Source organism: Adiantum capillus-veneris, chromosome 9 (genome assembly GCF_014529385.1).
Source record: "Adiantum capillus-veneris isolate H3 chromosome 9, ASM1452938v2, whole genome shotgun sequence".
NCBI lineage: Eukaryota > Viridiplantae > Streptophyta > Polypodiopsida > Polypodiales > Pteridaceae > Adiantum > Adiantum capillus-veneris.
In genome coordinates this window covers 50,204,589-50,276,677 of record NC_140939.1, presented here as the reverse complement: position 1 = coordinate 50,276,677, position 72,089 = coordinate 50,204,589, and the positions used below count along the sequence as shown (strand labels likewise).

General features: G+C 44.0%; 2 protein-coding genes across 8 annotated transcripts; one reads left to right on the top strand and one right to left on the bottom strand.

Annotated features, from left to right (window-relative positions):
* The first annotated feature begins 19,672 nt into the window (after positions 1-19,672).
* Positions 19,673-60,780, top strand: LOC147450463 (Inositol monophosphatase family protein). 7 transcript variants are annotated; one of them, XM_086519693.1, is made up of 10 exons: positions 19,673-19,830; positions 19,964-20,063; positions 25,616-25,718; positions 50,601-50,812; positions 52,777-52,836; positions 52,946-53,340; positions 53,418-53,493; positions 54,658-54,708; positions 55,381-55,420; positions 58,996-60,780. In XM_086519693.1, the coding sequence occupies exons 1-10, from the start codon at positions 19,751-19,753 to the stop codon at positions 60,537-60,539; spliced, it is 2,661 nt and encodes an 886-aa protein (XP_086375819.1). In that variant the 5' UTR covers positions 19,673-19,750; the 3' UTR covers positions 60,540-60,780. The 7 variants fall into 7 exon arrangements, with proteins under 7 accessions (XP_086375819.1, XP_086375818.1, XP_086375824.1 ...); XM_086519692.1 differs by having other exon boundaries at positions 50,562-50,812; XM_086519694.1 differs by having other exon boundaries at positions 19,697-19,830; positions 19,951-20,063; positions 50,562-50,812.
* A 1,511-nt stretch (positions 60,781-62,291) lies between these two features.
* On the bottom strand, positions 62,292-64,194 carry PHT4;6 (phosphate transporter 4;6). The gene has a single exon (XM_086520725.1). The coding sequence runs from the start codon at positions 64,056-64,058 to the stop codon at positions 62,634-62,636; it is 1,425 nt and encodes a 474-aa protein (XP_086376851.1). The 5' UTR covers positions 64,059-64,194; the 3' UTR covers positions 62,292-62,633.
* Between the last annotated feature and the right edge of the window lie 7,895 nt (positions 64,195-72,089).

The window sequence follows — 72,089 nt, the reverse complement described above, 5'->3', positions numbered from 1 at the left end:
GCTTATGAACTAGACATTGAGGGTGTCGAAAATGTCAAATTGCATCTAAGGAATGGCATGCACTTTACTTTATGTAATGTCAGACATGTGCCCAAGTTGACTAAAAGCTTGATTTCTGTTGGTCAGCTTGATGATTTGGGCTACAACACCACATTTGGCAATGGTTTGTGGATAGTACGCAAAGGTAATCTTGTTGTACTCAGAGGACAGAAGCATGGTACCTTGTATTCCATGCATGTGTCAAATGTTGGTCATGATGACATATCTATAGGCGAGCTGCCGTCTACTGAGTTGTAGCATTGCCGGCTAGGTCATATCAGCCAAAAAGAAATAAGAACTCTGACTCGTTTTGGCTACTTACCTGTCTTGCCTTATGTTGAATTTTTTGTTTGTGAGCACTGTATTTATGGCAAACAAACTAGGTCCATGCACTTACCATTGGGTCAAAAGCGAGCTGAACCTCTAGATTTAGTGGATAGTGATGTTTGTGGTCCTATGTCAACCAAATCTCTAGGGGGGGGGGGGGGGGGGGGGGGGGGCAGCTATTTTGTGACATTTATAGATGACTCTACTCGAAAGGTGTGGGCATATCTTTTGAAACATAAGAATCAAGTTCTTTCTGTGTTTCAAAATTTTTTAGCACTCGTTGAGAATCGGTCTGGCAAGAAACTCAAGAGGTTGCGGACTAACAACAGTGGAGAGTATGTCTCCAAGGAGTTTGACAATTTCTATGCTAAAAGGGGGATTAAAAGGCAGTTTATTGCACCATACACACCAGCCCAGAATGGAGTTGCTGAGCGCATGAATCGTACGATTCAAGAAAGAGTCATAACCATGCTTTCTAGAGAAAATCTCACACAAGGCTTTTGGGTAGAAGCCGTCTTGACTGCAGTGCACATTATAAATCGTTCGCCTAGTACGCCATTGAATTATGAGATTCCATAAGATTTATGGTCTAAACGTAAGCCCCACTATGACCATCTACGTGTTTTTGGTTGTGAAGCTAAACAACTTCGACAGAAAATAGAGCCAAAGTCACACAAATGTATTTTCATTGGATATGGTGCAGATGGAGAGATGGGATATCGTCTTTGGCACCCGAAATCTCGTCGAGTCATCCATAGTTCAGATGTAATCTTCAATGAGTTGAAGATGCATAAACAACCTATCAAGGAAATAGAAATTTGGAGAGTCACTTTTGAGGATGTTGCCTCGGAGACAGTGAAATCAACTCAGCGGGCTAGTGATGTACCTTCCACTAGCAATGCTCCAAAGGGAGCGGATAGCAATGGTCAAGGAGTGAGACGGTCTACTAGAGTCTCTCATCCACCTGCACGTTTCGAGCCAGGTCTTGATTACCTCATGTTGAACGATTGCGGTGAGCAAAGTTGCTACCAAGAAGCCATGATGACGGATGATGTGGTGAAGTGGGAGTAGGCTATGGAATCTGAGTATAACTCAATTCTGGCTAATGACACTTGAATTTGGTAGAACTACCAAATGATGCGAAAGATTTACCTTGCAAATGGGTTTATTAGAATAAATTTACCTCAGCTGATCCAAATCCAAAGTACAAGGCTAGACTTGTAGACAAAGGGTTCAAACAGCAAAAGGGAGTCGATTTTGATGAAATCTTCTCGCCTGTGGTCAAGATGACAACGCTTAGAACCGTACTTGGTCTTGTAGCAATTGAGGACATGGAACTTGTCCAAATGGATGTGAAGACAACATTTCTTCACGGGGATCTCGATGAGGATGTTTACATGCAGCACCCTGAAGGGTTTGTTCAAGAGAACGCATCTCGTGAGGAGCTAGTATGTAAGCTCAAAAAGGCACTTTATGGCTTAAAGTAGGGTTCAAGGCAGTGGTATCATAAATTTGATGCATGTATGAGGTCTCAAGGATATAAAAGGAGCGAAGAGGATCACTGCTTGTACACAAGAAAGCTAGATGATGGATCGATGATCATTCTAGTTTTGTATGTTGATGACATGTCGATGACATGCTTATAGCTGGAAAATCCAATGCGGAAATTGCCAACTTGAAGAAAACACTTAGCAATAATTTTGGAATGAAAGATTTGGGGGATGCTACACACTTTCTTGGCATGCGAATCAGGAGAGATCGCAAACGTCGTATTCTTGAGTTATCTCAGGAAACATACATTGAGAAAGTTTTGCAGCGTTTCAATATGCAGGGGGGGGAAGCATTGAATACCCCAATGCAGGCACTCTTGAAACTCAACAAGGAAGATGCACCCAAATCTGATGTTGAGCGAGCTAAAATGGCTAAGGTACCATATTCTTCGGCAGTGGGCAGTCTCATGTATTCTATGGTGGTCACAAGACCAGACATTGCTTTTGTAGTGGGAGTAGTGAGCTGATATATGGAAAATCCTGGCAGCGAGCATTGGGAAGCAGTGAAGCACATTCTTAGGTACCTCAAAGGTACAGTCGGCATGTGTTTACGCTTGGGGAATAGTGATGCATCCATCGTGGGTTATGCAGATGCAGACTATGTGGGTTGTGTCGACAATAGGAGATCGACATCTAGCTATGTCTTCATATTTGCTGGAGCAGCAGTATCTTGGAGGTCCTGTCTTCAAGATTGTATGTCGTCTTCCACTACGGAAGCAGAGTACGTTGCATTGTCGGATGCAAGTAAAGAGGATGTATGGTTATCTCGCTTGGTCAAAAATCTTGGCATTGATTAGACTCCAGTGATATATTGTGATAGAGTGCTCTTGCATTGGCAAGGAATCCCGTGTTTCACTCCAAACCGAAACACATTGAAGTCAGGTATCATCTCGTGAGAGATTTCTTGGCCAAAAAGCTCATTGATTTGGTCAAGCTACACACTGACGACAACCCAACAGATGCTTTGACAAAAGGCTTAGCTTTGGAGCGGTTTACACATTGCAGTGAGTTGATGGGTATAGGTTGAAGCCACTAGATTGCTTCACGGTTGTACATACCAAGTCACTTGGGCTGCGTTGGCCTTCAAGTGGGAGTATGTTGGGATTCATGCCAACTGGCTGGACATCCCACTTACTACTAACCCATCTACTAACTTAACCATGTATACACTTATTCTTTAATGCAACAAAATAAGGAGCTGCAACAGAATAAGGAGCTGCAACAGGATAAGGAGCTGCAACAGGATAACGTTGTTGTGCGCTCCACCCAAAGCAGGTCTCTCTCTCTCTCTCTCTCTCTCTCTCTCTCTCTCTCGCACATGCTTCCCGCGGCACCTTCAGGTTTGGACATTGACATGCATCATATGTTTGATTTTGAAAATCGTACACAAGTTCCACCTACCAAAACCCCGCGATCGACTACTCTCACAGAGGATACCCACGTGGCAACGGGGTTGGATGATAGCTATGAATTGCTTGACATCCAAGAGTTTAGAGCATTGCAAACACACGTGATTGTTTTAGAGTCTGATTTTGCAAAGGTGAACGAGAATGTTACCAAAATGTCTAATATGTTTCTGCAATTCATGAAACAATCGGCCAAGGGCTAAGTTAATGAGCAAGCTTGGATTTTTGCATCCCACATGCTTGGTGGAAGCACACTTACTCTGTAGGAGCAAGGCTCTAATCTAGAGGAGTTGCGCCTTCTCTCTCATCTAGAGATGGATGACTTGTTGACGAATATCAAGCCATCGATTTTTAGGGGAGAGTAAAGGGAATGCAACAAAGATACGATGAATATATTCATGAGCAAATGGGATAGTATTCACAATCTTAGATGCACTCTAGATGTAGTCAAGGCTCTACAAACGAGTCTCACACTAGAAGGCAAGGCCTACAAATGGTGGATGTCTCTCAAGGAGAAGGGCATCATACTCGAGACTTGGGCATGCTTTGAGAGTGTTTAGAAAAAAAATTGTCCACGAATGAATCAGAAAGAAATTGGTATGCTTGGGATAAGTGCCCTATGCGTCAGCATAAGATACTGTCGGAGTATATCAATCTGAAGGGCTAGATACCTTTCAACAAGTGCGTGGGTTTATCCATGGGTTGCTTAAGAAGCATGTCAAGACCCAAGACCCCAAGTTTGAGGAGGTTGTAGTGCAAGTGCTTATAAATGACAATCTGGATGAGAAAGCATTGCATAATACTCACGTGCCTAACACTACACATGCAAATGCACACAGACAGCATGGACACAATAAAAGAAAGTTTATAGTAGTTGCATATGAGGCATCCAAGAAATCCAAGGGATCTAGGGGCCCTTTGTCTAGTGAAGAGTTTAAGAAAGCTAAAAAGGAAAAATCATGTTTTATATGTTTAGGGAGTGGACACGGCAAAAAGGATTGTCCCAAGGGAAAATTTGCTACCCTATGTAAGGAGAAAGTAGTGCACATGGTACAATTGTTGCCTCTTGAGTCCTCCTCTTGTTTCTCCAATGTGGAGGTAACACACGTCGAATCGTGCACGACGAGTGTTGTATAGCGGCCTCAATGTGGTAGCTGACCTTTGGTCCACATGAGTTGGTGTGTATGCATGGGTCTATCCGGTGCGAATATAGGTGGGGATAATGATGCTTCGCACAATTTCATTAACTATAAGTAAGTGAAACAGCTCATGTTGCCCAAAACTTTGAGTTCCCACCGTTATTATAGGGTAGCAATGATGATTGGCTATGACGCCGAGGTGTGGGATATTTAAGTGAAAGATGTAATGTTGGAGATTCAAAGGTATTACATATCCTTGAATTTCCAAGTCATGAATGTGGAGCGGGCTGATGCGGTCCTTAGGCAGGAGTGGTTACATCGTTTCGGATCATCACTTAAACGTAGCTATGAGCACAATAGTTTGATATTTGAATCCAATGGTGTACACGTGCTATTGTTGGGAGAGAAGGATGTGCCTTCCTCGCCACTCATATGTAAAGTTGAGCTTATGAAGCTCTCTTCTCAAGATGAAATAGAAGAACTCTTTTTGTGTTACTCCATGTGTCACATGTTGATAATGTTTTGAATGAAAATTCCTCAACGTTGTATGCTTCTCTCTCTCTCTCTCTCTCTCTCTCTCTCTCTCTCTTCCACATTTGGGTACTTATCTCTCTCCTAAACAAGCCAACGTTGCTAATAAGCTAAAAGATTTACTAATGGAATACAAAGATGTATTTCCGAATGATTTTCCACAAGGTTACCATCAACACATAACGTGAAACATGGCCTAGATGTGGTTGTAAGCATTAAGCCCATGAGTAAACTACCCTACAAAATGAGTCATTTTGAGGTTATTGAGGTGGAACGTCATCTTGCTGACTATCTCAGTAGATGTGCCTATCCCATATTATTGGTGAAGAAAAAAGACGATAGTATGTGCATGTGCGTAGACTATTGTGGTTTGCCTGTGGTTACTGTTAAGAACAAGTATCAACTGCTAAGAGAGGATGATTTATTCGATAAGCTCACCCATGTTCGTATCTTTATGAAGATAGAGTTGCGGTTAGGGTATCATCAAGTACGCATTAGGCTTGTTGATAGACCCAAAACTACATTCCGAACAAGGTTTGGACACTATGAGTTTTTCGTAATGTCCTTTGGGTTAACCAATGCACTCACAACTTTCATGACGCTTATGGATAATGTCTTGAAACTGTATTTGGACAAATTTGTTATCGTTTTTCTTGATGACATTCCTATGTATAGTGCCTCTGAGAAAGAGCACTTATAGCATCTGAAGCAGGTGTTTGAATTGATAAGAGCAAATAAGTTAAATGCCAAGGAATCCAAGTGTAATTTTCTGGAGGAGGAGATTCACTACTTAGGGCATCTTATTTCAGCTGATGGGATACACATGGATCAATCAAAGTGGATTTCATTCGGAGGTGGCATTCTCCTAGAAACTTGGAAAAGTTATAGATCTTTTTGGGATTTGCATGTTTTTATCGAAGGTTTGTTAAAAACTATGCTTATATTGTTGTTTTAATGATGAACCAACTGAAAGACAAGGGGAAAACCTTTCAGTGGGGCAAAGGTCAACAACAAAGTTTTGATGCTCTCAAGGACACATTAGCTACAACCCCTATTTTGGCTATTGTGGATCCTTTAAAACCATTCGTTTCAGAAATGGATGCTATGATCGTGCTATTGGAACAGTCCTTTTGCAGGGGGATACAATGTGGTAGTTGATGCTCTTAGTCATATTCCTGAGATCAATTCTCTTCTCTTTATCAAGCTTCGAAGTGAGTTTTAGGAATCTCTCATGGGAAAATGTGAGCATGACAAGGCATACTTCAAAGTGTGGAGCCATGTTAAAATGAGGGATCCTTCTCACTCCAAACTGGTATAGTGTCTTTAACCTCTAGACCTAGTTCTCCTCTTTCCGGTGATGAGCTATAGAGATGGAATATTTTTTCCATAGATGATGGGTACCTACTCCACAGTGGGAGAGTTTGTGTACCGATGGACGCAGACATTCAGCACAAAATTCTTTATGAATGTCACAAGATTCTAAGTGCAAGGCACCCATGCATAAAGAAAACTTATGCACTCGTACGACGATAGTTTTATTGACCAAGTTTACATGACTATGTTCAAAACTATGTTGCATTTCCAGAAATGTCAAGTCTCTTGAACATGGCTATGTTCAATAATATGTTTTGCATTGCCAAACATGTCAAGTAAATAAAGAAGAGCGCTTGAAGGAAAGAGTTTCCTTACATCCATTGGAGATTCCTAATGGTAAATGGGAAAGTATCTCTATGGGTTTTATTGTGGGTTAACCAACCACTGCACAAGGTCATGACTTGGTATGGGTGGTCGTACATAGGTTGACTAAACTCTGCAAGTTTATTCCACCAAATCCACCATTAAGAATCTAAAGTTAGCTAAGTTATTTGTGGACAATTTGCATAGGTTCTATAGGTTGCCAAGTAACATTGTGAGTAATCGTGATCCCAAGTATAACAATCGTTTTTGGATATCTACTGATAGTAATAGGATTACACCATATTTAAGTTTGAAATGTCAAAAACTCTCACAACAATGTTTCATTGTCGGTGGAGGGCTGTGTTTAAACAGTTAGGTACATAAACTCAACATAAGTACTACAGATCATCCTGAAACGAATGGTCAGACAAAACGGGCCAACCAAGTGCTAGAGGTTATGCAACAAGCATACATTAGCAAAAAGAATTGGATTGGGAAGATTATCTCCCTATTGTTGAATTTGCTTACAATAGTGCTAAGCATGTGACAACTGGTTTCAGTCCTTTCATGCTTATGCATGGTTTTCAACCTAGCTCACTAGTTACAATGAGGTTGGTGACTGAAAAGCTTCAGTAAGTCGATTTCCTCTAAGACCGTATGGAAATGTTGAAATTGGCTCGTCAAAATGTTCGACAAGCACAGGAATGATATAATAAGTATGCTAATAAGAAACATTGGCAAGTTACCTTCACAGAAGGGGCAGTTATATTTTTGCATATGCTAGAGCATTCAAAAAGTCTAAAGACTGGGCAAACACCCAAATTATCTCCGAGGTATTGTGGGCCTTTTAAGATACTCAAGAAAATTAGTGATATGGCCTACAAACTCTCATTACTTGTGCACTCTTGCATTTATCTGACATTTCATGTAAGTTGTTTACGTAAACGCTTATCTAACGACAAAAATATTATTGATCAACAGATTCTGGTTAATTTCATTGAACCTCCAACTCGGCCACATGAACCTGAGTGTATACTCAACAGATTCTGGTTTATTTCATTGAACCTCCAACTCGGCCACATGAACCTGAGTGTATACTTGACTACCATGATCTACGTACACGTCATCATGTATGTTGACAAGCATTAGTCAAGTGGAAAGATAGACTTGAGGAAGGTGCCACTTGGGAAAACATTAGTGTTCTTAAGAAGAAACGTTCCAATTTTGTTTTCAAGGATGAAAACACTTCTACAAGGGGGGATTAATGTCACGCCAAGGGCCTAGAGGCAAGGGGCCAAGTTTGAACTCGGCTCCGAGGTTGCCTATATATTGGCAAGAGGAGGAGAGGATGGAGTTCAGTACCCGTGCCTCATATCGTCATGTGTGGGTAATGAACTTCTCCATGGACCATGAGTTGGGAACTAAGATTGGTAGTAACTCCTAGCAAATGCTACCATATTTTTTTATTTCAAGTGTATATCCTAGCACCCTAATGTGATGCAACCTTGGATTATGGCAATAGATACATCCTACTTTGTGTGTGTGTGTGTGTGTGTGTGTGTGTGTGTGTGTGTGTGTGTGTGTGTGTGTGTGAGAGAGAGAGAGAGAGAGAGAGGAGATGAATTTTTTCTACACCAAGAAATTTGGTCTCGAGTACTATATCCTCCACTGTTAATGCAAGAAGGCAACAAAGAGGATATCGGCAAGCACAATTTTTTGGAGGACAAATAATTTTATGGCAAATAGCGAAAAGCTATGGAGTTTTAGTCCCTATATTCTTTTGTAAATTCCATGTATAGCAAGATCATATATATCTTTAGGAAGGATGATGGAGCCATTCCCGTCTTTAGATTTCAAGAGAAATACATCAAGGGGTTTACATCCATAACACGGGAAGATACAAATACCACATTGTATCAAGGGTATTCCGTGAAGCACTACAAGCCCTAGAGCAGGAGGAGTAGACCCTCCACAACCTTCCATTGATAGTATGCACAACGAAAGAGGCCCCACCATATGCCAAATACAAGTCCAAGAGTTAGATGATGTGATACCACGAAATTGGATCAATGGAGGAACCCATGTAACACCTCACACAAATACACATGGTGATATTGGAACCAAAAGCAGGTTAGTAAGTCACACCAACCAACTACCTTATTCAATGATCTTTGACCTATTGCACAAGTAACTAGAAGAAAATGACCAATATATCAAAGGCAAGCAAGACCTATGAATTTTTGAAAATCAATGAAGAAGTAAGATGGAAATCAAGATCCTCACAATCACTTGGCTACATTTATGTAATTTCTCAGAGCTGAGAATGTCTATGACTACCATACGCAGTATGAGGGATTCGGATTAATGCTTGAAGGGAAATATTTGACCTGGTTTTAAATCATAGAAAATGGGACAATCACTAACCTACCCACGCTATCTAGTAGATTTGTAGAAACAATCTCAAAAACGGGGATCAAGCATAACATTGTTTCTCAATATGTCATCTTTACAATAAGATCAATGTCGGATATGATCTTCATTAAGGTGTTCTTCTTTTATCGCACCTCAAAATATCCACAAGACTATTTCCATGTGTTGAAAATGGTGAAGCTTGCAAACAATCTTGGGCTGTCGGTGGTGCTCAAATCAATGACTTTTGTCATGCTTGGTTCAAATTCTAAAGGGGTGCTAGCAAAAAGGCACTTAAAAGATAATAGCGATGATTAACTTTGTAAACACTAAACAAGCACTCCCCCAAAACGTATGCACCTTCTCCAAAAGGATTGACTGTATGCTCTAGAGGCACGGATATTTGCTATGTTCCAATATCAATAATAGCATTTAGAGAAATAAACTTGAAAGAAGAAGCTTAATCAATCAAGAAACTTTCAAGTATAATATTAAACTTTTCCATTAGAAAATAAAAAAAGATTGAATGAAAGCAAGGAAGGTAAGAATACAAGCCATAAAAGAGATAATATTTAGCAAAAAGCTGCTTGATGAATAAAGAGTATTATAGCATAAGATCCTCTTAAAATTAAAAGAGATTAAGTTGATATAACAAGTAAAAATAAAAAGATGTTAAGATTAAATAAATAATATTTTTTGGAAAACTATTTTTTTTCTAAAAGAAACTCTCTCTCACTTGCTCCCTAGTTAACACGTTTCTCTCCACTTTCTTTTAGTACTCTCTCTATCTCTCTCTCTCTCTCTCTCTCTCTCTCTCTCTCTCTCACACACACACACACACACACACAGAGTACTCTCACTCTCTCTACCCTCCTCCCACTCCCTTTCTCTCTATTCCTCGCTAGTGTAGTAGTCTCTTTACCACCCTCCACCTACTCCCTCCATCCCACTCCCCTCTCTCTCTATCCCCTCCAACCCACTCTCTCCCTCTTCCTCATTCCACTCCCTCGTCAATCTACTATCGACCCCCCCCCCCCCCCCCCCTCTCTCTCTCTCTCTCCCTCTCCCCAATCCCTCTCTCTACCCCCTTTATCCTCCCCCCCCCCTCTAACTCTATCCCTCACTTTACCCCACTCTAGCCACTCTCTTGATCCCACCCCCTCCTTCTCTCTCTATCCCCTCCAACCCACTCTCTCTCTCTCTTCCTCTTTTTGTTCCCTCACTAATATATTACCCCCTCTTTCCCCCCTTGTCTCTCTCTCTCTCTCTCTCTCTCTCTCTCTCTCTCTCTCTCTCTCTCTCTCTCTCTCTCTCTCTCTCTCTCTCTCTCTCTCTCTCTCTCTCACTCACTTAAAGGCAAAACTTCTAGTTGCAGAAAAGGAGAGAGAAACTTGCTTGAAGTAGAAAGAGGAGACTATGTCTTCTCAAGAGGCCAATGCACACAAAGCAGAGAACCTTTTGAAGGAACCTGTTGAATTGAATACGTCTTCTGTATTATTGAAGCGTGCTTGCATAGAATCAAACCATGATAAGGTTGCCCTTTTGCAAGCAAAGCAGACCCGATGAAATGTCAGAAGTTGGGTATGGTGGCCTGGAATTGGCCAATGAGGAGTTGAAGAAAGCAGAGCTAGAGCATAAGCTTTCCGAAGCCACAACTGAATTGGGAGATATCCACGCCGAATTAGCTAATGCAAAGCTAGGTGAGGCTAGTGCAATAAAGGAAGCAGATTCTGCCTTAGAAGTAGTAGCATCCTAACTTGAGCGAGCACATTGCAAAAAGCTGAAAGGAACTGTGAAGAACATGATCAAATTGGGTGTGCTTATCGTGGAATTGATGGGTATCTTGCACTTAAGGAGATTATTTTCAAGGTGTTGAACGCTAGTTTGGATGCACAATTTCAAGTTGGAAAGGAAATCACAGTAAGAGCATCCGTTTGAGCAACCCTAAAGAAAGGTAATTGTAGTGCAGTGAAGTTTCTGCCATCTGCGTGCGAGCTCATTAGCTCAAAAAAAGGAGGACAAGCATAGGGGTGAAGGCAGGCCAAGATGAAGCAATAAGAGCAGGCTGGGAAGAGCCGCATGTAGCCAAGACGGTGCGGGGAAAGGGCAACATGTCAGAGTAGCATGTGCCATGAGTGAGAGCGTACTTACCGTTTGACGCCAGGGCTGACGAGAGCGGTGACAATTCAAGCAATAGTAGTTTGCGTTGTCAACGTGCGATATTTTTGAAGCATTATCATAGTTTTTTTAATTAATTAGTATTTTCATTAAATGGTTTTTATTTAAGGCATGATGATTCACATGATTTCATACATGAAATCCATTTGACAATGAATATATCCACATTGTATGATGAATGAAATTTGGCACAAAGCCCCACGATCGTCTTCCCAATTTTATGATAATGAATCTGTAAGGGACTAGACACTGCCACAACTAGAGAAAATGACACCAGCGGTAAGACCTTCCCTCACAATTTATGGAAAGCCCCAGCTTATTTTGTAACCCACTCTCATGAGGTTAACAGGTAAACCTAAATCCGAGGTTTGGGTGTAAACCAAAAACCCCACATGATGGTAGACCGATAGTGCCCCCACGTTGTGAGTAAACCTAAAACTCATGGATGACCGAGTACACCAAAAACTCATAGATGAGAGAACCTAAAACTCCATGGTGTCATGAGAGTGGAGAAGTTAGTTCAAGGGGGCACATGATGACAAAATGATTTTGTAGGACTACTTTATGAGCCTTGGATGAGTACTCTTGTGAACCATGTGTGATGAATTCATTATAAGAACCACCATGATGTATTAAGTACTATACCTAGATGTATCATTAGAGCCTAGACATACATTTATGATGATGACTATGCCACGTTTGGTTGAAGGGGGCAATTGTTGGGGTCAGCCCAACTTGGGAAACCACATATGGTGTGAACATGTTGTAATGCCTATCAAGGCTCAAGAAAAACCTAATTGAAACTCTCTTTATTTTTCAGCTCCACTTGTGTGTTATCCCCTCTTCTCGTCTCTGCGCACGCTCCCCATTCCCTTGCCATGTCTGTGAGAGAAGCAATTCGCTTTTGCTTCTAACTCTACATCTCTCTCCCTCTCACATGCCACCCATGGCACGGCACACGGACGGCCCCGTCCACGAGGCTATCCACATGGATTGCAAGCAATCCACATTCCATATAGCTAGCCCCATGGACAGGGCCATTCGCGTGCCATGCCACGAGACTAGCCTCGTGGATTACGCGTCGCGTGAAATCCATCATGGGTTGCCTGTGTGGACTACGGGTTGCCCATAGTCCATCAGGATAGTTTTGATGGACTCTGTGCAACACACAGTCCATGCGGCTGCCACGTGGACTGCAGGCGACCCACAATTGATGGGGGTAGTACATAAGGATTTCCCCTGGTGGTCAACGATCAAAGGACCATTAGGGGGACCCCCCCTCCATTTCCCTTTATAAAAGGGAACATCGTTTTTTTTTTCACTTTCTCCCCCACTCTCACACCCTCATCTCACTCTCTCAAGTGGCGCTCTCTCTCATTCTCACACACTCTCTCACTCATACTCTCAAGCGGCTCTCTCTCATTCTCACACTCATATATTCAAGCGGCTCTCTTTCACTCTCTCATTCTCACACTCATATAATCGAGTGTCTCTCTTTCATTCTCACACTCATACATTCAAGCCCCTCTCACTCTCACGCTCTAAGACCCCCTTTCATTCCCCTCTTCCCACTCATTTCCACCCTTCCTCCCATTACCCTCTATCTCTCTTCCCATCCCTTCCTACCCTCACTCCCATTCCTCTCTTCTTATATCTCCCAGACTCCCACTCTCCCACCCACTTTATATCACTCTTTCTCTCAATCATCCATTCTATCCCTCTATCTTTCACTTTTTTGCCATCTCTTTCATCCACTCTTCCCTCTCTACCTCTCTCTCACACCCACCTTCTATCATTCTCTCTCTCTCTCTCTCTCTCTCTCTCTCTCTCTCTCTCTCTCTCTCTCTCTCTCTCTCTCTCTCTCTCCCCCCCCCCCCCCCCTCCCAGTGCATTCTCACTCTCTTGTTCCCACTTTCATTGTAAAAAGAATACCAATTCTTACGAGAAACCAATCCAAAGCAGTCGACCATCAGGAGGAAATCCCAGTCAACATGACTCAAGAAAGTGGCTCGTCCCTTGCAATGACATCTATGGCTGCTACCTCTATGGTGACAGCTGCACATGTATCTCCATCAAGGGGTGCAACCACTTCGATGACCATAGAGCCACAAAATATTGATAATGACCCATTAAGTGATCTCTTTGGATCCGTGGTTGATTGTCACATTTCATCGGGGTGGATTGATGCACATATTGTGCCATATAATCATCTTTTGCCAATAATTTCTCTTTGTCCTCTTTTGGCCAATTTGACTCTGAAAAAAAACAATGATTGTGTGGCAAAACTCACGGCTTCTATAGCTGAAAGAGAATTTTAACCTATGATGGCTCATTTTATTGTGTCGAAAGCTTTCCCTGGGCAAGATTTTGTACCTTTCGATAGGTGTGGTATCTATATGATAGAGTTGGTGATGTCCTCGGGGGGCTCACCTCTTAAACATGTAAGTTACCACGTGAGTTCAAATGATTAATTGCCAAAATTTTAAAATTTCAACAGGATTATATTAACAGAAGGATTTTTTAAATTTATTATAAAGAAAAACCCATAAGTTCTTGAAGAAAAAAGGGTCATTTTATTACCTTAAGCATGTAAGTAAAGGGGTTTTCTAATACCCTTTGAACGCACGTTATATGAATAGTTTCTTAAAGGTGCAACCCCGAGGTGATCCAATGATCAAATTAGAGCCACTCTAGAGCTTAGTCACATGGAGGAGAAAATATTCATTGTGTGGGGTGAGAATCATCCGCTTTATACGTGAAAAGATTGGGCATTGCACGAGTGGATGTATGAATTCTCAACCTTGAAGGTTGAGTGCACGATCATGAAGTTCGGCCCTGAGGAGATAGAAAAAGCTCTATTAGTGCTCAACATGATCAACAAGTAAGGTTATTTATATTATTTTTACTGCACTTGAATTTAAAATTATTGCTAAATTGTTACCATAAAAAGAGTCCATGTGCCTTACACCACTGTGTCCACAACATCTTTATGATGCAAAATTCGTCACTTGCTGAACCATAGTCCTTGTTGAACAAGTTCAATAAGGAGAATATAGCAAAGTTGAGAGGGTGCTTCATGGCATGGCAATGAACCGATCAATATGGCTTAAACTACCGATGTCTTTGCTACCATAGCTATTGTGGAAGGTGAGTGTGATTTATAATACACATGCATTGGATAACTTGTTTAAAAATCAATTTCTCTTTATGCTATGTAAAATAGGAGGAGTTCAATGTAATCTATTGGCACCAAACACAAAATTTGCATGCTAAGGATAGCAGAGAGTATCGTTCAAAAGAACCAGAGTACAAAGTAAACTATGACATGGCTCTAAGGGAGACCGCGAACTTCTTTGTTCGAAAGGGGTTGAAGATAGCTATCATTTTCAATCTAGAGAATGGCGCGGACTTCTTTCAAAAGTGTATTTCATTGTGGGTTGGGGAGAGAAGGGATGTAAAATGACCCAATATTATTTGCTTTTGAATGTATTGTTTTTTTAATGATTATCTAACACTACATCCAATGTAACATTGTAGGAAAATGTCATTTGATTGACATACTGGCCAAGGGCAATGTTTCCATGATTGAGGCATCCATTCCAACATAGGAGAAGCCATTCTCATAGTGGCTAAGAATGCATGTCTATTGGTGGCAGCTGGAAAGGTGGATATATCAAAGAACATGATTATATATGTGAGTGCAATGTTGCTAGAGCTTGAAGTGCAGGGGTGTATTGAGCTTGGAGGAGAAGATGGAGGCTGAGAAAGCAACGATGAAGACGCTCCACACACATGCTGCACACAATTGTGGCCTATCTCTTGGAGAGTCAATGCAAGCTTTTTGACAAGACTCTTTAGGCAAAGAATTTGTGTGGTGGAAGACAACCATATGAGCCACACCCAACGAAGAGGAGAAGCCACACTTTGCGTGTACAAAGCGATGCCTACTATATACAAATATTTAATTGTTAAGTTGTATGGGGGTGTATGATTCATATTGTATGCTTTGGTCAATGTAGTCAACATTGTAATTTTGAGATGGTGGTTAGGAAGCCTCAAGAAAATTTTGTGTGATCTATATCCCGAGCATCCCAGTGATGCATGGGTGGATTCTGAGAGAGAGGAGAGTGGGATCTATCCCAACAAGTGGATAGACAATCTCCACGGTAAAGATACATGGAGAGAATGTCCATGGTTCTTGGGGAGTTTCTCGAAAATTTTGTAGAAGAATACAACGATAAGTTATTTCTTCTTATGCGATCAACATGATACTCGCTGGTGTATAGTGTCCTCACTATTGTTTTGACTTGTAGTATTACACAAGAAGATTAGGGGGAAAGGAAAGAGCGCAAGTATCACCATCAATCAGCCTCCCGATGCCCTTTCTCTTAGCACGACCAGCGGACGTCCAACCCAAACATAGCAGTTGCAAGACCATCAAGTGAAAAGAAGAGAGGTTGAGTAGTCATTGAATAATTAGAAGAGTCATCAAAAGAGTAGCATATTGAAAGGAGTGAACAGTAAGGTGGCGGTTCAGATTCTAAGTAGGGTGACTTTGAGCGACACTTGGAATCACATCCGTTGAGTCCAATCACATGGTTTGAGACCTAGGGGCTCAATACATAACACTTCCATCTCACGATGGGGCAAAGCAAGGGTAGCCACCCACTTTTAGATCATTGTTCGAGGCCTTTCAAACCACTTGGTTCCTTTCCACTAGGTAAAACATACAAATAGAAGTCAATGAATGATGTTTAAATGAGATTGGTTTTCAACAATTGATTACATTTTGCATGTGAGGCACTCTCGATACACTTGGACACAAACATGGTGGAAATCAGGACTGTTGGAAACATTTTGCAGTCCTTGCTGATATAGGTCATTTACGGAAGGTGCTTATGGACCCAAAAAGCAGCCTTGAGTGAGTTTATGACGCTTTAGTATCTAATTTCTATTCCTAATTCATCATCAATCCTCTTACACATGGTCTTATGCATCACAAGACCCTCCAAGTGATCCGTCGTTTTGTGGAATCCCTCTCTCTCACACTAGCCAAATGGATCGTGACCAGCGGCTTAGAGGGGTGCAACTTGTGTGGGCGGACTTGGCAACACACTGAAAACTTAGCATTGGCGTTGGTGGCATACCTCGATGAATGTATTCTCTGTTGAGAAGTTTGTACAATGTATCCTTAACATGGGTGAAACTTTTGACATTACTTGTATTATTAAAACAAAACCTATAGTAGTGATAAACTTGGTTTACTAAATATAATTTCTTGTTTCAAGAACAACTGCTTAGTAGGTAAGTAACATCAATCTCATATTCATATGTCTTTCAAACAAACGGAAGATAAATACCATCAATATTTACTCTCTTGAACATGCTTTATCTTTGTGACACTACAAGTATTGAGAAACATATTCAAGGATTTCTTAAGTATTGCTTGGAAAAATCTTGTCATCATCACACCGTTATTGTAGCTTAAATACCACAGTGTCCTTTAGCAAGAAAAACATGGGCCGTAAGTAAAATCTTCTCTCTCATTGTTCATGAGATTAAAAAACTTGTACAAGAAAATGGAAAACTATTTTGGAGAGTATATGTATCTTGTAACTCCCCTTTAGATAAGGTGCATCATATGTGTCAACTATATTAGTCGCAGCTTCATCTACCATACTAAAATAGACCGTTGAGTTATGCTACTAGAATAATCTGCAACCTTGTGTGTTATGAGAGAGCATAATTTATGTAGCTTTGCTGAAACATAATCCACATGAAACAAAAAATACATAATAAAGAATGAGAGAAACTCATTTAGATTCATAGAGTCATCTAATTAAAGAAGCATCATCTTTTTCCCTCATGCATGGAAAATAACTACTCCATCGTCTTCTCCAGGACTAATAAGAGTAAAGATGCTTGAGTCTTGGGTTGTGCAATTCTAACATTCGGTGTGGAAGTTATGGCCAAGGTTTTCATACATTGCGGCAACCTACTTCCCTGATAGAAGAGGTTTCTACTTAAAAAACACTTTTGGTCCTCTCCTTTTAGAGCTTTTTGGCTTCTTTTAAAGGCCTCTCTCATTCCTTTTTACCAAACTTAGCATGTATACTGTAATTACCTCAAACTAGTCAACTTAAAAGTGAGCATTTAATCTTCATGGATTTGATAAATTCTTGATTGTGAAATTGTCCTCCCAAGACAGAACGATTTTTTAAAGGAAGAACTTTTGCTTCGATGAAGAAAATGGCTTCCAAAATGCATCCTAATGTTAACTCTCATGAAAAGCACATTATAAAAAGCATAATTGCTGTCATTGAGTCAAGAAAATTTCTCTCTTTTGGGAGCCAGGAACGACCATTGAGTAAGTCTACTTTTTTAGCATTTAGGAGCTCCAATGAAGGAAACAAGAGAGATAGGCTTGATTGTTGGGTAAATGTTGCCAACATGCACGAGGACTCAAATTGGATAGAGCGGAGGCCTCATCACCTTAAAAGTTATGGGGTCTAGATAGTAGACCAATTTGGAAACTCTTTTAGTTACACTGGCATGTGCAATGACACTTTCAGATTGATGATCTCCTAGGAAGTTTTTCCCCCTAAATTTCTAGCATGGTATCAAAGACATGTGATGTATCTTGCAATTTAAAGGCGAAGTGGATGGCATTTGTGAGTTCAAAGACTCATTGGCTAGCCAAGTGGCCTTGTACGTTCTGCCCTTTCAAAGAATCTTGGACAAGTTGGCACTAAGAAGGATGTTGGGTAAATGTTGCCAACATGTAAGAGGACTCAAATTGGACAGACTAGGGGTCCCCATCACCTTAAGGTTTTGGAGTCTAAATGGCTAGGCCACGTTGGAAAGTCTTTCAATCTAGCGCACACGTCCGGTGAAAGTACTCCGATGGGTGATATCCTGGGAATTTTGTCCCCTTGGATTTCTTGCATGGTTTTTTGCATTGATAAACTAGCTAAGCCACATAGAGACTTTATGGAACACATCCACAACCACTGCCACTTGCCTTTTCTGTTTAGAGTGCCTTTTTGCCCTACCCACAACCTACAAACTAGTGGTGACCCCCTAAGATGGAATCTTTATTTGCAAACAATATATCACATATTGTAAAACCATTCCACTCCTGCAAGCCTTCATGAAAAAAAGTATTGCATTTCCTCTTCACCTAGAGAGACCAATAGTTATACGAGGATATTGGTCTAAGGCTCCACTTTGCGACTAGGCTGGAGGTCAACAACTCAACGTCCAAAAGTTAAATTCTTTAGATAGTGTACATATGTCTTATGCTATCTTAGGGTTTTTCTCACTTGAATCTAATTCTCCTCGCAAAAACTTCGTGGGTATTAAAAGCTACTTATTGAGTTGGGTTCTTGAGGGTTGCCATCATGCAAGAAAGTATGTAATGGAGGGGAAAAAATTGATATTTTAGAACAAAAGATGTAGAGGACAAAGATCCCTATATACTCTCTGCCAGTGTGTGATGTTGTTTCTGAAGTTAGACATAATCCAATCCACCCTTTGTATGATTGTCAGCTAGAACCCAACTAGATTCCTAGAAGCTTAAAAATCTACTTATTGTCAATAGGTTCGCACATTGCAACAATAGCTGTGTATGGACAAGCCCTCAAAGCACATTGTAAGCAGTTTTAGAGTGGTGTATGATTGGACCACTAGGCATACATAAGATTTTGAGAGAGTTCCAAAAGATTTTAAAGACAAATTATAATCTCTGAACATTGTGTGTGAAATATGAATTACTAGATCCTTATTAGCACATGGTACGTATAATCCACGTTGACCCAACCCTCCCTAGGCATCTTGCACCCCCGCTGGCTTGCCGACCTACGAGACTAATTGACACCCTTTTTCTAGTGGGAATCAACGGTGTGCATGTAAGCTACATCCAGAGCCATTCGATGGACAAGGGGAATAATTTATTCTAAGGAACCTTCTCGGCCTTGGAAAGACAAAAAAACCACTCGGGTAAGGCATCATATTTCGAACTCACCACCTCGAGCTCACTGATCCAATGCCTTACCATTAAGCTATTTGTCGTGAGTCAAAAGGGAATGCATAAATGAAACATATAAAGAATATGTCGAATTTTGACGTTTCTGTTGATCACAAAGGAATCACATCTGGATCACATTCCATGTCTATCTCACATGGCGATGATCATATCAAAATCACATTGTGATCACAACTGAGCACATCCGTGATCAAACGAGCGTGGCACACGCCTTTTGACATGGACCATTGATTTTCGCTGGTGAGGTCTGTGTCAATTAAACCCGGGGGCTTGCCGACCCTTGTTGCCTTTGTCAGCTCCTAGCCGGAAGAAGTAAGAAGTGAAAAATGAAGTTTTACATGATCTTTTTGGAAACTAGCTACCTAAGGTCTTTAAAACGGAAAAAGGTCTTTAGCCTAGAACGATCCAATGTACAGGGTTGAACTTAAATGACTCTGCTGGTTGATAAGCATGGGAATTCTAGCAGCAGACGCCATGGCGCCCTCGTTACTTCCTTCACGGCTCCGACGACCTCAAAGTCCGAAGACTAGGTATGTGAGAGAGAGAGAGAGAGAGAAAACAAAGCACCCCCTGTTCTGGATGCTGAATTGTAAAGATGTAAACCTGAGCGTAGCAGGGCGTTAAGAGTAAAGAGAGCTTATATTTTGCAGACATTTTGTGCAGGATAGTAGTGTCTTTCTTGCCAGCTGAAGGGGCAATTTACAGACGTGAGCTAGAAGCTGCGCTTAATGTGGTTGAAAGAGCATCTTTACTCTGCAGCTCTGTAAGTAAACACTTAATATGTGCCCTTCAATGCCACAAACATTGTATTTCTTAGTCCTTCTGCTCAGTAGACTGTGAGCTTTGAAGAAGTTATGTTTAGTCCAACTTTCCATGCTACAAATTCCTGAGCATTGCTTCTGTATAAGCTCAATCCTCAAAGTATTTAGGGCAAGAAACTTGATTATGAAGGTCATAAAGAGCCTAGGGAGCTGGCCTCACTCAAAGGGTTCGCTAGGCTAGGTTCCAAGGCCCAAATGGCCACAAAACCTGCAGTGAAAAACACAATAAAAGTATAAGGTCCTTGTACTCATTGTCTGCCTCTCAATGGCTTGCAATGCATTATTGGCATGGAAATCTCTTTAAATATGGGTTTAGAACGACCTGGCAGATTGTCACAAACGGGAGCGCATAACAATATAAAATACATTCGGATAAATAGACTTTATCACTTAGTACTGAAGCCAAAGGATATAGAGAGAAATAGATAGAGAGAGATAGAGAGTGAGAAGATCGACACAGTATTGGGACCAGAAGATGGGATGGTCCCCCCCCATAATAGTATCTTTATTACTGAGGAGAAGTCTATACAAGCACTTGAACTGAACGTATTACCACGTTCGTTCTAGAATAAGACTTCATGGTTCCCAGAAGCCTCGGCTTTCGATTCCTAGGGCAAAACCCTATTCCAAGGAACTTCCGTTCCTTATTCCAAATCCTTGAGAACCAAGGTTCTCGCCTCTGGATCACACCTTCCAGACTCAGGGCATGGCATCCCTGCAACTCTTTTCCGACTCTGTTTCTAGAGTCCTGTTCCTGCAGAATAACTCCGCTTTCTTGGACACGAAGTCCTTCCCTTGGGAATTTCAACTTCCGGATCACATCTTGAGAGTCTACCTCTCTTCAATCCGTGGATCTGCTTCCCAAACTTGGTACGAAACCCTTGGGCTGATCTGGCTCTAGTTCCTCAGAGCGCTTTTATCCTGCAGAGGCTCATGCCTTCCTCTGCTCCTACTCCCTCATGAAGAGGAAGTACACCTGCAATCAAATACTTAGAGATCATAACATAAAAATCGTACCTTCAAAGTCGCGACGCTCGTAACGCAACTCGGTTCTCGAAAAAGCAATTCCCCGGAAGAGATCTCTGCAGAGAAAATCCTCTCTTCCAATCCTACACACAAAAGAGGTGTGTTCTCGGGTTCCTTCTCGTAAATCAGCCCCGTCTACGACGTTTATGGGCTGAAAACAGAGAAAAAGAGCTGCTTGTCGCGATGGAAACACGCTCCGTAGGCACTTCTTCGCGAGGGAACTCGCGCATTTGGTCTTGGCGACATCTGGTACACTTGGGGCAGCCATGGGCATCACCGGCAAACGTCTTCTTTGCGGGTGAACTCTGCAGAGCAGCATCTCCTTCTTGCAAAAACTGATCCTCCCCTTTGAGTGAGGGCATGTGATGCTTTTATAGCTCCTAGCCACGGGCACGAATAGCTGCTCGCGTAGAGATCGCGGCCGTTTTTTTTTTTTTCGTTGTTCTGCCTGAAAAAGAGAGAGAGAAAACGCTGGCTGATCTGTTGTCTTATTTATCAGATGGCTGTCCACTTATGAAGTGGATGGCCATCGTATTTTAAAAATAGTATGAACCTGCTTAAAAACTCAATAAAACCTTATAAGTTAAAAACAATGCTTTCACAGCACTTCCCAGGCGTCCCTGGATGCAATCACATGCACAGTTGCAATGCAGACATAGACTTCCTTGCGGGAAAGCATCTGCTTTCCCGAAAAGCAATCCCGCTTTCTTAGAAAGCATCTATTTTTTCTCAAAGTTTCCTCTGAACCCATCTTCATTCAAGTGCTTGTTTTTTCCTTGTGCACAATTCTAACACAGTTCGGAATTTCCTCCCGACTATGGATATTCCCTTTCCGATGCACACGTCACCCACCTTGTGACGCATCAGGAATACCCATCACCTAGTCCTTTCCTACCGAACTTACGGTACAATCTCCTTCACGATGCTCTATGTCACCCATCCTATGACGCGTTAGAGATGTCCGTTCCCGGATGGTGGGATACTTCTTTCCGATGCTCCCTGTCACCCATCCGATGTGACACATCAGAAGTACCCGTTCCTGGTGGCCTTACAGATATTCCCGTTCTCAGTGCTCCCGTCATTACTTTGAATGACGCACTAGGAATACTCTGTACTCGGATGTCTCCAGTGAGAAAAGCCCTCTCACTTAAAATTCCACTAATTCATTTAGAATTATTTTTCCTTGGTGTTCCAAGCGAGAAAACCCTCTCACTTATAAATCCAATAATTCATTTAGAATTATTTTTCTGTAAGATAAAGCCAATTTAGCAACACAGATTATGAGCATCCCAAACAATGATATCTCGCTCAATCATCATTACAACATATTCTTACTAGGCGTCAATGTGCTAACGAACTTATTAGAGCAATCGTTAAAACATTGATGAAGCGTCCATTGAGAGTTCCAAGAAGGCTCAAAACGTTGTCGTGCTGTGACATGTACATAGTGGGAACACATGCTACAAGAGTTATCTTGTAACTTTTTAGATACATAATTATATTTCCTATAATGTACATATGCATATGTAAGTATAAAAATAAGCTTTCTATCTCGTCTTATTATTTATCTCAAGGGTAATGTATTCTTACTTTACCATCAAAAAATACTATGAGAAAAGTGTCAATAGCTCCGCCTCTTTAACTTGGGGCAAAAAGCATTGATTCTTTATTTCTACTATTTCATTATCATCTCACACCCTAGCTAGATCCTATATCTAGGGTAAACTCCAATATATATATATTCTATGTATTTTTTATACTTTTCTTATATTTCTTTTTAAATAGCTACTAGGAGAGAATCAAATCCTAGTGGGACACTAGGTGGCTTGATTTCAAAGATACACTTATTTTAATGCATTATTGCAAGCATGGTTACAAAACTTTGTCAAGGAGAAATGTCATGCTTTCATATGGCATGAGGTGTCCTTGGGAATTAAATGAAAGTCAACGCTAAGGAGACCACATGAAGACTTTTGCTGCCATAAATGGACCCTATTTTGATGAATTTTTTACACAAGGTTCCAATCCGAATTGGAGAATGATTTTAAAATGAAAATCGTAGCTAATGAGCTGAAGTTTCTGCCCATATTTTTACTTTTTTATTTGGAGCTACGGTTGAGGAGATATGATCAAAATACTGGACCCCAGTCTGCCCACATCATGCATGGACAGCTCATTTCTAACTTTTCCAATTCCTGTTCACACTGGCTGCTCTCTTCTTGTGTAAACCCTTGTGGGTTTCCTTCACCTATAAAAGGGGACCTCTTCTTCCTTGGAAGGAACTCAAGCATTCAAGCCATTGATGAGAGGAATTCTCGAGGGAGTGAGTAGTAATGCCTAATTGTACTTAGCCATTAACATAAGCCCAAGCCTACACTTTCTCCTAGAGGGAGACTAGCCATTCTTGCAACAAGCTAACCTTGGAAGATCAACTCTAATCAAAGAAGGTCTTGCACTTGGTGTATCAATCAAAGTGGAATTATCCACTCTTCTTCTCTCTCCCATCAATAATGGTGCCGAAGGGTTTCAAGTAAGATGTGTTCTACATTGATGTTTTCTTGATTTCTTGTTGTTTTCATTTTCATCTCTAATCCAACATATATATATATATATATATATGTATCTAATCTCATCTCCTTAACCAAGCCTATCTCTCTCATTCATAGTAATTCATCCTCTCTAGGGTCTCTTTGCTACAGGTACATCTCTCCCCGCAGTATCCTTATTGCCTACGGACAAGAATAGGGTTTGGGAGGGAAACTTCTCATCTCTTCACTTCTCTCATATCTACATTTCTCACATACTATCCTAGATGAATAACCCACATGATGATCATTTCTATCGCTTTCACTCTGTACGATCTATTAGAATTAACGTATGGATTAGCTGAAAAATACACTTTCAACAACGTATAGTGTTTCTCTTTGGCCCAGAAAGGCTTAATGAAATACTTCTATCACCGGATCCCATCATACTACCTCTCATAGACTATAATTTTTCTTTTGATGTAAGCGTAGTTATCTTGCTATGAACCAAGAGGATTTGTACACACTATTAATCCCAATCACTAGACAAAATATATATATTATGGTAAGTACAAAACTACAATTCCAAAGAACAATTCGTAGCCTATTTGGTCAGCCAAGATTGAATGCCATTAACTCATCCATTAACCCTTTCATATTACCCATGATACGATATGACCATAGCCTTGATGTTTTCATCTTCGTATTGTTTTGACATTCTCTTTTGCGTTCTTTCTTTGTGTGTGTGAATGCAAGAGAGAAAGAGTGAGTCTTCTTTGATTGCACTTCTTTCCAAACCCTAGTCTTCATGGCATCTATGGTTTAACTCCTTCATATAGTTTTTGTTGAGTTCTCTCACAAACTCTCACAGCCATAAGCCCGGTGCTTTCCTGGCAAGACCGCAAATTTCTCGACAACGTGCAATGAGAGAGGCTCCAAAAGTGGAGAATCACATCGAGCACGCTTCATAAGGATAGTCGTATCTGTTGAGACACGAATTGTATTGACTACAAATTTTTCTTTATCCTTAGCAGAAGCGAGGTGTTTGAAATTCAATGATGTTTTTGCATTGGAATTTCTCAAACTAAATGGATTTGGTTTCTTGGGACATTCATATCCTCTATGGTCACCACCACAAATTGTACATTATTCATACTTCTTTGAAATCGAAGAAGTATTTGAAGAAGAGCCTTGTTGAGTATTGAAACACCGATCTTGAGGAAAATCACGTCCTTTACTACGATCAAGTGAAACATTTGAGGGAGATCTTTGCTTTGAGATTTTCAATCTTGAGAGTAGAACCTTGAAAATGAATAAGACAGCGTTGCTTGCTGGCTGAATTGAGACTGTTGTTGTTGACTTTGGCTATAGCGTTCTCTGCGATCACGCTATGAAAAGTGAGCGTTGTTTGAAGATTTGTGACCGGGAAGAAAGTTCCTTGTAGGGAACCAAGTATCCTCAAGACATTCCACATAGGCGATTGCAGTATCCAAGGTAGTAAGGTTATACTAGTGAACATCGTCTCTTAGAGTTGGCTCAAGCCCGTTAATGAATCTATGTAGTTTGTCAGAGGGGCTTAGAGTAACCATCCCCAACAAGGAAGGAGTGAGAGCTTGCTACAAGAAGTCATGCATGCCGTAGGCTCTTTTGTCTCACTGGTGTCATGTTGTTCAATCACGTACCTTCTATCTCTTGTCCTCCTTGAAATTAACACATGCAATAAAAGAAAAAAGCCTACAGCCTTGATTTAGGGTCCTTCAAAAGCTTTTTTGTAATGCTTTGCCTTTATTTGGTTTAGCAATCATAAAATATTGCTAATATTCAATGCAGCTTCCAAATTTGCTAAATCTTATGCTTTTTTGTTTTATAATTTTGACCTTTAAAAATTGAATGTGAAGGGCATCATTTGGTAAAAGATATTTATGTTTTCTGTGTCTAAATAGGTACGCAGTTCCATGTTTATGAGAGGCGATGAGCTGGTGAAGAAAAGTGATCTCAGTCCAGTAACAGTTGCAGATTTTGGTGTCCAGTCACTTATTAGTATGGGTAGGGACCTCTAGATCAGCCTAAATGCAATCGGCAGAATATGATAATTATGTTCATTTAGTTTCGTATTGGCAAGTGTCTTTTACCAGTTTTGGAGACTTCTTGATAAATGAATAATCTTGATTGTTGAGTCTAGTCTTTTTTAACTTTATGCTTTATGTCCTTGCATGTCTGTCCATGCATTAACCAACAGTCAGCGCATGGGACGTGTGTGCGTATACACCCAACAGAGCTGTAATATCATGTACTATGAAGTCCAATAGCCTCACAGGCTTGTTACCATGGGATTCACAAGTATGATTGGTACAAGGAATGTTCTCTAGAGAGGATCATATCAGGAGTGTGTGGTAAACCATGATGGCATGAAGCCTGAAAAAGATAATTCTGCTCCAAACATCTTGTAAGTCAGAGTATATTGGCTCAGTATGCTGGTTGTTCTTCACTCTTGCTGTGGCTGTCAAATTGTCCTTAGAATCGTGGGGCGGGAAGGAAGTTTGCGTGTGGATCCTCACATGGTTGACGGTCAGGTTTCTCATCAGCTGTTATCGATAATAGTACTTGTAATTTTCTTTTAGTAATTTTCGCCTGTACGCTTGTATCTGGCAAGCCATTGGCGAGGCGGTGAATCCATATCAAATACACGACTGATAGACATGGAGTGGCGGTGTTTCGATCCTAGAAGCACTGGCTATTGATAATTCGCAGAGTACAACTACCAGGGAGTCTCTCTACAATCTGCTTCCAAGCAATAATTTTCTAGAGAGCTCTCAAGCCTACACTTATAAGGTACGTGGTCAAAAACAAAGCTTTGCAACACTGGCGCTCCCAAAAGTTGGCGCCTTGTAAAAGTCAACCCTTTTAGTAACTTTTACTGAAAAAGTAGATCCATGCTGCCACGTCATCAGCTTGCAATGCAAGCGTGATTTGGGGTGCAAAACGTAGCACGTTGTCCGAGCCTGTCCACCTGTCCATATGGTTGTCTCTCTCTTTGGTCAGTTCAGGTATTGCCATCTCATGATTTTGTGATATATACCCCCCCTTATGAGAAGAGTAATCGTCCTCGATTACCCCTGCAAAATAGATAGTAAACAGTAATTGAGCTCAGTAGACATGGACTCTATGTAGACATGCAATTTGACCGCTCAAACCATGCGCTAGCACAAAGAACTCCGTTCACTGAAGATCATGATCATATTCACATCATTTGACAAGGAGTGGAGTGGCTCCTCTCTTGTGCAACACGCACTACACCAGATTCAACCCATTAAATCGACTTGCACTTTTGGAGTAGTCGCAGCTAAATCAAAAGCCTTAGGGTGAAGCTCTTGTATGTGAGGAGTATTTGCCAAGTCCTCTTCCTCCATCCGGTTTGCATCAAGAGCAAGATTGTAACCGATGTGCCAATGAAAAGAGCAGAGCTGGAACAGATTCTTAACACTTCACCATAGTTGAAACAAAGAGAGAGAGATTCCACACGGTACACACGGAGTGGCAGAGTTCCATTCCCAATTGCTCTGGCCAGAGGTCTCCCCCAAGGCTCATATTGAAAGGCCCGAGTCGTGAAAAGCATCAGATACAAGAATTGGAGCCAAAAAGCATCTCAGCTATTTTTAAGGTGCCACGTCAGCAATTGTGATTTGCGGCGCGTTTACACTACAGCCAGCCACGTCATAACTTTTGGTGACACCCCTCCCTTAAAGGCAGAGTAATCACCTGCGATTACACCTACAAAATTCAATCAAATATTTAGTAGACACTGCCTTCATGCATGCATGCCAATGACCATCATTACTGGACAACAAATTCTCTAGCATGCATAACACCATACAGTTCCACAATCAGATTTCTATCCAGTCATCTCATCCTCATTCGAATTCTTGATATTTCGGCATAGCAATATTACTCATCACACCCAAATTGCGCTGATCTTTGAGGGATGTCTCAATGCACTAAGACCACATACCGAGTCTGTTTCATCCAAATTGGAACTTTTATGCACCGGATTCATATGCTTCACAAAATGCCATGCAATTGACACAAATGCACATATGCTGTCACCAAACATAAAGACGTCCAAAACAACAAAACACTCCCCAGATTCTTGCTTGAATCGTTCAGAGGGTTCCATTTACAACTAAATGATGCCGAGACCGCAGCCTGCCCCATCTGGAGGTTCCAAGTACAACTAAACAAATCCAAGACCACATCATGCGTCGCTTAAAGGCTTCCATTTACAACTAAACGATCCCTAGACCATAGTCTTTGCTATTTAGAGGTAATCAAACAACATTGAAACCAACTTTGCAACCCGATTCATACAGATTCAATTGGCACCAAGACAAGTTCAAAGTTGATATAATGTATTTTAAACAAGTTGCAAACAATGTTCCAAAAAGTGTCTAAATACAAAGCAAAACAAAAATCATTCGAGATTGGTTTTAACTTTTCGTAAGTTAAACTCGAAGGACGACTACCTTGCCATCCCGGTTTAGTGTAATGCTTCTATTGCGGATCTGAATATGGTAGCATTGTTTTTATGCTGCCAAGGCACTCCCAAAATCGTCTTTGGTACCCTTGAATGGTGACAAGAAGGGCACCAATAAGCACGACCATTGTACAGGTATCCTTGGTAGCCAACACTACCTCAATGCCCCCAACAAATTGGTTGTACTTAAAGTCCACGTTCTTGAGAAATTCTGGATGGATGAAAATTTCAGTGGCTCCGGGATCAAAGAAGATAAGCGCTTTGTGGCCACAAATCTTTCCATAACCTTCTTTGGAAGCATAGGGTGTAGTTAGTGCATAAATGTTTGGAACAAGTCCCATTGTGGTTCTGGCCTTCTTGGTGGGAGGTTGATATGGAGGTTTATCTTTTTTGCATAGGAAGTGTGTCCCGTGTGGAAACATTCGAAGGCTATGCCTTCTTGGTGAAGAGTGTCATGTTGGCCATTAACAATATGGATTCGTGCAGGCGGAGTTGACGTGTCCACTGTTACGAGAATCACGAGAATTGGAACGTTGTGGTCGAGGATTTTCTATAGGTGCTGGTTGGTCTTCAGTTGTAAATTCAAGTCTTCCCTTCACTAGTTTATAACCAAACCCAATGGTCCACGAGCTCTTGTGCGATAGAGATTTGCTTGGATAGATAGTAGCATTGTCCTTCAGAGTCCAAGGTTAACATTTTCAAGAAGGAGACAAGGAGATAGATGTCCAAAATTTTCTGATTGTAGTCGTTCGTTGTTTCAGTGGCCAACATTTTCAAGTTACTTCATTCTACCTGAAGTTGTACCTCAAATAAAGAGGTCAAGTAACTTTGAGCAAGAGTATTCTTGAAAGCTTGCCAAGCCTTGGGGCTTTGTGGCTAAAGAACTTCACCATTGCATAGCATTGTCTTTGAGGAAAGCGGTTGCTCAAGAAATTTTGGATTCTTTTGTGTAGTTTTCAAGGGAATAGATATTGAATCGCTGAAGTAACTGCAATGCTTTCTTTCACTCTCGAAAAAGTGAAAATTTTTATTGTAAATCCATCATATTTGAAATCATGAGGTTGAGATACTACAAGTACCGGAGGGGATAATAGGGATAGGCATATGGGTTCCAATTGTGAAACACAGGAGGTGGTGCTGGTGGCAAAGGAGGCGACAAAAGGTGGTGCAAAATCGGGTGTTGCAACCACCTGTCAAAAAACTCTCCCAAGAGGAATAGAAGCACTTGTGGAATGTTGAGAAGCGCTTGCACTCTTTGGTGCAAGAGGATGGAAACCTGAGGCGTCAATGGCGGTAGCATGTAATTCAAGAATTGTTGGAAGCTGTGGAGGATAGACAAGTTGTGTTGAGGATGCTTCGAGAGAATGCCGTGAAGTTCAACTGCAAGTACTTGTTAGAATCAAGAAATACCATCTCTGTTTGTGTCGTGCACATCTAACCCTACGTGCATGTGGACAAGCCAACTCCTATTTCTAGGGTGTAGGACAGCTAGGAAGTGTTTTGACACCCTTGTGAGCGTGTACAAAGGACATGCATGTCTAGGCACTTTAGATTAGTTGCATACCCTCTGATCGCACATGAGCACAAACAGTGTTTGCTAGGTGTAGGCACTGGGGATTGTTCCCATACAACAATGTTATAACTTAGTACCTGCGTATGAAGCACCTCTTATCAACAGGTTTTTAAACTCATTATTAAGTGACATTTAGCCAACAATTACAAGTGGTGGGTGCCGTCTGGCCTTGCTGCTGCTCGACCTAGCTTTTAAGGGCTATATAAGCAGCCCTTGGGTCCCATTTGCAGAGTAAGTTCAGTACCTATCCAATACCAGAGGTACTTGTAGTACCTCAGCCCTCTAACGTTTCCAGCCATGAGAACCCGTGGCATTTTTGCAACTCAGACTCAGCCATCAACGTTTTTCACCATCAGCACTGGCGATTTGCATCACAACTCTTTGCACTAGCAGATCCTCCCCCGTAGGGCAAGAGCAGCCTAGCTTTTTTGCTGATCTCAACCCATATCATCAGCGATTCCAGATTTCAGCCTTAGCCTCACCGTACCATCGCATATCCAAGCATCTACCGCAAGATCCCATCAACATCTCAGCATCTAGGACCATTGTATCAGCATCTGTGCAATCCAAAGCAAATACCTCTCTAGCGATAGAGAGGGGGCCCCTTGGAGGAGGGTTTGGGACCCCATTCGGTTATTCTTCTCTCTCCTCCTCACTCACCGAACCTTCACTCACGGTATCATTCTCTCATCTCTCTAGTTTTTGCACGTCTCTCATGAAGTAAAAGGAACCTTGAGTACGCACTGAGCACTCATTCTGAGCAATCACCATCAATCACTTTCCGTTGCACATTACATTGGCATTATAGCCCTTTGGTAGTGTTCGTAATAATCACTCAAGAAAAGAACTTCTCTCAGATTTATTTTCGCAAAGAATTTTTGTGTTCTTGCTTCGACTTATTAGCCACTCCTACCCTTAGTCCATCGCACATTGGGTGCGCTCCTGTGTTCATCACTGTGTCTTAAGAGCCATTAAGCCATAAAGAGCCACATAAAAGTTTTTGCTTGTTTGAAGATTGCACTTAACCCAAGACCACTTGGGCATGTCGACCTCTCTAATCTGTGTTTTTGAAGAGCGGTAGGTAACCCAGAAAAGAAGGGCTTGTTCGCCCCCCCCTCGTTCCTCTTTTCCACTCATTGAGAGCGGACCTTGCACATTGCGGCTGGCCAATCAACATGTGGTGGGAAAAAGTAACCTTGGGGTGAGCGCAAGGCTGCAAAGGGGTGCAGATTGAGGAAGGAGTTGAGCTTGGGTAAGAGAAAAGCCTTCTTAAACACAGATTGCAAGCAGTACCAAGTACCAAGTACCAAGAACCCCAAGTACAAAGCCCCAAGTACCCAAGTACCCCAGTACTTAGCGTATGGCCATCACCCTAAGCGGAATGGATACTTTGCTTGAAGGTGATGAGTTTGAAGCCGGAGAAGATGTCCCCACACCAGGAGGACTATTGAATCCTCCTCCGTACCCATCTACGCCACGGATTGCGCTAAACTCTATGGAGGCCTTGGTGAAGTCCATGATGGAGGTGATGCTACAGTAGGAGGCTCAATGGGTCGAAGTCGAAAGAGAAAAAGAGGCTCAGCGGTCCATAGTTGGAAGGGAACACATGGCTCTAGAGAGGGAACACGAAGCTCAACGCATAGCGGTTAAAGAAAAGAGGACAATTATGGAGCTAGAGCATGAGGCATTGCAGGACCAATGCCTACAAGACTTGGTCCTTCACATGCTCTCGTCAAAGAGCGATTAACCTAAGGAGGCGGGTGAGTCATCACATAGACCAAGTAGAGATGATGGCTCCAACAACCCAATCACTGAAAAGTTGACTTTTAGTAAGTATGATGGTAAGATGAATGAATCTATGATTTATCCTTGGTTGCATCAATTTAACGCTTACTTTGTTGCTAACAAGAAAAACAGTAACAATAAAGTTTGGACAGCTGCTAAGTATTTGTTGGGTGATCCCATTAATTGGTATCAAGCCTGGCAAGAGGCACAATTGGCCGAGAATGTCACAAACTGTTGACGAGTCAAGCCACTGAAGAACGAAGGCAACTTGCAGATCCCGACCGAGAAGCGTAAACCCTTAGTGAAGAAGCAGAAGCAGCAAAAGAAGTTTTGCCAACTTGCAAAGTCTTGCCGAGTGGTCTATTTTGAAAGACGAGTTCCCACCAACTTACGGGACCCTGTCCGATGGGCCCCAGGGGACCTAAAGCCATTAAAATAAAGCGGGATCAACACACACACAAAAGAAGACTTGCGTGGAGCCTGATGACGTGGCATGCCAATACGGAATTCTGCAATTCACACTGACTTGTTGACGTGGTAGATAATACGGATTTTTGCGTATTGCGCTGCTGACGTGGCAGTTGTACAGATGTGTTGGCAGCTTTTTAAGCCAGTTCTTGGAATTAAATGCTTTTGAGTTTGAAAGCTTTTCTTGTAATTGCTTTTCATAGGCCAAGGGCCTTTTAAATATGTGTAGAGGGCTCAGTCTCTGCCACTCTTCCGGGTGAAGTGCAGAGCGCGAGTACCGACAATGTACCGAGTTCAAGTAATATAAAGAAATACCGAAAGGGGCGCCGAGGTTTGGGGTCAGTACTCTCTGGGGTGGAATTCTGCCACTCCGTGTCGCGTGTGCTCGCTCTCTTTTAGTTCAGTTGTTATTGAAGTACTAAAAGTCTGTTCAGTCTGCTCTTTTCCGTTCACACATGGTGCCCTGTCCCGTGACAGTGGTATCAGAGCTTCAGGCGTGTGCTTTTTTGACAGCATACCGGTCCTACCAAAGAGCAGATAGAGCAAGATTGCGCTTCCAAGTGTCACAGAGAATTTTATGAAAGAATCTTCGTGTCCCGACCTCGGGCTTATTAGCCACTCCACCCTTACTTCATTGCGCATCGAGCGCGCTCTCGTCTTCATCGCTCTGTCTTACAGGGCATAAGCCATAAAAATCACTTGTAAAGAAGGATCAAGGATTTTTTTTTTCAAGCCGTTGTTTTTCTCAAAGGCAGTGCCATGCAGTGGTGGATGTCTATAGCTTCCAAGCCGCTCACTCCAAGGACTTGGCAAGCTTTCAAGAATTTTTTTTGCCCGAAGTTATATAGTTTCTGGTAGCTTCTTGCAGAGTGGGGTATCCTGAAATACTTGCCACCGAAACCCTAGCAGATTACAACTTGAAAGTTCTTGACATCTCTCAGCAGGTGTCTCTTCTCGAGCGGATAACCTTGGAGGTTCAGTGTGATTGCTATGTCTTGGACTACTGCCACCACCTCAGGAACATTACTTGTCGAGGCTTGTTTCGACTATTCAAGAGTTTATGGACCATGCCGCGGACGGCTACAACCTTATGGAAGAAATCTAACCCTAATCTTGGTGCAGGTTTCGAGATGGAAAGCCAGTCGCCTGTTCGAGTTTGACTGATGTCAAGATTGCTTTTTAACTTTGAGTTCTGTTTGAGAACTTGTTTGGTGATCCTGTTTGGAATTTGTTTGAAATGGATCGTTTCTGTTTTAAACCTGTCTTGGTGCTGATTTGAACTGTTTGACTCTGGTTTTAATACTGGTTTCAATGATTGGTGATTTTACTCCCTGATGGAGTACTGAGAAATGATGTTTGAGAATGTTTGTTCATACTCATGGCCCGGACCCTTGTGGTTATTCGCGGGGAGAGTATGGAATGTTTGAAAAGTGTCGTTTTTACTCGTGGCCCGGACCTGGATGGTTATTCACGGGGGGAGTATTAAGAAGTCTAAGTAGTGGTTACTCTCAGCACCTCCAATGTAGGCTGCGGTCTGGGGGGTGTTTGGTTGTAGAAGGTCTCTATACCTCTCCGCCCGGACCTTTTTAGGTTATGTGGGAGGAGTGATGAGGGAGTCGTTGAACAGCTCATGTGTAAGGTGCAGCGGAAGTGAATGTTGATATTGCTCAAGATGGGTGCTCCGAACTGTGCTCAAGGGATCCTTTTACTTATTGAAGGGAGAGCCTTCCGTTCCTTTAGAGAGAGAGTGCAATGATCACAAACAAAGTGAATGCTACTGTGAATGAAAGTGCTGAGAATGAGAGAAGAGAGGAAGAATACGACACCAGGTGGTTCTCAAACCCTCCTCCAAGGGGCCCCCTCTCTATGGCGAGAGAGGTCTATGCTATAGATTGCACAAATCTGGTACAATGGTCTAGATGCAATGGACTTGTCGACGATGTCGATGACAATGATGACGACGACGAGGACGGGCTGAAAACTGAAAATGCTAGGGCTGAAATGCTGAAATCTGCAAAACGCTGACTTTCTGTTGATCTCTGACATTGTGTCGGCGAGGATGGCGATGATGACGACTCGACGACGATGCGTTGAAGACGCAGATGTTGAAAACTAAAAACAGCGGGCTGAAACTGTAAACGTTGGTTGACGCGACGGTACGGCGAGGATCTGTTGCGGGTAGGTGAGATCTGCGAGGCTAGGGGCTGGATCTGCAAGGGCTAAGTGTTGGAAACTGAAAATGCTGATGTTCTTGGCTGATTTGGCGTCGTGAAATTGCAAAACGCTAGGCTTGATCTGCTATATAGGAAATGCCAGAAAACGCTGGGCTGATCTGCTATAGAAAACGCCAGGTTGATCTTGTTGGCTGAAAACGCTAGGGCTCTTTGGTGGTCTTGCTGAGAAGGTGCACTGCAAGTTCCTAGAACTTCTTGTGCTAAAACTAGGCGCCCCTTGTCTGCTTATAGAGCTGCTGGAAGCTGGTCCGAGCAAGCTCCTCTACAGCCCACAACCCTGGGAATTGGTATATTAATTAAATAAAAATGCCAAATTCTCTATAGAATGGGAATCGGACCTTCTGCTTGGACAATGCATATGTTGGGTGGTATTGGGTGTGCAATCAGAGAATTTGCAACTACTAAGTGCCTAGACATGCACGGCTTGCTCAGAGGCTCACAAAGGTGCCAGAACACTTCCTAAGTTGATCTGAACCCTAGACCTGAGATAGCTCGTCCACATGCACATAGGGTTAGATGTGCACGTGACGTCCCCTCCTTTTCAAAGTGAGGTATTGGTATCGAGCTGTATGGCGTCGAGGAAATGCGCCAACAACTCCGGGAATCTTGAGAAGAACTCTTCACTGGCCTACTGTGATGCGTGGGTCATGCGATACTTGAACTTCATAAAGGTTTGCAATGCTTGCCTCTTTGGGCCGCGCCGAAAGCGACACAAAGTGATATGTTATGGCTTCAATGCTCCAACTTCGGCTATGGTCATGGGTCCACCTTCTTCAAGAATCTCCGAGGAGGAAAACTCCTGAAATTATGTCCAACACAAAATCATAATCATACCCATTCCATGTAGAGTAACTGAAAAAATACTATTTTTCCTAAATGACTGTGCATGCAATGCAGATGAACAAAGTGACGGAGTTCGAAACCGTTCACCAAACACACACAAAAAGTGGGATCGAAACTTGACTTTTCGACCTAAACCTATCAACTGTGGCAAATCACAACGGAAATGCCGATGCTTGATGGACAATCTTGCTCGTGCTCTTTCTGAGACTGTGTCATGCAAAGGAAGAAACATGTAAAAGCGAGTGACAAAACGGACAATCGGTAAACAATGTGAATTCCTTGAATGCACTTTTTTTCATTTCGACAGTGATCCGTATACATCTGTGCTCATCCGTGAGTGAATCATGTGCATCGTACAATACGGCATGCCTGTGAAAAGGGAACACATAAAGACGGTGACGAAAATACAAGAAACCGTCACGAATGAGAAACTCGAACAATGCGTGCTGACTAATCATGCGAACACACAATACTTCCTGAGTGATTTCTTTGGACCTCGACTTGAGAGCCAAGATCGTTCCTTCGTGATTGATCGTATCTGCAATGAGGACTGAGAGAGTCTCCCTTCTTTTCAAGCTCCGCCTGCTCATTAGAAATGAGAGAGAAAGAATGAAGACCCTCCTCACTACGAATGATAATGGGAGAGTAGCGTATTGTCTGCCCAATCAATGAGAGGGTTATGCTCACAAAACCATCTAATGCCCAAAATCATATCACATCTTGAAAGAGGAGACACGACAAATTTTCTACGGAAGGAAGCTTGCTGAACAGTGAATAACACATCAAGGCACTCGCGTATAATGAGAGAGTCCATACCGGGAGCGAAGCCCGACATCTCGAAAGGAGTTGTCTGCCTAACCTCCAAGCGGGCTCTTTCTACAAGAGAGGCACCAATCACATCATGCATACTGCCTAAATCAAAGAAGATAACCATGCGTTGACCATTCACGTGACCATAACACTTCATGGGAGACTCATCAACTAGATGATCATGAGAAACTTGGGACACACTAGTGTTCTTATTTATGGCATTAACAGAGGATGCGGGTTCTATGAGTTCTTGAGGTTCGTTGGATGCGTTCTTAGGACATGTCTTCTTTATATGACCCTTAACATGACATTGATAACATCGACCTTCCTTAGCATAAATGACTTGTTCTTCTGGCCTTATGTATCCTCCTATAATTCCTTGTGCAACTTTTTCATCTGGAGTTAGCTTAGGTTTAGCAAGTGATTTAGCTTTACCCTTAGATTCATTTTGAGAGTTCTTTTCCAAAGGATTAGAGGAAAATGGGCTAGAAGAGTTACCGTTCTTACCGTTCTGAGGAGTCTAAGAGGTACTGTGAGAAGACTTGTTCTCCTTAGGCTTTCCTTTGTTGAGCTTCATCTCCTGTGCGAGAGCAATCGCTACCGCCTTGTTGAGATCACGGGGTCGAGTCCTTCGACATCAAACTTGATATACTTGTCCAACCGAAAAATGAATGCCTCTTTGTGCTCATCATGTGATTTGTGTAATTGGGTACTGAGCTGCAAAACACGGTTAGAGAAAGACACGATTGGCATACCATTTTGCTTGAGATTGCGTCGATCTTCTTTCAACCGTGCTAAGTACTGAGGTGGCATAAACCGCGCCTTGAGCTTGTCTTGGAAGTCGACCCAATTGAAAGAAAGGGGCACGCCTTCTTCGGCTTCCTCTAGGTGCGCGGCCAACTGTGCCTCTTGCCACGCTTGATACCAATCAATGGCATCACCGGCAAGATACATGGTTGCCATCAAAACTTTGCTATTCCCTGTTTTCTTAGTTGTCGCAAAGTAAGCATTAAATTGATGCAACCAAGAATAAATAACATTAACATCCATCTTACCGTCATACTTACTGAACGTCAACTTCTCAGTGACTGGATTGTTGGAGTCCGCATCTCTGCTTGTGCTACCTGAGGAATTGCCCACTTCTTTGACCGGCTTGAATTTCGAGGTGAGTATCTCTAGGACCAACTCTTGCATGCGTTGGTCTCTTTGCGCCTCACGCTCTAATTCCAAGGCCGTTCGCCTTTCTTCGGCCGCTATGAGTTGGGCTTCTTGTGCTTCCTCACGCTCAAGATCCATAGCTGCCTTTCTTTCTTCGGTCGCCAAGCGCGCTTGCGCACGCTGACGCTCCAAGGCTGCCTTTCTTCTTCGGTTGCCAAGCGCGCTTGCTCACGCTCACGCTCCAAGGCTACCTTTCTTTCTTCGCGCTTGCATTCTGAGGCGGCGCGTTGCGCTTCTTGTTGTAGCATCATGTCCATCATCAACTTGACCAAAGCCTCCATAGGATTTGGTGCAACCCGTGGCGTAGATGGGGATTGGTGAGGATCGAAAAAAAATCGTTTTGGTGGGGAAACTTCTTTGTCACCAACTCCACTCTCATCACCTTCACGCAAAGTATCCATTCCGCTTAGGGTGATGACCATACACTGAGATCTTGGGTACTTAAGTTCTCGAGGAACTTGGGTTCTTGAGTTCTTGAGGTTCTTGAGGTTCTTGGGTTCTTGAGGTTCTTTAGCTTGCAATCGGTGTTTGAGAGGGCTTTCCTCTTACCCGAGCTCAACTCTTCCCTGCGGGCGCACCCCTTGGTAGCCTTGCGCTCACACCAAAGTTGCTTTTTCCCACCTCACGTTGATTGGCCGGCCGCTAAGTGCACGGTCTGCTCTCAATGAGTGAAAAGAGGAACAAGGGGAGGCTGGACAAGCCCTTCTTTCTTGGGTTACATGCCACTCTTCAAAAACACGATTAGGAATCGACATGCCCAAGTGGACTTGGGTTACGTGCTACCGCAACAAGCAAAAAAATTCTTGTGGTTCTTTCCTTGAGTGATACAGAACACTGCCAAAGCTCTGATACCAATGTAAGGTGCAGCGGAAGTGAATGTTGATATTGCTCAAGATGAGTGCTCCCAACTGTGCTCAAGGGTACCTTTTACTTACGGAAGGGACAGCCTTCCGTTCCTTTAGAGAGAGAGTGCAAGGATCACAAACAAAGTGAATGCTACTGTGAATGAAAGTGCTGAGACTGAGAGAAAAGAGAGAAGAATACGACACCAGGTGGTTCTCAAACCCTCCTCTAAGGGCCCCCCTCTCTATGGTGAGAGAGGTCGATGCTATAGATTGCACAAATCTGGTACAATGGTCTAGATGCAATGGACTTGCCGACGATGTCGACGACAATGATGACGAGACGAGGACGGGCTGAAAATTGAAAACTCTAGGGCTGAAATGCTGAAATCTGCAAAACCAGGACTTTCTGCTGATCTCTGACACCGTGTCAGCGAGGATGGCGATGACGACGACTCGACTACGATGCGCTGAAAACGCAGATGCTGAAAACTGAAAACAGTGGGCTGAAACTGTAAACGTTGGCTGACTCGACGAGACGGCGAGGATCTGCTGCGGGTAGGTGAGATCTGTGAGGATAGGGGCTGGATCTGCAAGGGCTAAGTGCCGAAAACTGAAAACGCTGATGTGCTTGGCTGATCTAGCGTCGTGAAACTGCAAAACGCTAGGCTTGATTTGCTACAGGAAACGCCAGAAAACGCTGGGGCTGATCTACTACAAAAAACGCTAGGTTGATCTTGTTGGCTGAAAACGCTAGGGCTCTCTGCCGGTCTTGCTGAGAAGGTGCACTGCAAGTTGCTAGAACTTCTTCTGCTAAAACTGGGCGCCCCGTGTCTGCTTATATAGCTGCTGGAAGCTGGGTCAAGCAAGCTCCCCTATAGCCTACGACCCTGGGAATTGATAATTAATTAAATAAAAATGCCAAATTCTTTGTAGAATGTACCGTCCCAAAACTGGCCGGGAATTGGACCTTTTGCTTGGACAATGCATATGCTGGGTGGTACTGGGTGTGCAATCGGAGGATATGCAACTACTCTAAGTGCGTGGACATGCACGGCCTGTTGGTATACTTGCAATGTCCACCTCTCTCAGTTTTGCCACCACAATATATGCTGCACAGTCTGTAAGGCTCCCATATGAGGAGAAGCCAATGGTGCACATATATTTGGTGCATTCCAGCTTTGCACGTTGATGAGATCTCTATTTGTGATCGTGGCTGGAATATTTTGGCCGGACGACGACCCAATATTTTTTTTGTCCTTCGTCGGAATATTCCTTTTTGCCGGAATATCTTGGCCGGACGACGACCGGAAGACAATCAGAAAATGGTAGTTGAGTGGCCGATGGCCGGTGGTCCATGGTCTTTGGCTGGTGGCCAGATTTCCTTGGCCGGTGGTTGATTTCTAGGAGGACTTGTCTACCCAAAAGCGGCTGCACATGGGCGCATGGAAGAGTCCTACTTGGGACTTGACTATCTAAGGGCGGCTGCACATGGGCGTTTAGAGGCTTTCTTACATCTATATAAAGAGGCCTTCTCATGAGTAATTCGGTAGGATGGTGTGCACACTTGAGCACACAACACATCCTTGTGTAAGGATTGTTAGTCCCTTGTACTTGCTCTAGTTGTCTAAATCCCATCTAAGCTCTACCTTGAGAGCGTATGGGTGGATGAAACCATCACTTTGTAATAGTGTGCTAATCTAAAGTTTTTGATTTGCCACTAATCTACTTTGCATCGTATCTCTCTCTACTCTCCTTGCTACTAGATCCTTATTGTATTCCACATTTCTTACACGGCCTGCTCACAGGTTCACAAAGGTTCTTAAGGATCATCAATCCCTCAAGTGGCTCTAGTGTGTGCCGAGTACACCTTGGATGACCGTCAAGCTAGATGGTTCCAGACTTCAGAGCAATTTGGCGGTTTGATTGATTATGTTCCTAATAAAGCTAACCTTATTGCAGATACAGTCAAATCACCCACCATGGCCACATGGAGAAAAAGCTCTCTCCCAACTCGTACATCCCATGAATGGCCAGGTTCTGGACTGTAAGGACATGGGGCCTACGGGCAAGGTCACCGACACGACCGAACAGTGTGTACGCTAGGGGGAGGCTATAAGATAGCACGGTTGGGTGGAGACTAGCACACGCATTACTCTCGTCCTTTACTGGTATCCGAGCTATTCTTGGGAAAGGGAAAAGCGGGTTGCATGTGCATGTGACACGCATCCTCTCTCCCAGGATCTGCAGGTGCCCCCGTAGCGCAACAAAAAAGAAGACGGTCATAGTGTTCTGTGTGCTCTACGAGGAGATAGACAGCGGACAGCGACCGTAGCCGCCACACCTATGCCCTCCATAGCCGCCCACTACAACCCTGTGTGCCACCGCAAAACCACCGAGCGCCCAGTGAGGCGCCGTGCGTAGCGCTCGTGGAGCACCCATAATGGCCACATGGAGAGAACGCTCTCTCCCAACTCGTACATCCCATGAATGACCAGGCTTTGGACTGTAAGGACATGGGTGCTACGGGCAAGGCCACCGGCACGGCCAGACCGTGCGTATGCTAGGGGGAGCTATAAGATAGCACGGTTGGGTGGAGATTAGCACACGCATTACTCTTGTCCTTTCACTGGTATCCGAGCTATTCTTCAGAAAGGGGAAAAGCGGGTTGCATGTGCATGCGACACACATCCTCTCTCCCACGATCTGCAGGCCCCCCTGCAGCGCAGCAAAAAAGAAGACAGTCACAGAGTTCTGTGCACGCCACGAGGAGATAGATAGCAGACAGCGACCGCGGCCGCCCCACCTATGCCATCCACATCTGCCCACTACAACCCTCTGTGCCACCACAAAACCACTGAGAGCGCCCAGTGAGGCGTCGTGCAGCACCCGTGGAGCACCCACCATGGCCACACGGAGAGAAAGCTCTCTCCCAACTCGTACATCCCATGAATGGCCAGGTTCTGGACTGTAAGGACATGGGTCCTACAGGCAAGCCCATCGGAACGTCGGACAATGTGTACGCTAGGGGGTGGCTATAAGATAGCACGATTGGGTGGAGACTAGCACACGCATTACTCGTCCTTTCACTTGTAACCGAGCTATTCTTGGGAAAGGGGAAAACCGGGTTGCTTGTGCATGCGGCACACATCCTCTCTCCCACGATCTGTAGGCGCCCCCGCTGTGCAGAAAAAAAGAAGACAGTCACACAGTTCTGTGCGCTCCACGAGGAGACAGACAGCGAACAGCGTTCGCAACTGCCCCACCTACGCCCTCCACAGCCGCCCACTACAATCCTTTCTGCCACCGCAAAACCATTGAGAGCGCCCAGTGAGGTGGCGCGTAGTGCCTGTGGAGCACCCACCCTGGGCACACGGAGAGAAAGCTCTCTTCGAACTCGTACATCCCATGAATGCCAGGTTCTGGACTGTAAGGACATGGGTGCTACGGGCAAGGCCACCGACACAGCCGAACAGTGTGTACGCTTGGGGGAGGCTATAAGATAGCATTGTTGGGTGTGACTAGCACACGCATTACTCTCGTCCTTTCACTGGTACCCGAGCTATTCTTGGAAAAAGGGAAAAAGCGGGTTGCATGTGCATGCGACGCACATCCTCTCTCCCACGATTTGAAGCCCCCCCCCGTAGCGTAGCAAAAAAGAAGAGAGTCATAGAGTTCTGTGCTCTCCATGAGGAGACAATCAGCAGATAGCGACCGCAGCCGCTCCACCTACGTCCTCCACAGCCGCCCACTACAACCCTCTGTGCCACCGCAAAACCACCGAGAGCGCCCAGTGAGGTGCCGTGTAGCGTTCGTGGAGCACCCACCATGGCCACACGGAGAGAGAGTTCTTTCCCAACTCGTACATCCCATGTATGGCCAGGCTGTGGACTGTAAGGACATGGGTCCTATGGGCAAGGCCATCGGCATGGCCGGACAGTGTGTACGCTAGGGGGAGGCTATAAGATAACACGGTTGGGTGGAGACTAGCACACGCATCACTCTCGTCCTTTCACTGGTATCCGACCTATTCTTGGGAAAGGGGAAAAGCGGGTTGCATGTGCATGTGACGCGTATCCTCTCTCCCACGATCTGCAGGTGCCCCCACAGCGCAGGAAAAAAGAAGACAGTCACAGAGTTGTGCGCTCCACGAGGAGATAGACAGCGGACAGCGACCGCAACCGCCCCACCTACGTCCTCCACAGCCGCCCACTTCAACCCTGTGTGCCACCGCAAAACCACTTAGAGCGCCCAGTGAGGCGCCGCGCAGCGCCTGTGGATCACCCACCATGGCCATACGGAGAGAAAGCTCTCTCCCAACTAGTACATCCCATGAATGGCCAGGTTCTGGATTGTAAGGACATGGGTCCTGCGGGCAAGGCTGGACAATGTGCACGCTAGGGGGAGGCTATAAGATAGCATGGTTGGGTGGAGACTAGCATTACTCTCGTCCTTTCACTGGTATCCGAGCTATTCTTGGGAAAGGGGAAAAGCTGTATTTCTCTGGTTTGGATCGTTTCTAGCGAAGGGAACACGTCTACGTATGTCCCAAGGGCTCCCGCACGCAATGGGACAGTTCCCCTGTAATTTGGACGAGTTCTCACGTGAGAAAACTCTCCAAATTCGCAATCTTTTGTGATGGAATTGTCCATACTTGTGGGAGATTAGCTAATCCGGTTCCTGTTCAGATGGCTCATGCCTTGGCAAACGCGCATAAAACCCCCAGAATTGTACATAGTCAACTGAGTAGCCCAACTAGTGGGGCATTACCATATGTGCAAAGGGGAGAAAGAGATGCACGAGAGCAAAGCATCGCGTTACATGAGACAAAGGAGAAGGCAAGCTTTCCATTAAAGGTGTGAACCTGCACCCACTACTCACACACACATTGTAGGTCACTTAATGATAAAACTCAGCCTCCACTCTCAGTTTTGGGCGCCCCCTCTTGGGATGAGAGCTTGGAGTGTGTGTTGACTTGCAGGCTGCTCTCCTACTACCACGTGTCCAGTTTGCTCCTTTTGGTTTAATTCCTAGTACCCACCAACTTTTAAAGCTGTAAGTGACTTGCTGAGTGGCCCAAATTCCGTTCGGCGCACACAGGCTTCCATACTCCTCAGAATTGAGTGCTAATTGGCCCGACTAGTCCCAGACTCCCGATGTGAGAAACCCATTCGGCCGCAACCGTTTCACACTGGCCATGTAATGTCCACTTGCACCTTTTCAAGGGTTATGGGGAAAACAAGTAAAAATAAAAAATAAAAAAATATGTAGTACATATTTAAAGAAGGCAACAAGAAAAAGACACCTCTGGTGACACACCCTACCCTTGAAATACTACAAGCAACCTCGCTTGCATGCCAATAATACATGCTGATATCTTCTGATATCACATATATTCTATGATGGGAATCCAAGATATACATGTTTCCAAATATGTAGGGTTGGACGATTAGACAATCCCATTAACTGGCTACCACACATATATCAAGCATAGAAGTCTGCTTGTGTACTCTTAAGCACAAACTTCTCTAGCCAAATTTTGTATGGAAAGAGTAGATACAATTGCTTAATAACTCCTTTGAGCATCATGAACCATGCTCTCACTTGGCTTCAAAGAGCTACATCAAGTCATTGTGGGTTCCATCTGAGAGGCTTCAAGATATAGTTGCAATAGCTGAGGTGAATCAACCAATTCAAACTCTTCCATCCATTTAGCATCCAAAGATGGATAGTTTTTGAACTTCACCAAATAGCGTCTTGCAACCTTCCTCTAACCTTCCTTTCCTTATGTGCCAATATCTGTTCAGGAACAAGAATCTCATTCAATTCTTCCACCTCGGGTTGTTCCTCATCAAGCATATTCTCTGGCACATCACCAATAAAGTGTTAGGGAATAAAGGCCTAAGTGTCTTGTATTTACTAACTTATAAGTTAAAAGACTTATAAGTGAGGGGGCCCAAGTGTGAATGGCCCCCTAGTCACTTACTCATATACTCAAATGTGAAGCCCAAATGAAATAGCGTGGCTTTTCCCAAAAATTCAACGAGCTCTCTCTCTCTCTCTCTCTCTCTCTCACGTTTTTCCCTGCGCAAGCTTCTTCTGCGCCACTCTTCCCTTCTCCTTCACTCTCATTGCATAGGACAGCAAGTGGGCTCTCTCTCCTGCTCCCCCACACATGGTATCAGAGCTTTAGGGTTTCCAAGAGAGCCATCTTCGCAACACAGATCAGAATTCTGTTCTTGCTCGCTGCGGGAAGGATATTCAACCGTTTTCGATCAACTCTGTCGCGAAGGGATCCTCTCACCGTGTAGAATCGACCTCCGGTGACAGTTTCCCCAAAATTAGGGTTTCAAAAACTGGCGAACAGCAGCCTATTTCTGCTGAAATTGACCAATTTCGGGGTCAATTTGATGCAATTTCATTAGGGCAAGTCTCACAGGTCAATCTTACAGGTGTTTCCACCAACGAGGTTCTGAAAATTCAGCAAAACAGGTGTTTACAGGTCTGATTTTTGCCCTAAAACACGGAATTTCAGCAAGCAAATTATGTATACACCTTGTGGAAACCTTTGGTAAGGGTTTGGCAGTGAATGTACGCCGTTTTGGGGTGATTTCGCGTGAAATTTGCTCGCTGTTTTTCTGTAACAGCAAGCTGTCTTTTGCCCGATTGCGCACATTTGGGCGTGTTTAGGTCGGCAAAACAAGGTTTCAGTGTTTGCAATCACTCAGAATGGCTTCTAGCAGTGAAAGTGGCAATTTGTTGCACATTCGCAAGCTTGAAGGTGCCCATAACTTTGCTATATGGAAGAAGCAATGTTATAATGTGATGTTGCAGAAGAAACAGGCGAAACCTATTAAGTTACAGGGTGTGAAACCGGTTGATATGGAGGTTGAAGAATGGGAAGAAGTGGACGAGTTGGCTCGCTCCACGATCATGCTTTCGGTGTCTGACAATTTACTCTTCAATGTAGAGAATGAGCAGACAGCATGGGGCATGTGGAAGCGTTTAGACGAGTTGTATGCACAGCAGAGTGCTGCCAGTAAAGTGTATTGGCTTAAGAAGCTTATGGATCTCCGTATGAAGGAGGGCACGCACATGTCAGTGCACCTCAATGAATTCAACTCTATTTTCAGCCAACTGACAGAGCTGAAATTCACGATTGATGAGGAGTTCAAAGCTACTTTTCTGCTATGCACATTGCCCGAGAGTTGGGATGTATTCCGGACAGCTCTTAGTAACTCAAGTGCTTCACTTAAGTATGCAGATGTAGAGAGTTCTCTCTTGATGGAAGAAATGAACAGGAAGAACACCACAGGTGGGTCTTCTAATGCATTGCACTTGAGAGGCAGGTCTCAACAGAGGGAGAAATCTGACAGTAAGGACAGGGCACGCAACAAATCTCGTAGGAAAGATGTTGTGTGTCATCATTGTGGAAAGAAAGGGCATTATAAACGGGAATGCTATGAGTGGAAGAAAGAGAAGAACAAGGGTGCTGAAACTGATGCAAAGGACAAGGGAAATGCCAAGAAGAGCACTGTGTTGATTGAGGAAATCAATGTTGCTAGTAGTTGTGACAGTGAAAGCAGCACTGATGTACTCAATTCCTCTTCTGTGGATGCACATACCTTTGCTATGGGTTCTGATGTGGACATGCATACTTGGATTCTTGATTCAGGTGCCTCCTTTCATGTAACACCTCATAGGGATTGGTTTACACAGTACTCAGGTGAGGTGCAGGGCACTGTTTATTTGGGAGATAACTATGCATGTGACATTGCAGGTATTGGCAGTGTCCAGTTTTCCTTTGCTGATGGTATGACTTTTGTTTTGCACAAAGTGCGCCACGTGCCACAACTCAAGAAGAGTTTGATTAGTACAGGGCAGCTAGATGATGCAGGCTATCACACCACTTTTGGTGATAGCAAGTGGAAAATTTGTAAAGGGGCCCGGATTGTAGCCAAGGGTTGTAAATCGGACACTTTGTATCCTTTGCATGTATCTAGTGTGCGTGACCATGTTGTCGCAGTAACCGAGCAGCCAAGTGTTTCTTTGTGGCATGGCCGGTTGGGACACATGAGTAAAAGAGGAATGGAAACTCTGTCTCGTTGTGGTTATTTGCCGTGTTTGAGGTATGTTGATTTTTCTCATTGTGAGTACTGTATTTATGGTAAGCACAGTCAAACACCGCACAAAAGGTCTATTTCTTTGAAGTCTGACAGGTTAGACTTAGTGCATTCCGATGTATGTGAAATGCCACAGTTGTCCTTAGGGGGAAAGAAATATTTTGTCTCGTTTATCGATGATGCTACACGTAAGGTGTGGGTGTATCCAATACGTGCTAAAAGCGATGTTTTGGATACTTTCAAGAAGTTTCTTGCGTTTGTTGAGAATCAAACTGACAAGAAGCTTAGGTCTTTGCGCTCAGACAATGGGGGGGAGTATGTATCAAAAGCTTTTATTGACTTTTGTGCTACTAAAGGTATTAAAAGAGAGCTCACGGCTCCTTTTAATCCCTCTCAGAATGGAGTTGCAGAGAGGTTGAACCGGACTATCCAAGAGAAAGTTCGGAGTATGCTGTCACATGCTGCATTACCTCATGGTTTTTGGGCAGAAGCTGTACAAACAGCTATTCACTTGATTAATCGCTCACCTAGCAAGGCTTTGGGTGGAAAGGTGCCTGAGGAGGTGTGGTCTGGCAAGCCACCCTCATATGCACATTTAAGAGTGTTTGGTTGTGAGGCTTATGTTCACATCCGGAGTGAACTGCGCACCAAACTAGAACCAAAGTCTCATAAATGCATTTTCCTAGGATATGGTGAGGATGGTGAAATGGAGTATAGATTATGGGATCCCGCATTACGGAAAATCATACGCAGCAATGATGTCATCTTCAATGAGGATTGCATGCACAAACAGCCCACAAAGGTCGAGGAAGTGCGCCGGGTTGTTTTTCGTGAAGATGTTACATATGGACAGCCAAGAAGGCCCAATGTTCAGCAGCCTTTACATGCTGAAAATGGTGCTGAAAATCAGCCATTAGCTGCTGAAAATCAGCCCCAACAAGTTGCCATTGATGCACCACAGGTAGGAGAACAGGTTGATGCTCCTAGACCGCCCGTTGTTGCGATGCAACCGGCTGAACAGCCTGCTGTTTTTGATGGTTTACAGGCTGAAAATCCACCTGTTATGGATCATTGGGTGCGTAGGTCTACTCGGGTGACAAGGCCCCCCGATAGATATGAACCGGCTTTGGACTATGTCATGCTTACTGATTGTGGTGAGCCGTCTTGCTACAAAGAGGCTATGCAACGTGAAGACAGTAAGAAATGGTTCAAAGCAATGGTTTCGGAAATGCAGTCTTTGGAGAAAAACCATACATGGGACTTGGTTGATTTCCCGAAAGGGCACAAGGCTCTGCCATGTAAATGGGTTTACAAGACCAAGGTCACATCTGATGCTTCTTCTAAGTACAAGGCACGTTTGGTTGCTAAAGGGTACAAGCAAAAGCATGGTGTTGATTTTGATGAGATTTTTTCTCCTGTTGTAAAGCTTGCCACATTACGTCTTGTTTTAGGCCTGGTTGCTTCTGAAGATATGGAGTTAAAGCAAGTGGATGTCAAAACAGCGTTTTTGCATGGCGATTTGCTTGAGATGATCTATATGATGCAGCCAGAAGGTTTTGTGTCAAAGGGGCAAGAGAAGAAAGTATGTAGACTCTTGAAGAGCTTGTATGGTTTGAAACAGTCTCCCCGTGCATGGTATCACAAGTTTGATACATTCATGAGGTCTCAAGGATACAAAAGAAGTAATTCTGATCACTGTTTGTATATCAAAACGGCAAGTGATGGATCTCTTCTATTGCTGATTTTGTATGTTGATGACATGCTTATTGCGGGTAAAAATATAACGGAGTTGGATGCATTACATCAAAGCTTAAAAAATCGCTTTGACATGAAGGATCTTGGTGCTGCTAATCATATTTTGGGCATGCGTATCTCTCGAGATAGACTTCACAGGCGTCTGTATCTATCTCAACGAGATTATGTTAATAAGGTGCTACATCGTTTTCATATGGATGGGGGAAAGGCACTTGGTACTCCGCTGCCTCCATATGTAAAACTGACTGCACATGATTGCCCAAACACAGATGATATGCGGGCTGAAATGGCCAAGATTCCTTATGCATCAGCCGTTGGCAGTTTGATGTATGCTATGGTTGCTACACGTCCGGACATTGCATTTGCGGTGGGAGTGGTAAGCAGGTACATGAGCAATCCTGGCAAAAAGCATTGGGAAGCAGTGAAGTGTATCTTGAGATACTTGAAAGGCACTAAAGACTTGTGCATTTGTTTTGGGAAGAGTGAGACATCTGTGCATGGCTTTACAGATGCAGATTTTGCTGGACATCCAGATTGCAGGAAGTCTACCTCTGGATATGTGTTTACATTCACAGGAGGTGCAGTTTCTTGGATTTCTAGACTGCAAAAATGTGTTGCTTTGTCTACCACTGAGGCTGAGTATGTGGCTGCCACTGAGGCATGCAAAGAAGCTTTGTGGCTCATGCGTTTGGTAGAAGAGCTTGGCATTAAGTCACCGGTTCCTGTGCTACACTGTGATAGTCAGAGTGCTATTATGCTTGCAAGGAATCTTGTTTTTCATGCCAAGACAAAGCACATAGAGGTGAAGTATCATTTTATCAGGAGTGTGCTTGATGACAAGAGCATTACACTTGTCAAGGTGCACACAGATGACAATCCTGCAGATCTTTTGACCAAGAGTCTTCCAGCAGAGCGGTTTGCATATTGCCGTCAGATGATGGGTGTTGGATGAGTAAGTGCATGATCAGCTGATGTATCATAGTTAGTTGATTCTTTGATCTCCCAAGGTACATTGCCTTTAGGTGGGAGGTTGTTAGGGAATAAAGGCCTAAGTGTCTTGTATTTACTAACTTATAAGTTAAAAGACTTATAAGTGAGGGGGCCCAAGTGTGAATGGCCCCCTAGTCACTTACTCATATACTCAAATGTGAAGCCCAAATGAAATAGCGTGGCTTTTCCCAAAAATTCAACGAGCTCTCTCTCTCTCTCTCTCACGTTTTTCCCTGCGCAAGCTTCTTCTGCGCCACTCTTCCCTTCTCCTTCACTCTCATTGCATAGGACAGCAAGTGGGCTCTCTCTCCTGCTCCCCCACATAAAGGGCCTTAGAAGGCAGACATGAAAAGCATTATGTATTTTCCAACCTTCTGGTAGCTTCAACCTGTAAGGTACATCGCTAATCTCTTTTGAAATTTGAAAAGGACCATAATGTCGCAGCTGAACTTGGGAAACAAACGTTCCTTGCCTTTCCTTTTCCTTGAACGTGGCCTTTTCAAAGCGCAAAGTATCCAATCACCCAGTGAAAATATAAGTTCACGACGGTGACGATCAACAACTTTGTTTTGCTTAGCCCAAGTCTTTTCGAGAGCAATCTTTATCTTCCTGTATGTTTCATCCATAGCTTGGACATACTTGTCTGCCTCAAATATCTTGTCCTTAGTTTGCAAAATGGGTGGACTTTCTTCCCTCCTTCCACTATTTGAAATGGTGCCTTGCCTGTTGACATATGCATAGTGTTATTGTAAGCATATTCAACCAATGAAAACTGCGGTCAAGTGATCCCTATGCTCCTCTTCCTCACCCCCCATCTAGCCCTAGCCCCTACCTACCCTCTTCTTTCCCCTATCCTATTGACTTAGCTTGATGTGAGAGAGCATTAAAGCTAATGGGTGCATTTTGGTTGACATGCTTTGGAGAGTTTGGCTCTGCATTCATGGTAGGTATGCAGTTTTTTCAATTATCTTGGTCTACATAGCAGTTTCCAGTGTTTCTCTCATCGAGATGGTGAGTGGTCTTGTGGCGGGCAACCTGTAGAGCAGGGCTACAATGTCACTTGCACAGGACAAGCAATTAGTTACACTTGGTCTGGAGTTAGTTACAGTTGGTCTGGAGTTCACACTGGACGGACTCTCGTCTAGGCAGTGACACGTGGCAGTGATACGGGTGGTGGTCTAATGGACACCGTGGCCCAGTTTGGAGATAGACGTAGCTAGACTCGGTTATTTTGCTAGCCATTGGTGGCTCTTTATGATTGTATATATGTGTGATTGGTTCTAGTCGTCGTATGCTTCATCTACTTTCTGTGGTCTAGCGTCTTGAGCCTTGTGTCTTGTGTCCAGCATCGCACTTCTGCACTCTCCTTGCGCATTGGAGCCTCGACAACCCCACTGTACTTGTGAGTCCCGAGCTTGGAGCTGAGTCTGCTGCCAGCCAGAGTTTGTACTGGTTCCATGAGTTAGTCGAGTTCCATGGTGTTCTGAGTCTTTTGTTGTGAGTTAGTCAAGTTCCATGGTGTTCTGAGTCTATTGTTGTGAGTTAGTCAAGTTCCATAATGTTCTGAGTCTATTGTTGTTCTTGAGTTTCTTGTTTCATTGCTGTGTTGTGTTTTCTTTCTGTTTGAGTGAGGTTTCACGCATATTGCACTGAGGAGCACCCACAGTAGAGAGCACGACACACTTTTCCTGCTACATGTGTATTATGTATATTGCAGAGCTTGGATCGCTTTTTCCATCAATCCCTCTTGTTGCAGAAGAGGATGCAAGCCTTCTCAGGTTGGAACTCGAGGAAAGAGGAAATGAAGGTGCTGATAAACCTAGTTTAGTCAGTAAGGTCGTGGAGGCTGTGTCAAGGGTAGCATCTCCTGGTGTGCAGCCTGTCAGCATCAAGTCTGTTCTGGAAGCGATTGATAGGAGCGGCGAAGTTTATCCCTTTCCATCAACAAGGAAAATGTCTTCTTTTTGGGTGGGTAGTATCATGTCTTTGTTTTTGCAGTATGCTTCACAGTTTTAATGCTCCACTTATGGATTTTCTGTGCATGCAGTCAGTTGCATTACTTGGAGCTGTTTCTTTCTTAATCAAGGGTTGCTTTTGGAATCAGTTTTTTTACTGAATCTGACTGACCCTGCCCGCTTGCCACTTTTACCTATGCTCTGCCTTGCTCCTCTGCTGTCCAGCTTGCAGTCCCCCACCCTCCAGGGTGTAGACAATGGCTTGCAAAGAATTGGTTGATTAGATTCAGAAACATATTTAGACTTCACAAGCGGAGCCTTCCATTGGTCATAGTCACGGGGAACAACATCCCATCTGGATGTGCGCTTTTCATACCAAACAGGGATATAGTTTTTTATTGACCAGCTGACACATCATTTGCTGTCATTTTTTCATGTGACGTGTCAGTATTGCTTCAAAAGAAACGGATTTTCGATAGTCAAAGACTACTTCCAATAGGAAGTTCCACACGCTGTGGTTAATAGAAAATTCAGTGGTATCACCGCCTTTTTATGAACAATGCTTAAGAGGATCCATTTTAGCTGTAACTATCTGCCAGTTTGATTATTCAATCGAGGCAACCGAAGAGATGAGAATTGAAAATTAGAAACAACACATACTTTTAGATGAGACGGAAGATGTGAAGTTCCCCTTCTGAGAGTGTTGGCACTCAATTGAGCACCTCTGATGTTATTTTTTATTGATTTTTTACAACTGTGTGCAATCATGCACTAGATCTCCTTTTACAACTGAGGGTATGCCTCGAATATTTAGGCACTTGGCTTTACAAAAGCAACTAGAAAATCACGGCTAAAAACATAGCAGAAAAGCATCTGCTTTCAATAACAGCTTCCAAGTCAACTGCTGTTAATAACTAACACCCAACAAAGCTCCCTATGTAAGGACTCCCGTAAGCACCTTCCGTATTGTCTGCCATAAAACACGCTGAACTGAGACTTCGGTGGCAGATTTCTGTAGGGCCTTACGACTTCCCACTTGCTATGTGTTCAAAGTTTGTCCCTGTATCAGCTTCTGCCTTTCGGCACCATCAGACTGATGCCCTAAGCTCGTCACAGCAACCCTCCTCTTGTTCTCATGCTGTTTTCGTTACCGGGTAGACCTATGGATCCATAGAAGTAGAACGGATATTCCACACATCCTCAAATAGTATTTCACAATATGATTATCAGTCAGATTTATGCATTCTTAGGAGTTTGTGGCAAGTTTGTGCATAGCAGGATTAGTATGAATCTTCAGGAGTTGAAGGAAAATATTCCAGATGAGTCATCAGACGGATGGCTAGAGCATCGTACATTGACTGTCCACCCTTGAACAGATATTTTTGGTGCACCATTGGATGGATGATTAGAGCACTGCGATGGGAATGTCTTTAGACCAGTGAGCATGGATATCTATGATGCATCACAAATGTTGACTGGAGCATCATGACGGAAACACTATGGAAGTCTAGACCGTAAGAATGCTACAATTTGATTGTTACTAATGCGTTATGGGTTGGATGACTTGAGCATCGCATGACCAAGTACTGACCAACTCTAGTCCCTAAGATGATTGCTCTTAAGTTTCATATATCTGTTTTGGACAGGAGGGCGATATATGTCTGAGAAGCTGTGAGATAAACAATATTTTACATTTTATAGTAGCTTCAGTTGCACATTTAAACTTTCTGATGAATCAGGGCAATGGATTGTAATGCTAGTCCACTGCTGTCAAATTTCTTGCTATTATGGTAGAATTATATCGCTTACTTCCATGTTAAGTAATTACGGCTGTAAAATTTCAACCACCACCACCTCTATGGTCATCCAACCCTTCCTCTATTGAGAACACATGGTGGGAATACGTAGACAAGAAGTAAGAACTTATTGAATTTTCTGTTATATGTGCTACTCATCATTCGTTTCGCTCCTGTCTAGGTGCTTGACCCTATTGATGGAACCCGAGGGTTTGTGGAGGGTGGAGATTCCCTGTATGTGGTACCGTTATCAGCACTATCTTAAGATAGTTCTCTTTCTTTCTTTGATTAAGTGCAGATTGAGAATGCAATTTCTGGTATGGAACCCTGAAATGGTATGAAATGTACAGATAGGCTTGTCATTGGTGGTGGACGGAAAAGTGGTGCTTGGAGTGATGGGTTGCCCATGCCTAACGCGTGCCAACATGGCATCGTCAGTATCAGGCAAACGATTGATTTGGACAGTGGAGAAAATGATGAAGGAAAATATTTGGAGTAGCAATGGAGTTCTTGTTACTGCTTACAGAGGCCATGGGACTTGGTTGAGATCTCTGGACACACTGGCAATACATCAGCACAAAAGCCTAGATGAACAAGATTTTGTCCAGAGTTTTGTTGATGGATGTATTACACCGGATGATGCTCACTTTGGTCTATCTCGGCATGAAAACTGGGCTTCAACTCCCTTGGCCACTCTTGTACCTGCTAAAATTGATTCTGTTGCTTTTCATTTTTGCTGTGGAAGGTATAATTCTGATTGTGCAGAAATTACATTTCTTTGCAATAAAGGACAAAGGTTTAACCTTGGTTTCTTTGTTTCAGTCTTTGTAAATATTTTGCTGTGGCGATAGGAGCTGTCTCAGCTGTGTTACTTCCTCAAAGCCAAAAATTTGTGAAGGTGATTAGCTAAATGCTCATCTATACTGTTTCTCTTAATTTTTCCATTTACTTTGGTACAATGCATGTGGGTTAGCCCCAATTTAGCTCTTGGAGTTCATGGGTAGAAGTGGAAGTGATCACATCGTCAGATGATACAAGCTACTTCAGCAGTGTTGCTCAAGCTTAAAATTACAGCTGCAGCCTTCAACCATCCTCCAGCTACCCAGTCTTGGTCCTGTGTGAATAGTACCGCATTTACCGTTAGATTCATGCTTTTATTCATGCTAGTGAGTCACTTGAGAAGGACACACACTTGGGGAACACGCTGGTCAGTATGTATGCCAATTCCGGTGAAGGTGTTCCATGAGATCCAAAGCCTAAATTAGGGTTAAAAGTGTCCCACAACTGAGCCTCTGGGCATCCCTATAACATTGCTCAGGGACTCAAGCTAGCCCATCAAGACTGACTATCCCAATCCAACTGCTTAAGCCATCATCCTTTAAGAGCCTGCATGATCTGGGTTCATCAGAGCAGCATTAGATATGCCACTGTAGTGTGTCTAATGAGATCCAATGGAGGTACTGTTGCCATTTTGTTAAGGCTTTGGACTGATGGATTAGGATCATGGCTTTGAGGATCAGCGGTACCTTTGGCTCGTTTGATAGTAACTAAGGTGTCACAGCAAGACTTTCTTGAGGGATAACGGTAGGAGCTTCCATGCTACCACCACAGAGGCTTTTCACAGATTTTTTCAGTGGTACTACTGAAGTCGGCAACTTCAGCAGCATCTACTTCCTCATCCACTACCCTACCCTACTACAGATGCCTCTCTAAGGAGTAACATTGTACAAGGCCTTGCTGATCGTAGAGCGATGCGTCCTTGTCCATTAGGAGCTTGCTTTAGAGATTCCTCATCTTCAGCATATTCGAGCCATCATTGCTTGCCATTAGGGGACATTTGATTATCGTATAATCAATGTTGAAATCATTTTAAATCAAGTTGGGAGCTTACATTCCAAAGACTCAGAAATTCTTCGTTTAGTTATGCTGCACTTTGAGCACTGGCAGCAATGTGAACTCAAGCAAGGTTGTCTCGTTGAGGAATGATTCAAAAGTTCCTCAAAGCAGTACTATTTGTCATCAGTGCCCTGTGAAACTTACAAATGGTATGCTCTTTTGGCAGGCATGGGACCATGCTGCTGGCTTGATATGTGTGCAGGAAGCTGGAGGCAAGGTTGGTAATCGTCTCTAATTCTCTCACTTTCTAATGCATTTTTTTGAAGTCGTGTTGCTGAGTACATTTTTCCAAGGATGCTAGTAAATGATTGACATAGATTCAACTATTCCAGTACAAAACAACCTCACTGCTCTTGTGCTGGGGTCTCTACATTTGTTGATCATTATCGCCTTCTTCTGTCACCTCATTATGACTACCAGCAAAAATACATATATTTGCGTGGCTACTGTTGTTTCTTATGTGCTGGAAGTAGGAATGAATGCCCTTGCTTGTGCTACTGCATGCATGCATATTGCTCCAATACATGTCATCTCAGCCTTAACTGTGTATTGCTCTTTTGTTGTAAACCACCTAGCTTTGTTGTATGCATGTCCTACGCTGGCCTGGCTGCTGCCAATCACGACACGATATGAGCAATAGCTGTGCTGCTTCTATTCAAAAGGCAATTAAAAGCTGTAGCATGTCTTTCTCCCTTCTTTTCTTTCTTTCTAGCAATTGGGTACCACCACAACAACTGTTTGCTAATGAGCTGTTTCACTTTTTCCGTGTTCTACAATAGCGCATACACCACGTTGGCTTGACCTGTACCCTAATCTTGCACCTATCTGCCTTATTTTTTTTGGCATCCGGAGTGGACAAAATTGCAATAATGGTGTTTGATTTATGTAGGTCACTGATGGTGAAGGTAGCAACTTGGAAAACCTGATAGGTGAGGGACAAAGGACATTTGTGCCTGGAGGAGGCAGCATAATGGTCACCAATGGTCACTTGCATCACATAATATTGGAGCATTTGTCTAGATAGACCTCAAACCACTTATTGGTCAAAACAAAATTCGTATTTAAACGGAACTGCTTTGGTTTGAATAAAATCTCAATCTCTCTCTCTCTCTCTCTCTCTCTCTCTCTCTCTCTGTGCGCGCTGCCAGCCCTCTCCCCTGCGCGCTGCCAGCCCTCGCCTCCCCTCTCTCTCCCTGCGCGCTGTCCCACCCGTGTGCTGCCCCCCCCCCCCCCCCCCCCCGTGCGCTGCTCCCTGCACGTCAAGACAACCAGCTCATCCACTGAACACACACACCCCATCCCCATCCCCTGCCCGCTGCCCCCTGCATACACACAAGCCGAGTGTTCTCTTCCCCTTCTCCCCTCTTCTTCACAATATGAAGAGAGGGTAGCTACGAAGACAACCATGTCTTCCCCCATCATCAAGACGCCGACACCGACAACGAAGACAACGTCCTTCATGCTCACGAATAAGAGGCTTGCACAATTGGAGAAGGACATGAAGGAATGGCGGATGGAGAGAGAAATATGGAAGGAGGAGAAAGCCAACTTCATCAAGCTATGGAACAAAGAGAAGGAGGACATGAGAGCGGAAATCCAAAATCTCAAAGAGGAGAAGGAGAGAAGGGAACGGGAGAACGAGAAGGAGAGGGAGAGATGGAGGAAAGAGCAAGTAGAGATGAAGGCACAAATCGATCTCCTTCATGCTTCCCTCACATCCCTCACCCCCGAGGAAGGAGAGATTAAAGGGGAGGCTAAGGAAGCCCTCAAGGAGGAGATCACCAAAGCCCTCACCGCAAGCATTGAGGACAAATTAGAGGCCACCAAAGAAGGATGGGTCGAAGTGGTCAAAAAGAACATCAAGAAGGTAGCAAGAGAGGAAGCCCAAAAAGATGAGGTACTCATCGTACACACAACCATCGAAGAGGAGAAGATGCGACAAGCTCGCCGTCTCAATGTGCGAGTGACCGGCATCAAAGAAGAAGAAGGGTCTACACCCGAGAGCGATGGGAAAGCCTTATGCAAGAAAGTGGGATACAAGGAAGAAGAGATCCCTTTCTCCAAAGTTTGGAGAGCCGGCAAAGATCCAAAGAAGAGAGCTCTCATCCTCCAATTCGCCTCCGAGGAGTCTCGAACTTCTTTCCTCCGAAAGAGGGTCATCTTGAGAGGGCTAGAAGGCCCCCTGATTTATCTTGATGATGACCTCACAAAGATGCAACAAGATCACCGCCGCGCGTGCATGCCTAGAGTCCACCAAGCCCGCAAAGAAGGGAAGAAGGCAGTATATCGAGATGGTAGGGTTATCATTGATGGCAAGACCATCGCATAGGGACTCACGGCCTGTGGGACACACGAGGAGATTCATGTCACGGTTTGGAATTGCAATGGAGACCTATGGACACACCCAGAGAGACTTGAGGAGGTGATGAGAGGTCGAGACATGATTCTACTTACAGAGACACACGAGAGCCCAGAGAGAGGGTTACCACGGATACATGGATTCCAATGGGAGTCTCTACATCGGGGATGTATGCGCCAGCACACCACTCGCGGTTCAGGAGGAGTGGCCATACTCTTTAGACAGGGGCTTCACAGCAGACTACAGATTGTTTCCCGGGACCCACAGGCCCGATACATGTGGATTCGCCTCGAGCTCTCACGAGACAGGATCGTCTACATTGCCCTTTGCTACTTTGCTCCCACAGGCTCCAGATTCGCCCCTATTGAGCAGGAGTCACCGTACGCATGCTCACGGAGGAGATTATGGAGTACTCTACACTGGGTGAAGTCTTCCTTATGGGAGACTTCAATGCTCGTACGCGCAGTGAGCAGTGTGAGGCATACGACCACGAGGACTCAGAGGCACTACACACTCTAGATGAGGAGGCTACTATGAGAGATACAGCAGACAGAGCTCCAGTCACAGCCTACGGACGACACCTACTTCGACTTGGCTCCCAGCACCGTCTCGTTATTTATAACGGGATGGCCCAGTGGCCCACCTCAGGGGGCCTGACTTGTATGCCACATGGAGTTACAGAGGGAGGGGGGAGTACAGTCGACTATATTCTGGGACCCAGGGAGGCTACACACCTTATCACATCCTTCACCATTCCACCCATACCCATCGGAGCCGACCACACATACCTCTCTTTCTCCATCACCGGAGATACCATCCCACACAGCTCCACAGCACACACTCCACACACCACCATCCATTTCACACATGAGCTAGCCTCTCTTTACTCGGCCGAGGTCGAGCATGGCCTATGCCTCCTCCACCCATCCACACCACTCTCAGTTCTCACATCACATATCTCTTCCGTTCTCCACACTTCAGCTATTAGCTCTTTTCCACACACCACTCACACAGGACGCACTCCCCCCCCCGGGACTATGCCTCAGAACCGCTGGTATGATGATGAGTGCAGAGAGTTATACCGACGCCTCCGTGCACGGCGAGCCTTAGGAGAGATCACAGAGAGAGAGGCCAGACGACATATGAAGACGCTGACACGCCAAAAGCGGCGAGCATTCGAAGAGGCACAGGAGCTTGAGCTATACCGCCTATTCATGAGCATAGATAACGCGACGGCTTGGCGCACCCTGCGCGAGCCACGTCCGACTACAGCTATTGAGGATCCACAGATATGGGATGATTATGCAGAGCGCCTTTATGAGGTGCCAGGGCAGCCTCCTATCCCACAGCCACACGGGCCACGCCCCACGTGCTCCTCCTTCTTTACAGCAGAGATGGTAGAGAGGGCCATACGCCGCATGCAGCACAGATGATCAGCTGACCATACTGGATTACAGAGTGAGCACATCATTTATGCGGCCTCCACTATAGCCCCGTTGATTGCACATGTCTTCAACCGGGCTATAGGGGAGGGCTTCCCAGAGGAGTGGACACAGCACACCATAGTGCCTATCCACAAATCTGGCGACACCCTGGACCCAGGGAACTACAGGACTATCATGATTGGCCACACGATGGCCAAGCTATATGGAGCAGTACTTGAGGCACAGCTCAGTTGCTACGCAGAGACCGAGGGTTTACGAGCTCCAGGCCAGGCAGGTTTCAGACGAGCTTTCTCCACCACTGATCACATCTTCGTTCTGCGCTGCCTCATTGATGGGGCAAAGGCGCGGAAGAAGAGGCTTTACTGCTGCTTTGTGGATTTCCGCAAGGCCTTTGACACAGTCCCACGCGAGAGACTCTTCCAGCGCCTTCACAGCATTGGGGTACCAACAGAGATGATTTGGGCCATATATACTCTCTACGAGAGGGTGACGGGTCGAGTTCGTTGCCCAGGCGGCTTTTCAGAGACCATTGCTAGCACCATTGGTGTTAAGCAAGGATGCCCACTCTCCCCGACACTCTTTGGGCTCTACATCGACGAGATCTCCGACTACATACTACGAGCAGGGGGAGAGGGGAGCGACTTGGCAGGTACTCCGGTCCACATCATGTTATATGCTAATGATATTGTGTTGATTTCAGAGTCACCCGAGGGCTTGCAACGCCATCTTGAGGCCTTGGACGAATTCAGCACACACAGGGGGTTGACTGTGAACCTTGGCAAAACCAAGGTCATGATCTTTCACACATCCAGTGCAGTGAGGAGCGCTGCCACCTTCACAGCAGCAGGAGGACAGGTTGATGTAGTCACCTCCTATGTCTACCTTGGCATCACATTCACCAGCCTACCAGGACCCTTCACTATGAGGCAGGCTGCTGCTGACAGGCTCACCCGAGGATATGCAGCTCTGACCATGCTAGAGCGGAGATGCCACCAGGCACACTTTCAGGAGCCCCGCACGAAGGGGTGGCTTTTCGACACCTTAGTCACCCCGGCCCTGATGTACTCGGCGGCAGTATGGGCACCAGGATTGACAGCTGACCAGTGGACACAGCTTGAGAGGCCACAGGTATGTATGATCTCACGCTTGCTCCGCAGCAAGAAGACAGTGCCACATGACATTATTAGAGCCGAGCTCGCCACACCACCTATGGCTGTAGAGGCACTATTCCAGACAATCTGCTTCATCCAGAGGATGAGAGAGCTACCTCCTAACAGACTTACTCGTAGAGCATTTGAGGCAGCTATACAACTATCAGAGAGTGGGCATGAGAGAGCATGGTACTCACAGGTCAGAGCATGGTTTGAGGGACACGGTCTTGACATGGAGAGACTACCACCATTCCAGTACGACCCCCACTCACCATCTGTTCACCTCTCTCGCAGTGAGAGGAACTTGGTATTGAGACAGGATCTGTGGCAGCTATACACCAGGAGAGTCTGGGAGTCACCTGGCTTGGGGACGAGGATGTCAGATTACAGAGACCAGTTTCTCACCATACTGTCTAGGGGGTTCATACAGAGACCACGCTATATGGACACATATATGCCACATAGCTCACGGGTGGCGATTGGTCAGCTGAGAGTGGCTTCACACAGGTTAGAGATTGAGATCGGGAGACATACTGGTGTTCCCAGGGAGGAGCGAGTTTGCAGAGCCTGCACAGAGGAGGTGGAGAGTGAGGAGCACTTTGTATGTAGATGGAGAGCATACACTGAGATCAGAGGCAGGTATGAGGCCTTATTCAGAGGACAGCCCACTCTCCGAGAGATCATGGACTCTCGAGATCAGAGACAGCTCGGACGCTTCTTACTAGAGATACAGAGCCATCGGGACACACTACTACAGCCACGCACAGCTACACAGACAGAGGGGAGACAGTCGCAGCTCACAGACTTCTTTCAGAGGATTGCCGCCCCTCCCTCACCAGACACTCAGAGGGGAGTGACACTCCCACAGGCGGAGGTGAGCCGAGCTAGACGACGACCACGAGTCACAGGCTACAGGGGCGCGAGCTCCCACCACCGACAGATCGAGGAGATCCGAGCCCGGGAGCGCCGTGCCACTGAGGAGCGAGTAGCTCAGATGAGGGTCGACCCGACAGCTTGCATCCGGGTAGCCTTGGCACCAGCCCCGCCCATGTACCACATCTTACATCCCCCCATTTGTACAGGATGGAGCTAGATAGCTTGATGCATTCTCATTCTCATGATTGTACTACCTTGAGCATATAGACATGCATATACCCCTAGAGATAGAGCTCCATCCCTCCTCAGATACTCCCCTACCTACCTACATTCAGTTCAGTTTTGTATCAGTTTTGTTTCATTTGTCTTTCCGATCGACGGATGACATACACACCATGTACATTTGATTTGTCTCATAGGCCGATTTTGGCCTGACATTGACGTTAAAAATCTTTCTTTCTTTCTTTCTTTCTCTCATAACAGGTCTTGAGTTCAACTCTCTTCGTCCGGTAGATCTTTAAGGTCTCTTGGGATAGTTTCCCACGACGTTTAAATTCTCTTCTTCTTGTCCTCTCTCTCTATCTCTCTCTCACACACACACACACACACACACGAGCATGCACGCACGTTTCTGTAGTATTTTACTTTCATTATGGATGCTGATTTCTCTCTTTGCCAGTTTCTTGGGATGTTAGGTAAATTTTAATGTTGTACTTTCGTGATGCTATCAAGCCCTTGGCTGATTAAATCTAAATCTCTTTCCTTTGCATGGACACTTCAGCTTTGTTCATCTTTCTAATGTTCATTTTGTTCTCTTTGACGATGTGCGCATACACACACCCTTACACACCGTATGGGTATCTTTTTTGGGCTTCTCTTTGTACACGTATGGGCTCCTCTGGCCGATCATTTATCAATGCATAGTGGTAGTGTAGCATTGACTAATCTACACCTATGGTATATGATATGTATTGTCTGTTCATCATCATCTCTCTCTCTCTCTCTCTCTCTCTCTCTCTCTCTCTCTCTCTCAAATGAGGCACGATATCAAAAGAACATGCTGAAGCGCTCTCTATGTACAGGTAAATATATACACTATGCTGAAGGGTGACATTGAGAAAGTAAACATCAAGAGATATGCACCTTGCATGCAACAGGAAAATGTTCTTATGGGACAGGCTTTCCACCCATGTTAACAAATGACAATTGATTAACTACCAAAGCAGTTGAGAGTTGAAACTTACAAAATTTCCAATATTTGTATGTGCTTGAATCCATATTGATAAATAGAAGGATTAGAGCTCATTCAAAAATGCAATGGACATGATAAAAATGTGGTATGTATAAGTAAAAATTTACAAATCTAGCAGTTCCTTTGTTAATGAGACTAGAAGTTCCAAGCCGTCCTTGCAGTAATATTGCACTTCAAACCTTGTTCTTGCATCCATCTCAAGTACAAACTTTGAGAGGATCAACAAAAGCTAGAATGGGTGCCATAATTAACGCTCCTTTAAGCTTGTCAAAACTACATAAACTATGTTGTTGCTTTTTGCCCCAATTGAAGGCCTTGCCATGATTCTTCAATTGGCCAGTCACAGGAATTACCATCTTTAATATAATCTTTTGATAAATTTATGATTATAGCTTGCCATACTTCGGAAAATCTAAAGTTCTTCCAAGTTGGATGAGGCCATTGTAAAACTGACAAAACCTATATTGAAACAAGTAATGCAACATACAAAGTGGGAGATATATAATCCCTTGCACGAATCATAGACTGTTCGAACTCTAGCCTGGCTGTGTCTTTGCAGCTACTACATAACACACACACACACACATGCACCTGCCACCATACACCTAGAAGCCATCATGAAAGAGCTTACAATCACCACTCAAACATAGTGTGAAAAAACCAAAATAAAGCCCTAAGGTTCCCCTGTCCAGTGACAGGAGACGACATCGAATAAAGATATACCAACAAACAACCAAATGTTACAATTAATAATGAAAATTAGCAACCAACACAAGGTGTAGTAAGGTATACGTTTTGCCGCATTCAACATCTGAAGGTGGCATGATTTTCCAAAAATTTGCATGCCACTTGACCATATACAATTTGTGAGTACAATAGTTTCCAACTCTATACCTGTCTCAAAAAATTTCTTGTGAAATCTTCCCCATTTACACGACGGGGCCTAGATGGCTGCTTTCACTTTGAAGAGTCAAAGAGTTAACATAACTCTGATCTTCGTTGATGTGCCGCTAGACAAAATTGTTGATGGTTAAACTCTTTAAAGAGCTAGGCTGCAATCTAATCAAAGATTCTTTCTCCAGAAGCAAACACAAGAAATATGCATACACTAATTATGCACAAAATTCCGGGAGAGGCAAAAACTAATGTCCAGCACTGCGGATCCGAAAGCTCCAAATTGTTTGCTTTTGCATTTTCCAAAATCAGCCCTGTTAGACCCACACCCACAATGCCGGCTAAAGTTCCCGCTGTGTTAGAAATGCCCATAACAATACCAGCATACCGGGGTGCAATATCCATGTGATTAACTGCAAACCCCCCTCGTGCAAGTGCGCATAGACCAAGACAGATAGAGGAAAGCCATATGGCGCCCGTTGAAGACCTCACCCCCGTCATCATGAACAAAGCCAATGCCGCTGCCAGAAAACCTCCTGTATTCAAAAATTTTCTAGTCCCCGTTACCGACATTATCTTGCCCACAATCAGATGATCTGCGACCACTCCACCTACATTGGAAAAGATAAACATGTTCAGATATGGCACAGTCTTTGATACACCAAGGCTCTCCAGGCTTACGCCTAGTCCTTCATTGAAGTAAGTGGGCAGCCAGTTCATGAGGACGTAGAGCGCGTAATGGAATGTGAAGTTGTTAACGACAATTGCCCATACAGGAAGGCTAGTCATAATGCTTTTCCATGGAATTCCATCTGCTGCGTTTTTCTTCTTTACTCCATCCTTACTGAGGGAAGTCATAGGAAGGAGCTGTTGTGCTGGCATACCAAAACCAGCTGCTGAAGCCTTGGCAAGCTCTGAGCGGGGTGGATCCGATGACAAGGTGAACCAGCACAATGACCAAGCCATGCCGAGGGATGCAAGAGAGATGTAGACAGAGTGAGGGCCTGCATGGTGCAAGAGTGGAGGGAGGGCGAACATGCCCAATGCAGCACCCAGATACATGCCGGACGTTGTAAGAGAGACTGCTCGTGAGCGTTGATGAGGGGGTACCCATTGCGCCAAGAGTGTGTGTATACATGGAAACACAAGCCCCTGCGCTACCCCGATGGTGAATCTCGCCAGTGCCAGTAGAAAGGAGGTCAAGGGGGGAGAATCCGCATCTGGAGTGGGGGTAAATGCGCAGACAACAGACCATAAAAGAAATGAAAGCAGTAAAACAGGGCGTGCACCCATGCGTTGAGCTGCCCAACCACCTGGGACCTGAGATAGCACATAGCCATAGAAGAAGGCGGACAAAATGTAGCCCTTGACTCGCTCATCGGCATGTGCCGAGGCAGCAGCTGCAGTGTATGCGATGGAGAAGCCAACACGCTCCATGTAGCATATGCTTGTGCTGGCAAACACCATCGCCACCATGAGATATTTCTGAGGAATCCTCATTCGGAACCCTAAGTCGAGTCCGGTTCTGAATTTCTTCTTGGCATTTGGATCTGGATGCTCTTGCAGAGGCTGATCCTGCGGCGACCACATCCCTCTCGATGTTGCTCTTCGGCGAGAGCAACAGCATTCTTTTGTTGGTTTCTCTGCGTTTAGCAAGGTGACTAGTAAAGCACGTTCAATCCATTAGCAGTAATGGTAGTAACAATGCAGCCTTCCGACTAGTAAGGCTTTCTAATGCCAGCCTTATTGAAAGGCATTTTCTATGTTAGTTTGTGTGGGTGTGCGCGCGTGCGTGTGTGTGTGTGTGTGTGTGTGTGTGTGTGAGAGAGAGAGAGAGAGAGAGAGAGAGAGAGAGAGAGAGAGAGATTGAGATTTTATTATCGTCCTCAGAGGTCAAATATGACCTATCGCACCAAAGATACATGTTTACTATGTGTGGTGCTCAAAGGGATTCTCGATTGTCAAGGATTGCATTGATGAGAATCACAATGGAGAGCCCACATTGTGGTTGGGAGAGGAAAGCGTGGAAGTCCAAGTCATGGTTGAAAATGTGAGGGAAACAGATGTGAGCAAAAGTTGAGCACTCTACTAGTGCGTGGTACTCAGACTCTCAAACTTGCAGTTCTCCATTGCTGCAGTGCCCCAGAGGGAGTGGAAGCTAAGCAAAATGGCTACGATAGTGTGTATGGCTGACAAGGGGATATGCTCAAGCATATAAGGGTGAGTACGATTTCCTCTTTTGGTGAAGAATGTAGCTAGGGGCAATATGGTTGGTGTGATGTATGAAGCATCACTCATCGGATTCCTCCCAAGCTATTATAATACATTGGCTTGTAGAAAAGCTTAATTCACTTGGAAGTCTGTTGAGGCACCATGTAGAAAGTGTAATGCATCCCTCCTCCCAAACCACATTAAGACCATCCAATTAGCCCGCTTGGTAGTCACAAGGTGTGAGGGTGATGCGTTACCACATTAGACTGCTTATCAACTTTTTTGGCTTGTTGAAGGTATGTAGGCTGTCACCATTAGAATTCATAGCCCACCTTTGTTGAATAGCTTGCTCTCTATGTCCTTCTAATTGATTGCTTTCCCTCTAACCCATATTTCGCATGGCATTATTTTCTCCACTACAAGGTCGACAACTTGATTGCATGTGCTCATTAAATACTCCACTTGCAGTCAACCGGCACACACACATTTCCATGTGCTGAGTGTGTGTGTGTGTGTGTGTGTGTGTGTGTGTGTGTGTGTGTGTGTGTGTGAGAGAGAGAGAGAGAGAGAGAGAGAGAGAAACCATATACCATTTGTTCATAATGTATGTGAAGAGACTTTGCCAACACAGCCTAACATTTGGCTCCCATTCAAATTGTATTTCTAATAAATAAAAAGCTTAAACTATCATTAAAAGACACAATGTAAAAAAATAGCTATACGCACATGGTAGTTGGCTCTCACACAACCCCAACATTCAACCCAACGCACAATATACCATCTTGGTCTCCTCATCGATGGATTGAAACACATGGTACTTGAGTTTATGCAACAAGAAGACATTGAAGAGGTTATGATTGGGAATGCATTGATAATGCTTTTGTTGAAACCAGATGCTGTAGCGCTTTTGGCTCATTCTTTTAAAGATACACAAAAGCTTATGATTGTCTTGCAAACCTTTTGTGAATGCGGGTTGATAGTACATGGCTCTAAAGCAAAGATTATGCTCGTGAAAACTCTCAACAAGGAGAAGCCATGCATTGTGTACAATGAAGAGCCCCTTGATATAATAGAGAGATTAAAGTGCTAGCCTTGAGGTTCTTACCAATCATAAATGGAATGATTGCACTATGTGATGCTTGAAAGCCATGTAGAGAGCCTACTATGCAAATGGGTACATGTGCAATGTGGGAGAGATCAATGTTGGGTTGTCAAGATATACCTCTTTGACACCTTAGTGACACTGGTGCTTCTTCATGGAGTTGAAGTATGGGGTGCTAGCATCTCTAAGTCTACTTTGAAAGAGCTTGAGAATGTCCAGAAGCATTTTCTTATGAAGTTTTTCCAAGTCAAGACACAAATACTATACATGCTCTTACTTCTTTAGTCAGGATCAATTCCCATTGAGGTTATGGGTATGGAGAGAGCAGTGGAAGTACATGGCTAAGATCCCTTCACTTCACCTTTCAAGAATTCCATGTACAAGAAGTTAAAAAGTCCATAAGACACAATAAAAAATTATTAAGTTCACAATGGATGCAAGACATCAAGAAGTGGTTAGGGAATGGGATGCATTACACTTGCTTCATGATGCCTTGATAGACACCAAAGTGAATGAGGCTTTTTTACAGCACCAATGAATCACAACTCAAGAGAAATCAAGTGTTCACGCTATTGTGAATCTTTGCATATAGTGGAACTCGAGGTAAAGCTGTTTAGAAAGCCAATTTACTCTCAATGGGAATATATTGGTTAAGGTGTATTCAACATTGATTGATCAAGTTCTTGACAATGATTTGGTCAATATGTATGCCAAATGCAAGAGGTTAGGTAGGTCCAAGATGCACGGTTTTGGTATCAAGGTTGATATGCTAGGTTCAAGAATTGTATACAAATTCAAAATTGATCCCAAAAAAGGGGATTTTTGTGAATTTTTGGGTCGAGTCTAGAGGGGAAATGGAGATTTTGTTGAAAGGTTAGATTCAAAGCTCTTTTGTTGGATTTTGCACCCCCAAGTTACGAGGCTTTGGTCCCTTCTGGGCCCCAAAATGAGGTTAAAAAGTAGGTTCAAAAATGTTCTTTTAGCACTTCAAGGGAATTTTCCAGGGAGCCGCAAGGAAGGAGAGGGGGGGGAGGGGACCATGGATACTACCACGTGGCGTGGGAAAACTTCTCCAATATAGGAGGGGCACCTTTTTTTGCATGTGCAATGCATCGAGAGGAATTCATCACCTTCAAGTTTCTAAAAATAGTGACATCATGACAATCCTCCTACAAAATGGTACGCCCATGAGCACACACAGTTGTGGCTAAGTACATGGAATGCCTCCTCTGTCCATGCACATGACCTACTCAAGACCCAGTTCACTATATATATCCTCCATGTTTCTCTTTGACTTCTTTCTTTCTTTGCTTTGCTTCCTCTTGTTTTCACTATAGGAACAAAAGCTCCAATAAGCTTTTCGTCAGTTTTTTTCTTTTGGCCCAAGGACTTGGGTTTCTGATCATAACAATGTAGTTTCACACCAAGCTCACACTTGAGAAAATGGGTTTGAAGAAACCCATTTTCTCGAGTTGTAAGAATAAAAGTTGCGCCTTGCCGCTCATGGCAAAGGAGGAACCATAGATGCACAGAATTTGCTTCACTTGAGGTGCTTGTCATTGGATACCAAACACTCACTCATCGACATATCAACAAGATCATAAGTATGACAAGTGGTTACTTACAATCAAGACAAGAAAACTATAGGGAAGCAACTATCAAAACCGTAAATATCAAACTTGTCACATCTCATTCAAAATTGCATCATCTTTTTTTTTTTTTTGCAAAACTAACAATTGTGAGTGAATTATATTGAGCAACCCAAAAAAATTACAAGGTCATGCTCTTGTTGAGCCATGACATCATCCAAAGACTATAATGACATCAGGGCAGCCACCCCCACCAACCCGTCGCCTCTTCCTCGATACACATGGTCCAAAAAATTGCCCAAAATTGCATCATCTTAACACATTGCCATTTTTTAAGGCACTGCATGGTTTTTTAAGGCACTGCACGGTTGAGAATTTGTTTCCAAGAGTCATTTTTTTTGGCAAAGATTGAGGAGAGTTTGCCTATCCACAACACTACGATGGATTTCTTGATCAACTAATGGTAGTCTTCAGTTGACCTTTGTGGCATTAGAGCTTAATGACACTTTTGAGGTGGTCAAAAGTTGGAACAATCCCATGGGTACTAGTAAGCTCAAAGAAACTTCACACCTCACATAATACATTATACATGCAATCCGAAAAAAAGTTTTCCAATCCCTAAGTACCATATCCAAGAGGCCACCTCTCAACTTAGAAGTACATATTGCTTCTACAAGGGAACCACATACCTGATACATGCTCACTATTTTCACCTTCAAGTAGCTTTTCTTCCCAACTTTAATATGCATCTTCCAACGAGCTCCTACGCTAGCCTTGCCCACCTTGAGCATCGTCTGCAATCAATTCATTCCACGAATTACCATGCTCCAACAACTCCAATCTCAAAATCTCATCGTGGCTCAACTGTACCTTGCCAATGGCTCCCACCACATGCCCACAAGAGCAATACCCAATATCTCCCAACTCTGTACCGTGCAACCCAATTGGCATACATGTCCACAAGAGCATTACCCGATATCACCCAACTGTGTATCGTGCAACCCAATTGGCATACAGTCCACAAGAGCATTACCCAATATCACCCAACTCTGTACAGTGCAACCCAATTGGCATACATGCCCACAAGTGCATTCACCCAACACTGTACCATGCGACTCCGACCGCAAAATCTCATCGTGGACGAGTTGTCCCTTGTCAATGGTTCCCATTAACACGCATGCTTTTAGGATACTGACGGCATAATTTATTTGTTCGAGGCGCCCATTAGCCTTGCATCTCAAGAGCATAAACTGCAATTAATGCATTCTGTGAGAAAGCTTGTCTAGGACACTGACAGTCGGCACAACCCACCTCCCCCGATCTTGGCCGTCCTCGTCCACAAGCGTCCATAGCCATATTTGTTGCTAGAGGCAGCAACAGCTTGTAACAGTCCCCTCTATTTCGAGAGAGAGACGAAATGAACAGAAATTACCTACGCGAAAACCAGGAACTCGGTGCTTGAAAGTTTTATACCTCTAAATTTTAATTTAAAGGTGGGAAAGCCTTCACATTACAGAGAAAATTTAGTGTAAAACCCTTCAATATACACACTTCACCTAGGTTTCCCTCCATTCTTCGGACAAGGGGATGCCCCACGGTGTGGGGAATCATTATGGGTTACCTCTCCGCTCCAGTGTTAGAAAAAAAACAGGGTACAGTGTATTTCAACCGGCTAAAATCATAAAATCCCGGTTAGATTCTGAGCTTGCCTTGAAGAAAACCGGCAAATTTACACAAGTTTTAGTGTAAATACCGGCAAAAGTTCAAATTTTGACCTAAAAACCAGTAGAATTTCAAGTTTGCCCTTATTTTCTTCGGTTAGAAAGAATGTATTTTTCTAGCCCTGCTCCGCTCCCTCCACGAACTGCACCCCTTTGGAAATTGCTTTCTTATCCCCGCCCTTTCCCTTTGTGTGTGTGCACTAATTGTGGTCTCCAAGAGTGGTTTGGAAAGGGGTATTTCGCCTTGCATGATAGGACTTTTAGGTTAAATAACCTTAAAAGAAAACAAGTGATAAAATCATGAGGCCTGCCAATAGGATTGAAACTACACTGGCTCATGGCTATAGGTCCTTGGAATTTCACTTGTGCAAGATAATATGCTCATTGCTAATCATGGGTACATTGGTGAAAATTTGAATTGATTTGGGGCCTATGTGCACCTAAGGCTTGACTTTTGATGGCACCCACACCCATCATATTTGGCACCTTGTGGGGTGTGGACCGTGTGATCAAACCAGAGAGTTGGACTCTGGACCTTTCCTTTGGATATGGAAACACTACTATCGGTAGACTTGTGCAGGCCTTTGGAAACTTTATCCTCTTCTCTCTCCTTGCTACCTTAGCTCTCTGCTCTTTATATCTTCCTAGCCATCATGATGGCCCAATCTACCAATGCATAGGAAACCCAAAGTGCTTCAAAACCTCCATATCTAGAAACCTCCTGCATGCCCGTGTATGCACGGTCTCCTCCATGTGCGTGTGTGTGAAGTGTATGCATATGGGGGTGTGTAGAGACCAACACCTTAATGAGAATCATGTAGCTGTGTAGCAACAACTTTTCTCCTCTTCCCATTCTCCCTCTTTCATTGCTCGCTAGAACGATGCTCTCTCACACTAAACAAATAAACTTTTTCTTTGAAACACGCTCTCAAGTCACCTTGTGTCCATTTGGGCTCTAGACCCTCATTCACCTGACAATCACACACACCAACCACAAATGCATAGTCTAGAGAGATGAGAAGAAGCTTCAAGTTGTAAACACACAATAATCTTTGTCTACCCAATTAGCAAGTTGGATTTTCATGTTTTATTCTCTACCGCGGTACACCAATACATGATCATTGATGCACATGTGCAAGTTGATCTCTCTCTCTCTCTCTCTCTCTCTCTCTCTCTCTCTCTCTCTCTCTCTCTCTCTCTCTCTCTCCCCCCCCCCCCCCCCCCCCCCCCCCCCCCTCCAAGGGCCCGCACCCGCACCCCATTCTGTCTTTCTCACAAAGCCTATGGCTTTGGATGCTATCGTAAATATCCATGCTGATTTCAATTGTTTTTCTCAGTATCAAGCATTATTATATGCACGACACTATAGGCCTGATTGTGTCCCAATCATGTGTGTTATCTCTGGCACACATCTCGAGTGCTACAACGTTTAATGTGGAAGGCTTGTGTAGTGAGACCCATCGCATCTTGTGTGTGTGTGTGTGTGTGTGTGTGAGAGAGAGAGAGAGAGAGAGAGAGAGAGAGAGAGAGAGAGAGAGAGAGAGAGAGAGGGCTATGAGACGTATATGAGGTAGCCAACTAGCTCATAGCCAACTAGCTCGAACGAGTGCACAATGTGTCTATGTGTGAGTGAGAAAGAGAGGGAGAGAGAGATCCTATTTTGACAGTGAAGGTAGCGTCTTTAAGACAGGGGAAACGCCATCATGATGATGACAACCTTCAGATTCTAAATGTCAAGGCTATATTGGCCGCAAACTCTCAACAATAAGCTGCCACATGAAAACGTCATGATCTCAGAGTAGGAATCTCTCCTCTCTCTCTCTCTCTCTCTCTCTCTCTCTCTCTCTCTCTCCCCCCCGAGCAGACTCTACATGTGCACACTCATGCACAAGTACTGTGGAGGACATCTCTCTCTCTCTCTCTCTCTCTCTCTCTCTCTCTCTCATACACTCACAAGCTAACTCTACATGTGCACACTCATGCACAAGTACTGTGGAGGACATCTCTCTCTCTCTCTCTCTCTCTCTCTCTCTCTCTCTCTCTCTCTCTCTCATACACTCACAAGCTAACCTCCACAGTACTTGTGCATGAGTGTGCACATGTAGAGTCTGTTTACTGTGGAGGTTAGCTTGTGAGTGTATGAGAGAGAGAGAGAGAGAGAGAGAGAGAGAGAGAGAGAGAGAGAAGCTTGAGAGAAGGTAAAACTAAAACCCGTGTGTATGAAAACAGTAGAACATTGGCCGTTTCAGTGAATGTGTTTCCTGTGTGCGTGCTTGTGCATGCTTGACTGTGTGTGTGTGTGTGTGTGTGTGTGTGTGTGTGTGTGTGTGTGTGTGTGTGTGAGAGAGAGAGAGAGAGAGAGAGAGAGAGAGAGAGAGAGAGAGAGAGAGAGAGAGAGAGAGAGAGAGAGAGAGAGAGAGAGAGAGAGAGAGAGAGAGAGAGAGAGAGAGAGAGAGATGGACTTTTGTACTTGTCTACAACGAGATCAGAGGCAGGGGGAGAGTGCATGCATGAAGGATGGTATAGGATAATGGTTGCGTGCAGCTGATATGACCTCTTGTTGGCTGTAAGCAATCTCCTCTTGCATCGTTGGATCGTAGCTTTAACGAATTGACCGACATAACATAATGAGTCACCTGCTGTAACATACCTGATAAGAAAAAGTAACTTGTTCAAAATCGAAGGCCAATTAAAAATGAAACAGATAACTTCTTGCACTTATGCATGCTGGGTTTAGAGCATTGAACTCACCATACTCGAGTAGCTTCTCTACTTTTTGTTGCTGCCGATATTCTATGGCCGCACTGCCGCAATTGCAAAAGATCAAAAGGAGGGTGCTTTCACAGTTCTGTAGTCTCTCGGAGTAGTCTCGATCTCGACTCCTAAGAGACTAGAGAGAAATTGCATCATTAATTTACTCAAAAATAATCTCTATATTCTTTTTCATAAACTTAAGGGAAGCTATGCAATTCCGCCCCCCTCCCCCCCTCCCCCAAAA

Coding starts and splice junctions, on each gene's coding strand:
- LOC147450463 (XM_086519692.1), top strand. CDS start 19,751: ATGGGAATTCTAGCAGCAGACGCCATGGCGCCCTCGTTACTTCCTTCA. Junction 53,341..53,417: donor TTTCATTTTTGCTGTGGAAG/GTATAATTCTGA, acceptor TCTTTGTTTCAG/TCTTTGTAAATATTTTGCTG. Junction 54,709..55,380: donor TGCAGGAAGCTGGAGGCAAG/GTTGGTAATCGT, acceptor TGATTTATGTAG/GTCACTGATGGTGAAGGTAG.